The 71915-nt window shown below is 46.2% G+C and overlaps 4 protein-coding genes across 5 annotated transcripts; all 4 read right to left on the reverse strand.

Annotated features, from left to right (window-relative positions):
- Positions 1 to 1574: 1574 nt before the first annotated feature.
- On the reverse strand, positions 1575 to 4001 carry LOC136469458 (uncharacterized). Its single transcript, XM_066467647.1, has 6 exons — positions 3857 to 4001; positions 3626 to 3721; positions 3380 to 3408; positions 3025 to 3336; positions 1834 to 1983; positions 1575 to 1700 (listed from the first exon to the last, which is right to left on the reverse strand). Exons 1-6 carry the CDS (start codon positions 3999 to 4001, stop codon positions 1575 to 1577), a joined length of 858 nt encoding a protein of 285 aa, XP_066323744.1.
- A 34517-nt stretch (positions 4002 to 38518) lies between these two features.
- LOC136476791 (IRK-interacting protein-like) lies at positions 38519 to 41726 on the reverse strand. 2 transcript variants are annotated; one of them, XM_066474746.1, is made up of 2 exons: positions 41327 to 41726; positions 38519 to 40299 (listed from the first exon to the last, which is right to left on the reverse strand). In XM_066474746.1, the coding sequence occupies exons 1-2, from the start codon at positions 41630 to 41632 to the stop codon at positions 38779 to 38781; spliced, it is 1827 nt and encodes a 608-aa protein (XP_066330843.1). In that variant the 5' UTR covers positions 41633 to 41726; the 3' UTR covers positions 38519 to 38778. The 2 variants fall into 2 exon arrangements, with proteins under 2 accessions (XP_066330843.1, XP_066330842.1); XM_066474745.1 differs by having other exon boundaries at positions 38519 to 40306; positions 41327 to 41588.
- A 2820-nt stretch (positions 41727 to 44546) lies between these two features.
- Positions 44547 to 44981, reverse strand: LOC136469459 (uncharacterized). The gene has a single exon (XM_066467648.1). The coding sequence runs from the start codon at positions 44979 to 44981 to the stop codon at positions 44547 to 44549; it is 435 nt and encodes a 144-aa protein (XP_066323745.1).
- A 15835-nt stretch (positions 44982 to 60816) lies between these two features.
- Positions 60817 to 61314, reverse strand: LOC136469460 (uncharacterized). Its single transcript, XM_066467649.1, has one exon. The coding sequence runs from the start codon at positions 61312 to 61314 to the stop codon at positions 60817 to 60819; it is 498 nt and encodes a 165-aa protein (XP_066323746.1).
- Positions 61315 to 71915: the final 10601 nt, after the last annotated feature.

The raw sequence follows: 71915 nt of genomic DNA on the forward strand, positions 1-71915 counted from the left end.
CATGCCCTTGAACTAAAAACACAGTGAAGAAGAAAGAAAAAAAAGAACATTTCAGACTGCTGAAAATGATAGTAGAACATGCAGATCATATATACATTTGAACACAAAGAAAATGTGGGGGCAAAAAAAGAAGGAAATGCTCACTGGATTGATGTTAATGTTCAGCTTCTCGCCATCCCAAAATTCCATATATTTCCAAAGGAAAAATATGCAATCACTGGGCCCGCCTTGTTTTGGGACCTCAACGAATGGCCTGCTCCATTTCTCAATTTGAGGGATTTTTTTCTTGCTGACCTTCTGGAATACAGCACTTATGATGGGGATCTTCTCAAAAATGGGCTCATGGCGTGATGCAGGGCTAGTGTCCGCCCAAAAATAGTCAATTGAGTCTAGGATATCGATCCAATTGTGAATTTGATTGATGTAGTAAACAAAATAATGCTTCCCAACACATACTGGAATAAATATCTGCATGCATATGTTGAGTATGATGCATCAGTTGAGTAAACAAAAAATAGTTGCTGTCTACACCTACTATACACCGTTTGCAACATGGGATGTGACACAATTGCAACCTGGTTAATTAACATTTGCAGTGGGACTACTTTGCTGGTTAATTACACATCAGTTGAGTATGATGTATCAGTTGTGGCCAGTTCCAAAAATCATTAAAAAGAGAGAGAAAAGCAAAACCAATCAAATAATCAAATACTAACTAGCTTTGCTCTGGTTAAATCAGGATAATGCTCGACTTCATTCTCAAGGTGCTGTCTTAATACAGTGAATTCTTGAGTCTCAGTTTTTCCATCATCTGTGTAGACGCTGTTAATGCCATTTACCAGGTGCTGGAGAAAACAAAATATGTGAAGATTAAAACAGCAGCTAATGTGCAAAAAAGAAAAGTGTGTATGGGGGTTCAGTAAAAACTCACATTGAAGCCAGTGGTGAGGAACAACCTATATCCGATTGAATTTTCCTTGTGGACAATATCATCATAATGGAGATAATGAACAGTGAAATCTAGAACAGAAGAGTCACCATCTTTGTCATCCGCAAAACTGGTAAGTAGATCATTGCCGTCAAAAGAGCAAAAGATGCTGAAATTAATCAGAGCCATCCTGTGCAGTGGGCAGAAACAGAATATGTTACAAAAAAATAAAAAAAATCAGAAGATAGGAAGCTAATTGCAACACTGATGTATGTCGTTTGCAACAATGATACGTGGGTGATTACTCTCTTAGCTTCTCATCAGACGCGATCTTGATCCTCAGAGCTAGAGCCTTTGCCAATGGTACTTTTGGGCGGTTGTTGGGAATTAGGAAAGGAGATATGTACTTCCTTGGCTTCTTCAACCGCTCTCCCACATGTTTGAAGATCATCTTTTGGAACTGATTGAAGTCTTGTGATCCTTGTTCACGTTCCTCTTGAGACAACCGGATAGGTGGGGTTAAGCAATTTATGTCTTCAATTGGATCATCTGGAAAAGATGCATCAGATGCAGCTTCGCTGGGCCCTTCCTCACCAACGACACTGCTCTTCAACATGGTAATCTCTACATTGACTTCATCGCGCATCTAACACAGATATTTCTCATGTTGAGCGCGGCACGCTTCCTGCTCTTTCTTCATACGAGTAAGAGACCTCTTGTTCCCGGCAGGTGCCCGAACAGCTTTTGCTTTCTTACGACCACCACGAAGAGGCTTGGAAAAAATGGAAAATTATAGTGAGCTGCAAACTATTAGAAAAAAGCTATATATATGCAAACAGACACGAGAAAAAAGCTGCCTGCATAAAAAAATAATTGTGTGTGTGTTTGTGTCATAAATAGCTTACAACAGATTTGCAAACTTTGTGGCCAGTGCTTGAGGTTGTCAAGGGATCCTCCTTGTGATCAGATGCCTCCTTTCTCGGTGTCTCAACTTCAGGATTGGTAGGCTGTGGTTGTGGTTGCCTGGATGCACCTCCAATCTCACTGGTTATGTTCTGTGGAATACAAATTGCAACCAATAATTCAATCCAATTACAATATTGATGCTACAAGAATTACTACACTATGAAGTGATCATCATGTCACCTGGTCAGTGGAGGGATCGCCAAGCATAGATGTTTCCAGCTGATTAATTATGGACTCCAACCCCTTCGAAGGACCACGCAATGGAAGCGGTGCTAGGGGTAAATGAAAAAGAAAAGTATATAAGAATTAACATGGCAAAACGGAAGAAAAAAAAAACTCATAATGAATACAGCCAAAAAAAGAGGGAGAATCATATAAAAGAATTACTTGATATGCCTTTCTCCTGGTCATCAACATTGCTGCTAGGTGTTAGCGACGTGTGGGGGGGGCTAATCTGAGATGACTGGGCATCAACATTGCCACTGCTTGACTCAGTGTTAATTGGTTCATGAATTCGAGAATGAGGATCTGTAACTTTGAAATAAAGGAAAATATAAGCTGGAATAATTAAGGTTGTAGGACCGTAACACATTGCAAATGCATATTCTACTGGAGACATGACCCCAATTGCAACAGAAACTACTGCACAGTTGGTACTGGTGCCATAACCCCAATTGCAACAGAAACTACTACAAAAAGTTGCTACTGGTGCCATGACCCACATTTGCAACTCTTGCCATGAACAAATGTGTGTTTGAATAAATACTACTAGTGTAACAAAAAAAGCCAATAAAAAAAATGCAACAAAAAACTACTATAGAAAAAATACTAGTAAAAAATACAAAGGATGCTAGATAAAAACACTTATAATTGTACCCATGCTGCTAGAGATCGACGTATAGCATCTGCATGTATAAAAAACAAAAAGACAAAACACAGGAGACCAAAAATTGCTACTGGAGACATGACCCAATTGCAACAGAAACTACGGCACAGTTGCTACTGGTGCCATGACCCAGTACTACATAGGAAGAAAAATACTAGTGGTGATTACAAAAAAATATGAAAAAGAATAACAAAAAAATTACATGGTGATTTCGTCCATTCCAACATAAGTATTCAAGGATTACCTCCAATATTTCCACCTTCTCCAGCATCTTTTTTGCCCTCTCCACCTGCACCAGATTCTTTGTCAGCACCTTCTTGGCCATCTCGGTCTCCGCCTTCAGGTCCTTTCTCAAATTCTTTTTCAGCACCTTCTTGGCCATCTCGGTCTCCGCCTTCAGGTCCTTTTCCAGCACCTTCTTGGCCATCTCCATCTCCGCCTTTAGGTCCTTGGCCAATATCATGGTCTGAATCACGTCCTTGGGCAAATCCATCTCCATCGAATTCTTCTTCATGAAAATCATCTTGGCCAAATCCAGCTCCACTAGTTTCTCCTCCTGCATAAAAAAATAGACACCCAACATAAGCTTGTTGGCCCACCTGCTCCCCAATTGCAACACAGATAATGGCTGTAATTGCAACATGAAAACAAAAAGACAAAAATGCAACAAAAAAAGAGAACCTAGTGGTGGTTCAACATCTAGAATATGTCCTCCGCTAGTCTCTCCTCCTGCATACCAAACAAATAGACACCCACGTAAGCTTGTTGGCCCCCTGCCCCCCAATTGCAACACAAATAATGTGGTAATTGAAAAATGAAACAAAGACAAAATGCAACAAAAGTACCTCCTCCAGAATTTGCTCCAACATTTTCTTCTTCTAGAACATCTTCGTCACCTACTGCTTTGCGTTGATCTTCATCAATAGCTGATTTAGCTGCTGCTGCATACCCAAAAATTTGTTAGTCTTGCAAACAAACTGATAATAAAAATTTCAAAACTGGTATGACATACAATTGCAACACATATATATGTTAGTAATTGCAATGTGAATACGTTGAAAACTGCAACAAACTACCTGATGCTCTAGATTTACTCTTCTTCCTCCTCTTTCCCCTCCTACGCTCATTAGCAGCTTCCCTACTAGCATGGGAATCAGCAAGAAGCTTCTGAATAGCACTGAAGCACTCGTGATGACTTTTTGCCATTAGATCGTTGGCCATAGTAATGTACTGAGCAACCTTGGTCACGTAGGTCTAGGCCTAGGCAGTACTGTCATCAAAAGCCTTCAATATCTTAAGCGCCTCTGACTTCCTACTTCTTCCAACTACATCAACAATGCTCTGGCCAAAAGCAGTACGGAAGCTCGGGTATTGGTGTAGAACAGGAGGCTGAAGCTCCATGGCAGCATGCCCGCCAGGGGGATGATGTGTGCCAGCCACGTCCGCTGAGGTACCAGTAGCATAAGAAGCTCCCTCAAGAGCAAGAACAGGGCGAGGGGCAGCAATAGCAGGAGCAGCTGGGACAAAAGCGGGGGGTGTATAACATGTGGCGGCGATGCTTCTCAACTGCAGGTTTTTAAAAAACAAAAAAATGAAACTGGTTATCCAAAACGTAAAATCACATACTGGATAAAAAACATATCAAAAAAAAAGAAAAAATAGATTATCAGCATCTTACCCTGAGGTTGCCATATTCAATAGCATCTTCTAGAACATCCCCCCTGCGATCCAATGTTGTAATTCTGTCGATAATTTTGCTATCCAAAATAGCACATCGGGGGAGCGCGAACGAGTCTGCCTGTAGCCCATGCTGCAAGTGATCGACGTATAGCATTTGCATGTATAAAAAAAGACAAAACAAAAACACACACATGACACCAATTACTACTGAAGACATGACCCAATTGCAACAGAAAACTACTACACAATTGCTACTGATGACATGAACAATTTAATTACTACTGGAGACATGAACCAATTGCAACAGAAAACTACTAAACAGTTGATACTGGTGCCATGACCCCTGTTCCAAATTCTTGCCCCGTGAACAAAATGTGTGTTTTGGAGAAACTACTACACAGCCAGAGAATTACTACTAGTGTAACAAGCTAGTAAAAATGCAACGGAAACTACTACAGAAAAATACTAGTAAAAAATACAAGGGATGATAGACAAAAATAAAACAACAGTAGACCAAATGCTATTGGAGATATGACCCAATTACAACAAAAACTACTACACAGTTGCTATGGTGCCATGACCCCCACTAGCAACTCTTGAGAAGCTAAATGCACAGCCAGAAAAAAAAACCACTAGTGTAACAAGCTAGTAAATGCAACAAAAACTACTATAGAAAATTACAAGTCAAAAATATAAAGAATGCTAGATAAGAAAAGATCAACAGGAGACCAATTGCTACTGGAAACATGTCCCAATTACAACAAAACTACAGCACAATTACTACTGTGCCATGACCCCATTTGCAACTCTTGCCATGAACAAAATGTGTGTTTTTGGAGAAACTACTACACAACCAGGGGAAAACTACTAGTGTCACAAAAGCCAGTAAATGCAACAAAAACTTACCATAAGAAAAATACCGCATCCTATGAGAGGTGCATGGACGCCCTTCGCCGTGAAATCCTTTTTATACAAACGTGCAGCTTTGCTAAGGTTGTCCACTACTGCTTTGCACCAATTAATCTTGCCAATGTTGTCCAGATTCTCAGTATATATAACATCCTCAAGCCTGATGCAACTATCAGTGTTTGAGAAAAGTAGAGACTGGAATACAGCCATAAAAAATGCCCTGAGACCCAAATCCCCTGTGAGCTTGCTCTTCAGTCCATCCACAATATCCGCAATCCTGATACCCAGCCTTTTGTATGTACTGGGACATATTTGTTCTCCCAACTCATTCCGCCTAACATGAGCTTCAGCGTCAGACATATAAGGTGGGTCAACGCCAACTTTGGGTATCTAGAACAGACACCAAACAGTGTGCTCATTAACATCAATCACTTTACCACCACCAAGCTCTAATTTCATTGTTTCTGGGTTAAGCCTCAACATAAGTCAGGTGAGCAACTTCCTATCCAGGCAGGTTGGTTTGAACCCCAACAATCCACCAAAACCCCTTGCCTTTACTATATCTTTGAGGTCAGCAGGGAGAGCTTTGAGAAGTTCATGAAATTTTGAAGGAGAGCAACGAATTGCAGGAGGCTACTTGCGGGGCCTCTTCTTATTGGCTACATTCACTGCATCCCCATCACCATCAGCACCAGTGTCACCATCGCCACCAGCCTCAGCATCATCCTCTCCATGTTGTTCACTCCCTGCGTCACCATCATTGCCAGGATCAAAATCTGGATCTTGCTCTCTTTCCTATCGTTCATGCACTTCACTCTCAACATCAGGTCGGGGTGGACTGGGGAGCCTTAATCTCTTCTTCCTGCCCTTTGACTTGTATACATTCAGCCTTTTTCAGCTCTGGTGGAGCAAAACGGGGGGAACGCCCGGGGGGGGTCACTGCCATGAGCACCTGATACATTTTGCTCATGCGAAGCAACATGGGAGGAACGCCGGGGAGGGTCACTGCCCTAGGAACCTAATACATTCCCTTCCGAATTCATTATAACCACTGCCATTGAAAAAAAATACACATCGGAAAAAAGCCAGTTGCACAAAAAAAGAGAATAAAACATAAAATTGCACTGTTAACCATTTGCAACCAATAAAACACTACACTTGCACCTTCAAAAAAAGATTGAAAAAGCCAGATGTAGCAACAGTTACAATTTCAGTTTTCAGATGAATTGTCAACAAATTACAACTAGAACACCCTCTCAGTTACAACTAAGGTTAGAAGCTAGTTACACAAGTCATCAAGAGCAAAACATGAAAGGTTTTGAGTCCGACGTATGTACTATGTCCATCAACACTTATAAGGTTATCGAAAATAAAAAAAGTCCCAATTCATGCATATATTAGAACCCATGAAAAAATGGTGTCATTTTGAGCCCATGAGCCATAGATCAAAACAAAACAAAAATCGAACAGTATCCTCTACATATTTGAACCTAGAAATGAACAAACCAGCATTGTCAACCAATTACAACCGATAAAACACTAGAGATGCACCTTCAGATTAAGTGAGTTGCAGCAACAGTTACAAAATCAGTTGAATTTTAGATGAATTGTCGACCATTCACAACTACAACACCCTACCAGTTGCAAACATAAGGACAAATAGGCTAGTTACACAAGTCATCGCAAAAATTACAAAATTAAGTACTAATATGGTTACAATTGCAATTGCCCCATGGATCCTCTAAATTACAAACAAACCATAAAAAACCGATTACAAACGAGCGTAATAGCCAGTTAAAATGAATTCAATTCAAAATTAAGTAGGGATAGGGAATGGGGGATGACTTACATCGGGATAAAAAGCGGCGGATTCGAATTTGAGCGCCTCAACACGGCGATGCTCGAACCCTAGGTCCAGAAATCCGAAGAGCGGCAAATGGAGAGCGGAAAACCGCAGCACGCAAAGCGGCAAATGGAGAGCGTGGTGGTGTGGGGGAGTATGGGGTGGGGGAGCAGCGACAAAAATGAAGGGCGAGTGGGGCAGGTTTTCTCGGTGGAGCAATGGGGGCGGTTTTCTCTCAGTGGAGCGGCGGCGCAACGCGAGCGACGGTGGTTCCTCGCGAGGAAAAGAGCAACGGAAACTGAACAGAGGGAGTGGAGGTGGTTTGCTGGAGCATGCCGCGTGCGGACCAGGTGGTGCGGGCGTGTGGACCAGGTGGTGCGGGCGAGGCGGCCTCGGGCGCGTGCGGGCTGGACCAGATGGGCACGCGCGTCGGTCGGTTTGGCCTGGGTGCATTCTCTATATAGAATGCACCCAGGTGTAATATATATATAGGGATAGTATATTCAGTAGTCAGCCACAAAATAAGTTATTCTATAACCACTTCTATTTATGATAATTTTATATACTAATTTACGATAATGTCAATACATATTTACGATAGTTGGGTTACTATAATACATGGGGATATTTACCATAATGTTATAGTAAACCACATAGTAAGGAGTTACTATAATCTCGTAAATTAACATAGCTGTCGGTGCAGAAAGTGACCAACTAGTGAATATTTGTAGTTTTGTTGTACGTTGTGATCGGAAGTGGCCTAGCACTCAATGACACATGGTTTATACTGGTTCAGACAACGTGCCCTACATCCAGTCAGGGTCGGTCGGTGACTTTATTCCTGAGCCTAGGTCCTCAAAGTTTGAAGTAGGGTTACAAACGAGAAGGAGAAAGAAGGAGTATACAAGAGGTCCGACCAGCTCTGGTCGGATGGGCCAAGAGCGACAGGACCTACGCTATGAGCTAAGTGTTCAAGCATATGCTTGGGGTATAAACCCGGCAGTTCTGTGGTTGTGAGCTAATGAACTTGATCGGTGCTTGTTGTCCCCAAGCAGGATCCTCATTTGTTGGAGGAAGCGCACCCCCTTTTTATAGACGAAGGGGACAACTTTACAAGTGAGAGGGTGAGGGTACATATGCTGCTGAGCCTTGTTGCCCATGCCTACCAAGCCTTGTTGCCCACACCGGTGGGTATAAGATAGTGGTAGGCGCCTACAACACTATTGTGGTTACTGTAGAATGTCAGATGCACACAGGAGGTCGTGCCGCCTTTTTAGGGATGGTGGACGTCGATACCTACAAATACTGTTTGATGCCTAGAGGCATGTGAGGAGTCTCGCTATATTCATCCGGTACGGTAAATCCTGGCGCCCATACCGCTATCGGTGCCTAGAGGTACGTGGGGGCCTTACCGTGTGGGAGTTTTAGCGGCCCCTACAATACTGTAGAGGGAGATGTCGGCACCTATGATACTATTTGTGTCAGGGTGGCTGCAGAGTACTATTCCATACAGGGTATGGTCCCTAGCACAGTGGTTTTGATTTGTGAGCCTTGCCTTGCCTTTCTCCGCACGTCTTCTGGTTCCTACCGAGCGGGCGTCCCCGGTCGGATGGCTCTAGTCGGCTATGAGTGCGCCGGTCGGAGAAGAGCGGTGAGCAGGGTTTCTGCGATCCCCGGTCGAGTCGGAAGTAGTATTTTGGGCTAGACCTTCTGATCGGAGAGGCCATCCTATGGTGGCTGGAGTCAAAGCGAATGCTCCGGTCGGAGAGGTGGGCCGAAGCAGCCGACGAGAGGGCGTTGTTCCTCTTCATCCAGACCTTCTCATCGGTGACTGGGCCGCCCTTCTGGCCTGTCGTTTTAGACTCTTAGGCCGAGCCTTGGTGTGGAAGCCGGTCCCCGAGGGACCCTAGGTTTATGAACCCAACAAGAGCCCCCGAGTGATTCGGGTAGAATCGTCTGGGGGATTTTTGCCTTACCGGCGGGTGCACGCGAGCGCACCCGCGGGTGTAGCCCCTGAGCCCCCAGGTGGTTTGGGCAGAACCATTTGGGGGGTTTTCTGTGTTGTCAGTGGGGGAGTTTTTTCATTTTGAGATGGAGTTTTGTCGACCAAGGCGTCGTTGTGCAGCTAAGGCGGTTTTTAGTTGTTTTGAGAGATTGGGCGAGAGGGAGCTTGTGGATCCTGGTGTCGGTGCACGCCGTGGATCGAGCAAGGGAATCAGTCAAGGGTTTTTGACGAGATGGAGCTTCACTGATCCTGGCGTCGGTGCGTGCCGTGGGATCGGGTGAAGCAGTTAGTTTTAGACAAGACAGAGCTCACTGATCCTGGCGTCGATGCGTGCCGTGGGATCGGGTGAGGCAGTTAGTTTTGGACGAGACATAGCTCACTGACCCTGGCATCAATGCGCGCCATGGGATCGAGAGAGGGAGTCAGTTTTGGATGAGTCAGAGCTCACTGATGCTGGCATCGATGCGCGTCGTGGGATCGAGCGAGTCGGAGTTGTGTTTTGGATGAGACAGAGCTCACTAATCCTAGCATCGATGCCCACCGTGGGATCGAGCGAGTCGGAGTCGTGTTTTGGACGAGACAGTGCTCACTGATCTAGGCGTCGATGCATGCTGTGGGATCGAGCGAGGGAGTCAGTCTTAGACGAGACCGAGCTCACTGATGCTGGCGTCGATGCATGTCATGGGATCGAGCGAGTTGGAGTCATGTTTTGGACAAGATAGTGCTCACTAATCCTGGCATCGATGCGCGCCGTGGGATCAAGCAAGGGAGTCAATCTTGGACGAGACAGAGCTCACTGATGATGGCATCGATGCGCGTCGTGGGATCAAGCGAGTCAGAGTCGTGTTTTGGATGAGACAGTGCTCACTGATCCTAGCGTCGATGCGTGTCGTGGGATTGAGCGAGGGAGTCAGTCTTGGACAAGACAGAGCTCACTGATGCTAGCGTTGATGTGCCGTGGGATCGAGCGAGTCAGAGTCATGTTTTGGACGAGACAGTGCTCACTAATCCTAGCATCGATGTGTGCCATGGGATCAAGTGAGGGAGTCAGTCTTGGACGAGACAGAGCTCACTGATGCTGGCGTCGATGTGTGCCGTGGGATCGAGCGAGTTAGAGTTGTGTTTTGGATGAGACAGTGCTCACTGATCTTGGCGTCGATGCACGCCGTGGGATCAAGCGAGGGAGTCAGTCTTGGATGAGATAGAGCTCACTAATGCTAGTGTCGATGCGCGTTGTGGTATCGAGCGAGTCGGAGTCGTGGGGCGAGATCAGGGTCGCAAACCTAGGTTTTTTTGGAGCGTAGTCGAAAGTGTAGCCAGATGACGTGAGTTCAGAGTCGATGCGAGTTCAGAGTCACGGTCCCTAGTTTTTTTGGAGCGTAGTCGGAAGTGTAGCTAGTTGGTTAGTTTATAGATCGGATGAGGTGGTGCTCACGGATCCTAGCATCGGTGCGCGCTGTGGGACCAGGCGAGTCAGAGTCGTGGATCCGAGCAAGTTTGGGGTCATAGTCCCTGGCATTTGTCTTGAGCCCCCGAGCCCTGTTGGGCCTTAGTAGGGGTCGGTGTGAGTTGTGTGCGTTACCCTATCCTCGGTTCCTCACAATCAGAGGGGTTGAGTCTTGTCGCCTGTCCCTATCGCTTGGGCTCGAACGACATCACTCGGTGAGTTCGCTAACGGGTATGATCGAGTGGAATCCGGGTCCGTCGTTTGTGACAGGGTCGGCATAGCCCTCTTGTGACATTCCACTACTCCTTTACCTGCAACCCAACAGATGTCTGGGTCGTTTCAAAGACCGACCCGGGTGGCCTAACGGCCTCCCCTTGATGGAGATTCTGTGGGTTTGGCGAGAGGTTCAAGATTGAACGAGAAGGTTGAGATGACCCGGTCTGCCTAACCGGGCGAGGGCCGCACGGGGCACATCTATGTTTTTTTCTCCCCTGGCTCTGTTGGTTGCTCTTGTCGAATGAGGCAACCACCGCTTTGTGATGCAACACAGAACATTGTGATGCATTTCGCTGCACGTGCGATGCTTAGTTCTCGAGCCCCCGGGTGGTTCAGGGCCTGAATCGTCCGGGAGGTTTGGGCATATGGAATGAATGCGTGTATGGATGTATGAAATGATTGTAAGGAAATAGAGGGGGTTGGTAGTGCTCACCTTGATGGCTTTGAGTGATGGGGTTCGGAGAGCTTCAGTCAGAAATGTCCGACCAGGACCTGCATTCGTCAATCGTGGGTGAGTCCTTGTGTGAATAGTTTTTGTATTAATGAACACATGCTCACCTTGATGGCCTGAGTGATGGGGTTTGGAGAGCTTTAGTCGAAAATGGCCGATCGGGACCTGCGCTCGTCGTTCGTGGGTGAGCCCCTGTGTGAACAATTTTTGTATTAATGAACACATGAGTCCCATTCTCTGTGACGGGATCACTATCCGTGCCTTGTTTTTATCCTGGCGTAGCGTATTTGTTGAGTCTGTCGAAGATGCGTGACTTGAGTCCTTAGAGGACCATGCCATTGGCATGCTCGACCTGACTGTTGGTTCGTGGATGTCCGACCGAGGCCCAGTCGATCCTGATGCCGTATCCATTACTGAAGTCTAGGAACTTCTTTCTGGTGAAGTTAGTTCCGTGGTCAGTGATGATACAGTTAGGAACGCCGAACCAGTAGATAATGTCGAGGAAGAATTTGACCGCCTATTTCGAGCGGAGGTTTGTGATGGGCTTGGCCTCTATCCACTTGGTGAATTTGTCGACTGCTACGAGTAGTTGAGTGAAACCGCCTGGGCCCTTTTTGAGGGGTCCCACCATGTCGAGTCCCTAGACCATGAATGGCTAGGTGATGGGGATGGTTTGGAGTTTCTATGTTGGCAGATGTGTTTGCCAAGCGTAGAACTGGCATCCTTCACACTTGTGGACGACCTCCTCTGCATCTCATAGCGCAGTGGGCCAGTAAAAACCTTTGCGAAAGGCTTTTCCGACCAACAACCGTGGGGCCACATGATGCCCGCAAATCCTAGCATGGACCTCGAGGAGGAGCTGCCTCCCCTGGTTGGTGGGGATACACTTCATGAGTACCCCTAACGAACTCCGTTTGTAGAACTCGTCACTGAGTGCGACGAAGGTCTTGGCGTGCTGGGTGATCCATCGGGCTTTGGTTCTTTTGGGTGGGAGAACCTCCTTGAGGAGGTAGGAGAGTAGCGGTACTCGCCAGTCGGTTTGATCGAGTGCCAATACGGCGATGTTCGTGGGTGACGTCGTCATAGGGGTACTGACATCGGAGCCCCCAAGCGCTAGCTGGGCATCGGGGTGTTTCTAGATCGGACTTTCTAGGATGCGAGTGGACGGCTTGTGGATGTCGTTGATGAAGACCTCGCTCAGGGATGGATCCCATCTGGCGGCCAATTTTGTAAGGAAATCAGCGGCGTCGTTGTCCCTTCGAGGGACATGATGCAGTTCGATCCCCTAGAATTTATCCTCGAGCTTGCGGACCTCTTGGTAGTATGCTATCATGAGGGGGCTTTTGCAGGAGGACTCCTTCATGACCTGATCCACGACCAGTTCCGAGTCGCCACGAACGTAGAGCTACGTAGCACCGAGCTCGATGGTGATGCGCAGTCCGTTGATAAGGGCCTCGTATTCCATGGTGTTGTTTGAGGCTAAAAAATGGAGGCGAATGGCGTAGCGGAGCCTACTCCCATCTGGGGAGATCAGAACCACTCTAGCCCCTAAGCCAGGTGCCATTACAGACCCATTGAAGTACATTGTCTAGTACTCGTGGGTGACGTTCGGGGTCGGTAGCTGGACCTCCGTCCATTCGGTGACAAAATCCGTGAGGGCCTAGGACTTAATAGCGGTGCGAGGGGTATATCTGATGTCATGGCCCATGAGTTCGAGCGCCCACTTGGAGATTCATCCCGTGGCATCGCGGTTGTAGATGATGTCTCCGAGTGGGTATGAAGTGACGACCACAACTTTGTGGTCAGTGAAGTAGTGTAGGAGCTTCCTGGTCGCCATTAGCACGGCGTACAGGAGTTTCTGCACCTAGGGGTAACGGACCTTTGGGTCGGTGAGTACCTAACCGATGAAGTATATGGGTCGCTGAACTTTGAGCTGGTGTCCTTATTCCTCCCTTTCGACGACCAGGGCGGCACTCACGACATGGTTGCTTGTCGCGATGTACAGGAGTAGGGGTTCCCCCCGTTCAGGAGCGACGAGGATCGGGGCCGACGTCAGGGATGGTTTGAGGCTTTCCAGAGCCTACTGGGCTTCCTTAGTCCAAACGAAGGTGTTCGTCTTTTTTAGGAGCTTGTAGAGCGGCATCCCCCGTTTGTCGAGCTAAGAGATGAAGCGGCTCAGGGCAGCCAGACAGCCGGTGAGCCTTTGTATGCCCTTAACATTGCGTATGGGGCCCATGTTGGAAATGGCCGTGATCTTTTCTGGATTGGCCTCGATGCCGCGTTTGGACATGATGTATCCGAGCAGCTTCCCCTTTGGAACCCCAAAAACACATTTCTCATGGTTTAGCTTGATGTTGAACCTTCGGAGGTTCACAAATGTCATGGCCAAGTCTACGATCAAGTCACAAGCTTTGGCTGTTTTGACCACTATGTCATCAACATAGACGGTAATTGTTGGTTTTGGTCGCTCGACTTGATCAGGCTGATCGAGTGGGTCGATTTGGTCGGCGAAGCATTGCTGCATGCACCTTTGGTAGGTGGCGCCAGCATTCTTCAGGCCGAAAGGCATGGTTACATAGTAGTACAAACCATACGGGGTGATGAATGAGGTTGTGAGCATATTGGATTCTTTCATCACAATCTGGTGATAGCCTGAGTAGGCATCCAGAATGGAGAGGATCTCACAACCCGAGGTGGAGTCAACTATCTGGTCTATGCATGGCAAAGGAAAGTGATCCTTTGGGCACGCCTTGTTGAGCCCAGTATAATCAACACACATTCTTCACTTCCCGGTCTTCTTTTTGACAAGAATGGGATTGGCGAGCCAGTCGGAGTGGAATACCTCTCTGATGAATCCTGCTGCCAGGAGTTTGGCGATCTCTTCACCTATGGCCCTATGCCTCTCATCGTCAAAGCGACAGAGACGCTGCTTTGTGGGCTTTGAGCTTGGGATAAGGCGCAATGCGTGCTCGGTGACCTCCCGTGATATCCTCGGCATGTCAGAGGGCTGCCATGCAAAGACATCGCGATTGTCGCACAGGAAGTCGATGAGCTCGCATTCCTATTTGGTCAGGAGCTAGGTCCCGATCCAAACCATCTTGGTTGGGTCGGCAGGGTCGATTCCCACCGCCTTGGCTTCTTCGAGCGAATGGAAGTCCATCGAGGAAGTTGGTTTGTTGCAGTCTGGGACTACCAGAGCCAATGACTCCTCGAGCTGCGGGAGCTCAGACAAGTTGACGACCGTGGTGGCGAGCTCATAGTGCTCATGGTCGCACGCGAGGGCATGCGAAAAGACGCTACTCACGGTGATGACGCCATTTGGTCCTGGCATCTTCAGCTTGAGGTAGGTGTAGTTGGGGATCGCCATGAACCTTGCATAGCATGGCCGCCCCAAGATGGCGTGGTAGGACCCTAGAAAGTCCACCACCTCAAAGGTGAGGATCTCCGAGCAGAAGTTGGCCCGGCTACCAAACGTGACGGACAGATCGATCTGTCCGAGCGGGTATGCCTATGCTCCTGGGATTACCCCATGAAAGGGGGAGCCCGCTAGGTAGAGCTCCGATCAGGGGATGCTCATGGCATCGAGGGTGTCGAGGTATAGGATGTTGAGGCCGCTGCCTTCATCCATCAGCACCTTGGTAAGGCACTTCTTGCGGACGATGGGGTTGACGACGAGCGGGTAGCATCCCTGTCTCGCGATGTGGGGGGATGATCCCTCTGATCGAAGGTGATCAGAGATTCCAACTAGCTGAGGAAGGAAGGGATGGTCGTCTCGGCGGTGCATGCCTCTCTATAGCGAACCTTGTGCTGTCGCTTGGACCAGATGGCGTCGGACCCGCCGAAGATCATGATGCATTCATCTGGGTCAGGGAAAATGTCCCCATCCTTGCCTGTTGTGCCTCCTTTCTTGGTTGTCGTCTCCTTGCCATCTCCCTCCTTTGGCCCACCGGTCTATCGGAGGAAACATTTGAGGAGCTCGCAGTCCTTGTAGAGGTGTTTGATGGGGTAGGCGTGGTTGGTGCATGGGCTATCCATGAGTTTGTTGAAGTGGTCAGGCAGCCCTTGTTGGGGCTGCTTGCCCATGCGATCAGCCATGATTACCATCGTGGTGTTGTCCGATCGGTGCCGATCCTTTTTGTTCTTCTTGCCCCTCTGTGTGGAGGGGCCCTCGTCTGGGTCCACGCGCTTAGCCTTGCCTTTGTCCTGGCCTCCACCGAAAACTGCTCCGACTGCCTGCTCGCTAGAGACGTGGTTAGTGGCGACGTCAAGCAGGTCGTGGGTGGTATAGGGTTTTAGGCAGCCAAGCTTGAGGATCATGGACTCGCAGTTCATCCTAGAGAGGAATGTGCTGATGATGTCTGCGTCGATGACAACAGGGAGGGAATTGCATCGTTGGGAGAACCTGTGGATGTAATCCCATAGGGACTCGCTGGGCTCCTGCTGACAGCTCTTGAGGTCCTAGGAGTTCCTAGGACGGACATGCGTCCCCTAGAAATTCCCAACGAAAATGCTCTTGAGATCCGCCCAGTTACGGGCGTTGTCGTGCGGGAGGAATTCAAGCCATGCCCGAACATGTTCCCCCACGCAGATGGGAAGATACTGAATGATAAAATAGTCATCATCCACTCCCTCGGCCCGACAGACGAGCCAGAAGTCTTCGAGCCAAATGCCTGGGTTTGTCTCCCTGGTGTATTTGGCTATGTTGGTGGGTGGCTGAAATCGCTGCGGGAACGGTGCTCTCTGGATACACCGGCTGAAGGCCCATGGTCCCAGGCCCTCAGGGCTGGGGCTCCGGTCATCTGGCCAGTGATCGTGCCTAGGGCGCGTTTCATCGCTCCCCTCGAGGGCTTGGTCAGGATCTATGTCGCCTGCCGCCGTACGGTGGACGTCATGATCGTGTCGGGCCCGACGCCGGTTGCTGACGATGCTACGTGTGTCCTGGTGTGGATCGGGTCACTCGGGTACCGGCGGTCGGTGTGGGGTAGGCGCCAGGCCGGACCGTGGCAGGGCTGCCGCCCCCTGAGCCACGCCTGACGACTGTAGCGGCGAGCGAATGGAGCGATCCGTCTGGCGCGTCCTTGTTCCCCCAGTGGGGAGAGAGGGTGCTGGTCAGAGTCACGACACGGAGCTTTCCGCCTGTTGGATGGCGGCGGCTTCTACTAGAACCCAGAGGTTCCGGTGGACTGCGCGCTCCCAGGGGTCGATGGGCTCAGGAACGCCGCGCAGAAGCATTGCCGCAACAGCGATGTTCTGGCCCACCCGGGCGAATTGGTGGAGATCATTGCCCTCGTTCACGATGTCGTGTTGGACATGACGGGCGCGACCACGAACGCCACCCGCCAGGCCACGCGCATGGGGCGCAACGTGCTGCACCGAGTGTGTCAGCGTAGGCGGCAGCTGGCTCTGCCACCGTTGTCGTAATTCCTCGGTGTGCGCTTGCGTAGACGCGAGGGCCCCCGCACGTGGGTCCAAAGGGGTGTGAGTCTACGCGGACTCCATTATCACGGTGGCTGTCCTGGAGCATCCGCCATAGCGCACTCCCGGGACGGATGGTGGTAGGGTGCCACGTCGCCGATGCTGGAACTGTCGCTTTCGCCCTTGCCATCCAGGAGTTCGGCAGGAGCATAGCCTGCCATTTCCACAAATTTGGATGCGAGGGGGGATGACGCCAGCATCCCTCGGAGCCCCCGAGCGTACGCATCCACAGAGGACACAAGGCCGTAGGGGAATCAATCGTACAGTATTTGTGGTGTGGGTGATCGATGGGAGACAGTAAGCAAAGAGTAAATAACAGTACGCGTATTGCTTACAGCGGGGTTTGAGCAGAGAGTTTGCTCGGAAAGAAGCGCAGATGCCGCGTCGTCGAAGCCACACGTCCCGGAGTTGATGGAGGGCACTCCTCCGATGGGTGCTGGGACGTGAGCCTCTTCGCGGAGATGTAGCATGCCGAGCTGGTCGGCGACGAAGTTCAGGCTTCCGAAGAGGAAGGCCTGGGATGGCTCGAAGACGAGTGGAACCCGCATCCCAGCGGGTGAGAGTGCGGAAAACTCCAGCGAGCCGAAGCGAATAGTATCGCTCGAGCCCGCCATGGCGTGGGTGGCGGAAAAGTGGGCCATCTGATGACCAAAAAGTGTTGAACGTACAACGTCCTCCCCACGGACGACGCCAACTGTCGGTGCAGAAAGTGACCAACTAGTGAATATTTATAGTTTTGCTATACGTTGTGATCGGAGGTGGCCTAGCACTCAATGACACAGGGTTTATACTAGTTCAGGCAACGTGCCCTACGTCTAGTCAGGGTTGGTCGGTGACTTTATTCCTAAGCCTAGGTGCTCGAAGTTTGCGGTGGGGTTACAAACGAGGAGAAAGAAGGGGTGTACAAGAGGTCCGGTCGGAAGGGCCAAGAGCGACAGGAGCTACGCTATTAGCTAAGTGTTCAAGCGTGTGCTTGGGGTACGAACCCGGCGGTTCTGTGGTTGTGAGATAGTGAACTTGATCGGTGCTTGTTGTCCTCAAGCAGGGCCCTCTTTTGTTGGAGGAAGCGCACCCCCTTTTATAGATGAAGGAGACGGCTTTACAAGTGAGAGGGTGAGGGTACGTATGCTACCGAGCCTTGTTGCCCACGCCTACTGAGCCTTGTTGCCCACACCAGCGGGTACAAGATAGTGGTAGGCGCCTACAACACTGTTGTTGTCACTGTAGAATGTCAGATGCACACGGGAGGTCGTGCCACCTTTTTCAGGGATGGTGGACGTCGATACCTGCAAATAATGTTTGATGCCTAGAGGCATGTGAGGAGTCTCACTATATTCACCCGGTATGGTAAATCCTGGCGCCCATACCGCTATCGGTGCCCAGAGGTACGTGGGGGGGCCTTACCGTGTGGGAGTTTTAGCGGCCCCTACAATACTGTAGAGGGAGATGTCGGCGCCTACGATACTGTTTGTGTCAGGGTGGCTGTAGAGTACTGTTCCGCGCAGGGTATGGTCCCTGGCACAGTGGTTTTGACTTGTGAGCCTTGCCTTGCCTTTCTCCGCACGTCTTCTGGTTCCTACCGAGCGGGCGTCCTTGGTCGGATGGCTCTAGTCGGCTATGAGTGCGCCGGTCGGAGAAGAGCGGTGAGCAGGGTTCCTGCGATCCCTGGTCGGAGACGCCGGGTCGGAGTCAGAAGTAGTGTTTTGGGCCAGGCCTTCTGATCGGAGAGGCCGTCCGGTGACGGCTGGAGTCGAAGCGAACGCTCCGGTCGGAGAGGTGGGCCGAAGCAGCCGACGAGAGGGCGCTGTTCCTCTTCGTCCAGACCTTCCGGTCAGTGACTGGGCTGCCCTTCCGGCCTGTCGTTTTAGACTCTTGGGCCGAGTCTTGGCGTGGAAGCTGGTCCTCGAGGGACCCCGGGTTTATGAACCCGACAATAGTAATTATCGTAACTCAAAGTGGCTATAGAATAAGTTATTTTATAGCCAGCTACAGGGTAGTAGTTATATATATATACACACGCGACCAAAGTTCGTTTCCGTTTTATATCAATCAATTCAATAAAAAAAGAGTTTGTTTTCGTCCTCTATAAGCTTTGATGTGCTCAGAGGTCGCCAATTCTCGTGCCACTTTAATTTCCATCGGTTTTGTCAAACGCACGGAAAGAGATCGAGCTCAGATAATTGAATAAAAAAAAGTCCGGCGTGACATGAACGGATGGAGGCGAGGTTCTTTCGGCGGGAGTGCCTAATTTTTGCTACCCAACTTCCTTCGGAAGCTCGATTCCGTCTCCCATCTTTTTCAAACCGGACGACGTAAACGCTAGGCAAGCTAGAGGCTCCGCTGGTCCACCCGGAACAGAGCAGGCTGTAAACGCTAGGCAAGCTAGAGGCTGCATGTATACAGAGACAGCCTTGCTCGGCGCTGCTAGCTTCAGGCCCCGTTTAGTTCCCAAAAAATTTTGCATAGTACCCGTCACATCAAATCTTGCGGCACATGCATGGAGTACTAAATGTAGACGAAAAAAAAAACTAATTGTACAGTTGGATGAGAAATCGCGAGACGAAACTTTTGAACCTAATTAGTCCATAATTAGACACTAATTACCAAATAAAAACGAAAGTGCTACAGTGCCCAAAACCCAAAAATTTTTGGATCTAAACACACCCTCAATAGGAGATCAAAGTCAACCCTATCGAGGTCGATCGACCAGCTCAGCAGCATCCCGTACCAGTTTTTTCCGTACGCTGAAACGAGAGACAGGGAGAACAGCGAGGTCGAGGTTTGCGTTTGTAGACGAGCGATGGACTGGGCCGGGCCATCGTCGTCGACGCATGCAGCGAGATGGTGTGCATGGCACTGGAGTATGCCAGACCAGACGAGGACGAGGACAGCCGTCTGGGTGCTCGGTCGACGGAGCAAAAGCCAAGGCAAAGGCGCGGCGCTCGCAGGTGGTGGTGGTACCGTGCATGTCAGGGACGACGCACCAGCCACGGCCCACACGGACCGGGCACGCACCACAGCCCAGCAGCAGCAGCATGGGGATCCGCATCCGCCGGGTCCCCATCGATCCGGCGATGGGACGCGAGAGGCTATCTATCCGTGCCATCGGATCGGGCACAGGCACGCAACATGCATCATGCATGCATGGCCCGCCGCGCGCCGGCACTACGAAGCGCGCCATCAGCCACAGTGCGCTGCAAACTTTGCTTTGCTACGGCGCACCACCCAGATGGCCTGATCCAACCAACGTCGTGCAGGGCGGTGCGCGCACTCGCTCGCTGCAGCTGCAGAGGCTAGTTTTGCTCCGGACTACAGATGTGCACAGAGGGTTGCATTGGTAGCAGAAGCTGTACGTGTCCACCGTGCGGGGATCCCGATATTCCAATTTTTTTAGAAAACTTCTAATATGCACTCATTTAAGTAGTCCATCAACGCGTGCTTCCACACGGCCTAATTTTGAGATACTTAATCAATAGAAATTCTTATTTAATATGTATTAAGCACTTGCTTCAATTAACTTGATTTAAATCCAGAGTTGCACATATGTATAGAATTCGCTTTGGCATGATTGAGAGAGATCGTCATGGCACAGCTAATGATGTCACATTAGTTTGATTCCATCGTTGGGTGTTTTATTTTCCTTCATTTGTGTTGTGTCCTGGTATGGCCGACTTTGAGCGTTATATGGGTGTTGGCATTTCTTAACGTCGCTACTAAGAACAAGGTTTTGAATCTAATCTCTAGCAACGACGCCAGAAATGTTTGTTGGTATTTACTTATGACTTGAAAGAATATATGAGTGAAAAGGATCTGCAAGCGCACAGATAATATACCATTGTAGCACTTCACCCGGGAGTATTTTAGGTATCGTTATTTATATTTTTACCACAGGGAACGTCTGGCATGCATATGTATTAATAACTCATACTATTGATGGAGAAGTAAACCATAACTAATATTCTTACTCATAACAGGGGTAAGTCAAGTGGTAAATGTATATGTGAATGGTGCATAATAACTAATTATTGATTACTCAGAGTACTCCTTTCTATGGCATTAGCATGGTTAAGTAGAATATTAGAGGAATAATTTCTAAGTTATTCTTAGTTACAAGTCAAAGCATATATTGATTAGTGCAATTACACTTAATAATTATGGCTAAGGTTATCTTTATATCTACATATAAGGGATATTACTAAGGAAGATTAAGAACATAGCTTGTTCTTCCTTCGTAACCGGACCCTACTTGCACCTATATTCGAGGAGCATACTGCAAAGGACTTAACGGGAGTGTCACATCCGCGATTTACGATATGACCCAGAATATAGGATGTATCCGTAGGTAAACAATGTATAAACACCACGCTTACACAATGTCGACCACTCACCCCGTATACACCAGAGCGAGCGCTATACGAACTTATGCATAAATATAATGATAAACTAGCTATACTAAGTATATAATCAAAGTAGACGATGAACATTATGACTAAGAACATGAATATTGTGAATACCAATGTTATCATAGCAATTGTAGCAAACATATAAAAGTAATGGAGATATAAAAGAGAGGAGGTACAAAGATTATACCAAACCACGCCCTTGACACGATCGGAAATCTAAGCAAAGCATGCTTGCCTCCCTCTAGACCTAACCTAACTAGATATGTCCTAGAATATTGTGGAAATCTGAGAATGATTAGGGTTTTTGTCTTCTCAAATGACTTATGCCTCAGGGGGCAGGGGATGGTATATATAGGCCGGAGCGTCAATCCTGAGCCCTCAGATAAAATCGACTTCAATAAACGGCGTAGATGCAATCTAGGAGATGGTGGAGAACTGATATAGCAAGGGGGGGCTGATAGTTGGGCCCCAGCGGCTGGTCGGCCTGTAGGTGGGGCCACGCTTCGGTGTGGAGTCCTCTTGAGTCTTCTGGAACCTTCTGGTGTCCGTTTCACTGCGGAATATCGTGATTAAATCTGACATCTAGGTCCACCTTGATGGTTTTCTGGATAAACCCTACAGAAAATACAGATTCACCAAAACTCATGGAATTTGTTAGTTTAAACCCATAGATCTTCATTGGTGATTATATTTATGCCCTTATACATGTTATATTAACGGTTTATAATGGTTGTTAACTACCGTCAACAAACTCCCCCAAGCTTAACCTTTGCTAGTCCCTTAGCAAAGCTAAACTCAATAAATGGATTAGGAGTTGCGTCGATGCTTTCACTCCTCAAAAGTACACATGCATTCAAACAAGAATTCTCCTCTGGATTAGAATGGACTGATCTGACTTTCAAACATACTTATATTACCTTCAACAATGGGGCTTCTTAGCTTTCACTTGGGTCTTGAGCAAATGAAAGACAGAACGATCAAGTCAAGCACTATGTCTCAAGTTCTTTGCTCAACCATTATTTTAGAGTTTTTTATAAGTTTTTCAAAATAAAACTTAGAGCTTCCATTGTATGGCACTATCAAGTCTCTCAATATATGTGGTATTTGTGGATCCTCACCAAGGCAATAGTGTTGTTATGCCCTTTCTCTTCCTATAACTAAGGCTTATGTGAAGCTCATAGGAGTGGAGAATGTATAAAAGAGCATACTTGCAATACATATATTGTAAAGTCAAACCTCGGATCCAAAGAGAGTTGAGCCATAGAATCAAATCAAGATGTGCATGTGTGTGAATGTATGGTGGCTAACCTATTTCTACTATACTTCTTGAAAACATATCTCTCTTTTGAAATTGGAAACAACTTTGCAAAAAAACATGGGCTATCTTATTCATCTCTCTTTTTCTTTTTCCTTTTTTTCAGGCGGGCATCTGAGTACCCATTGTTTTAAATATCTTGGACACTTGTCTATTTTTTTTTATCTCTCTTCTTTTTTTATGAATAACTTTTGCATAGCCCCATGCTTCTTTTCCGCAACAAAACTTTTGAGAAATAGCAACAAGAACTTGGAGCATTTATTTAGTGGAAATCCTATCAAGAATGTTTTTGGTGTTTTCTCCAGTGTAGGAGTGAAATATTTTTGGGTGAATCTAGATGGAAGGCATGTTTTTGTGCCTACCCCCAGTGTAGGAGTAGTGCATTTGTGGGTGGTGTGTACATGATCTTAATTTTAAGAGCATGACAAACCTCTCATAAGGGTCAACAAAGCTTGACTAAACTCAATGCAAAACAAACATCATATATGAGGAAGTTTTCCTAATCTAAATAACATATATGGCTTTGGTAGGAATTCAGGCTTTGTCATACAGGAGCTCATCATGAAGTATTTTTATGTTTTTCAAAAGATAAGTCTCCAAAACTTTAGTATCACTTGAAACAAGATAAACAGTATCTCAGATCTTCTCACATCATATCTGTTAATTATCTAGACTTAGATCAAGCATATGCTACCCACGAGTTTCAAGTTCAGAGTAAATTTTTATATCAAAACAGTCGAATCCAAAACTTGGGAGAATTCAAGGCTGAAAACTAGGTACTTGAAAGGAATTACAACAGAGCAACTATTCATCATTTCCATTCAAGAGATTACTTTGAGAGTCCTTTTATTTATTCGGCTCTTAAAAATTAAACTTAAAACTAGACATACACTTTTTATTTTGTTTTTCATATTTTTAGATCTCACCTTACTAACATATATATATTTCTAACACAAAGAAAAAAATTATTTTGCTTTTAGTTATGCATCTTTTTTTCTTTTTAACTACTATATATAGCAAACTTAGAAATAGTAAAACAAAAGGAAAAGAAATACTTAGCTAGATACATGGGGGATGCCTTTCCCCCAAGCTAGATGTTGGCGTGGTCGAATGTTGAAGTTGAGTGATCCTTTTCAGAGCAGATTTGCCAGCGGATGTCCCTCTCGTCCCGAGATGGAATGAGATGAAGACAACCGGGTGAACTTGCTCTTGATCTTGGCGCATCATCCTACAAAATACAAACAAGAATACCAAAACTCGTGGAACGGATTAGGATAAAGGGTTAGTAGTTAGCCGTCCTGAGATTAGTTATTCTTGAGGTTTAGAAATATTTCTGTTTTGGCATATTTCTAACAGGATGTTTACCTAATATATTTTTGGTTTTTCGTATTTATGATATGCATAATAGAAAAAAAATATATATGCATGGTATTTTTAATTTTTATGCCACCACAATGAATATTTCTATGGATATTCACACCGTAGATTTATTCACATGAGGCTTAGGATTTATAATGTATTGATGAAATGCAGTCATGAAACTTTTTATCTTTCTTTTATTAGCATAATATAAATGTAGGAAAGTAAATATGCTAAAAGGAATTCATGCAATGCTAGAAAGTAAATATGGATAACTACTGATATTACCTCCCAGCGAGGGTTCAAAATTTTAAGTCCTTCGGATAGGATTTCTCTCCTATCTTGTTTATTTCTTGGGTGCATCTGTCGGTCTCGGAGATGGAGACCTTGATGGCTGCACCTCTTGTGATGGTGGTTCTGATTATGTCACTTTTTCCTTCCACACCTGCTTTGTCTGTGGATTGGTCTTAGGCGGAGTAGATTTATCTTTCACAACTTCTTTAGGTTCTTCATCTTCTTCCTATTCATTTTTTGGGAGTTGATTCTTTTGGTTTCAGGATGATCGACGTCTTCTCCTGAAGCGAGACTTTTTTGGCTGCTCATAAGTGGTATAACTATTAAAATAACAGTGTACCTTTTCTCCAGGGAATTGGAAGTGGACTTATCCAGATTCGACGTAGATGATTGCGTTGGTGGTATTAAGGAATGGTCTTCCCAAGATGATGGGTGTACTATCTTCTTCTTCACCCATGTGTAGAACCATAAAGTCGGCAAGGGCATAGCGATCATGTATTCTTACCATGACATCTTTCGCTATTCCCTCTTAAAATTGAATTGATTGGTCCGCCATCTATAATTGCATATATGTAGGGAATAAAGGTTTGTCACCAAATAAATATTTATACGTTACCTTGGATATTATGTTGACACTCGATCCAAAGTCGCAGAAGGTCTTATGGAAAAATCTTTGTCCAATGGTACACTCGATTGTTGATACACCTAGATCATCCTTCTTTGCAAGGAATGGTGAAGCGAGGAGGTGGTGTACTCTGATCAGAGTGTGTTTATCATGTTGACTGATTCTTCTTGTGGCTGCCTGACCTTGTTCTTCCTCCTTCTCCTGTTCTTCTTCTTCTTGGTCACTGTTGTCTCTTTGGACGGGTACGGTGTCTGTGGATGTCTAGGAGATTGTAGGATGCAGTTCTTGAAAGAAAACTTCTCTATTTTATCCTTGATTGTGAAGCAGATCTTGGCACTGTTCGCATAGATGATGGCTTTTGCTGTGCTTAGGAAAGGTCGGCCCAAGATAATGGGTGCCCTTACATCTCCACATGTTTCCAAAACCACAAAATCTATAGGAACATATGATTGTCCCACTCGAACAATGGCGTCTTTAAGAACCCCCTTAGGGTAACAGAGTGACTGATCTGCAAGCTACATACACATGTTTGTGTACAACAAAGTATCTCTATTAATTTAATCATAAATTACCTTAGGCATAATGTTGACACTTGCTTTGAAGTCACAGACAGCTTCTTGGAAAATGTAAGGTCCAATGGCGATAGGAATGACAGGTCTCCCTGGATCGCTCTTCTTTTCCGGCAAGATATAATCTATCCACCTTCCCATTGATGGTTGTATATAGTAGTATGATGTATTATGAATATCGATAAGATTTGCGGTTTCTAGATCTTTCGGTTGCCCTAGAATCTTATCTTTGTCGGTCGAAGGAACAACAGCGGCTAGCTAAGCTATTTGTGATTCTATCATTTTATTGAAGTTATGCTGGTTTTCAATGGTAGAGGAGAAGCTATCCATTCTATTTTTTATGTTTTTTAAGATCTTATCATTGGAAGCTAATTTCCTAGATAAGCTCTCCATAATTTTAGCATGGTCATAAATTAATTCTCTCAAGGGTGGCTGATTAAAATTATTGAAATTATTACCTTGAGGGTTACCCTGGTAATTACCTTGGTAGTTTGGCCTCTGTTGCTTATTTCATCCTTGATTTTGTTGAGGACGAAAGTAGTTGTTGTTGACGAAGTTCACATCCTCATGAATTCTAGGGCAATTGTTCCCTGAATGCCCAATGTTTCCACACTCTTCACATGTCATGCGAGAATCATAAATGTGCATGACTTCTTGCTTCTCATTAGCTCGATCTTCGAGCTTCTTCATCTGCAAGTCCATCTTGGCAGACAACATGTCTACCTCCTTGAGTTGATGCATACCTCCACTTCTCTTGTGAGTCTGAACTCATTCTTCATTCCAGCCTTGGTTGGAGGTCATCTTCTCCACGAGAGCTGTTGCAGCTGGGAGTGTGAGTGATAGGAAAGCACCTATAGCAGTAGCATCCATAGTCTCATGGGTACTATTGGTCAACCCATGGTAGAAAGTCTACATGAGTAGCCAATTCTCCATCCCATAATGAGAACATTCTGATATATAATCTTGAAAATATTCCTATGCCTCAAGGATAGATTCATCGTGTTGTTGCTGAAAACATGAGATTCTCCCACGCAAAGCATTGGTCTTGCATGTGGGGAAAAAACTTTTGCTAGGAAGGCAGTGGAGCAATTATCCCATGTAGTGTTTCTATCTTTGTTGGTGTAGAACCATTGCTTCGCCTTTCCTAAGAGTGAGAATGGGAAGAGGCGAAGTAGTATGGCGTCTTTGGTCACTCCCTTGATGATGAAAGTGCTACAGATCTCTAGAAAGTGTTGAAGATGAGCACTCGCATCTTCATGTGCCTTCCCACAAAACTGGCTTGCTTGCACCATGTTGATCAGAGCTGGCTTGAGCTCAAATCCATTGTGTCCAACATTGATCGCCGGTCCAGTACGAACGTTGGCCGTAGTTGGAGCAGATAACTCACAGAGAGTCTTATCAGCCATGGCTTCAAATTCAGGTGTTAAGCTTCGCCTTATCCGGTTGTCTTCCTACTCTAAAGCTAAAACTTTCTTGAGTTTAGCCTTAGTTCTCCTAAGTAATGCTTCTAGATCATTAATGTAGTTTGTCGGAAGGTCAAAACTAGTCATATATTACCCTGCATAAGATACACAAGTAGACAAAATAAGGGTAAGCATGTTTGAGCAGAGGTCAATGGTTATCTAGATCACATCAATAAGTATAAGTTTATCAATACTTCCTTTGCCTAGCTACCTTCCTCGGCAATGACGCCAGAAATGCTTGTTGGCATTTCTTAACGTCGCTACTAAGAATAAGGTTTTGAATGTAATCTCTAGAAACGACGCCAGAAATGCTTGTTGGTATTTACTTGCGACTTGAAAGAATATATGAGTGAAAAGGATCTACAAGCGCACAGATAATATACCATTGTAGCACTTCACCCGGGAGTATTCCAAGTATCGTTATTTATATTTTTACCACAGGGAAGGTTTGGCATGGACATGTATTGATAACTTATACTATTGATGGAGAAGTAAACCATAACCAATATTCTTACTCATAATAGGGGTAAGTCAAGAGGTAAATATATATATATATATATGAATGGTGCGGTGTGGAGTCCTCTGAAGTCTTCTGGAACCTTCTGGTGTCCGTTTCATTGCGGAATATCGTGATTAAAACTGACATCTAGGTCTACCTTGACGGTTTTCTGGATAAACCCTGCAGAAAATACAGATTCACCAAAACTCGTGAAATTTGTTAGTTTAAACCCCTAGACCTTCATTGGTAATTATATTTATGCCCATATACATGTTATATTGATGGTTTATAATGGTTGTTAACTACTGTCAACAATAGGCATGTTGGACTTCTCTCTTTAGAAATTAAATTGTGTGGATAATAATACTAAAAGGTAAATTCACCTACAAATAAAAATAATAATAACATGATTGGGTATTGGATATCTTGATGTGTACCTTCAATTGTTTTCATAAAATATAGTCTTCCATTGAGTTGTTTGCTGAAAAATTTTAGGATAATTTGGAAGTGCATACCAATGACGTTTGGATTGTCATTTGTTGGTTTTTGACTTTTTTCTTCATGAATGGTGTCGCTGACATAATTATGTCGTTGCTCTAAAGTCCTTAACACATTGCTGTTGCATCGTTGAAATTATTTGATATGTATTTGTTGTGATCTTGAAAAGGAGGTGATAATATTATTATGTTTCCATCCTAGTCAGGTATGTGCCGCTCCTTTTAGAATCATCTCGTTAGTGTAGATGACTTCCTAGGTTGGCAAGATGTTCTGCAGGTGTATATATATATATATATATATATATATATATATATATATATATATATATATATATATATATATATATATATAATCAATAGATGTGACAATAATTAGATTGATATATTAATCAAAATATAGTATTTAATGGAAAAGTTGCATGCGGAAGAAAGTAGGAATATTGGTAGATTACCTTATTTATCTTGCCATTATATATTGTTGTAGTCTCTGGTCGCATGTGATGGCCTTGTGCATCAATGTGCCATTGAAGCCTTGCTGGTGTTTGCTTATAGTCTATATTTATTAGTGGGATTGGATTCCACCACCACCAGATGGATTTGTTTTTAGATTCTTTTGATGAACTCAGGAAGATAGATTAGTTAATTATAGATATAGGTTAGGCACACTTTTTGGCTGGTGGTAGTATGTTTTAGAGATTTTTGGTGAGATACTGGGTCATGTTTATTAATTGCATGTCCTTGTGATGAATTCATTGGTTTTCAAGGTCGGTTGTCTAGAGGTTAATATTTAACAACATGTTATTATAATACCTTTTTTATCTTACTTAAAAACAATGCAGATTCTAGGCTACACTCTTTGCTACTGCAATGCAAAAAAGTCATTATAGCTCGGACTGTGATAATTAAGATATTAAATTTATTATACTGATAGAAATAATTGTTGTGTAGCACTATTGTTTTACAAACACATTGAACGCTTAAAATTAGATTGCCAATGTTGATATGGAGTAATGTTTTAGTCAATGTATAAAAAACTTATTTAAATAACAATGGTTATTAATTATTTGTCATAATACTTATATGGGGTTTTAAGCGTAGATTTAGTGTTATATATTTTTTATTTTATAAAGTAGATTACCAGTTTGAAATGTCATAATATTTTAGTTGGAATATAAACTTATATTAGTATTTACATGTAGATTTAGACATGTTTTTATTTATTTTTTATAACAGTGAAGGTTGATAATTTGGATAATCAAAAGTTTTACTTTATATTATGTTTGTTAGTGACATACGTGTGTAATTCTGCTACAAAACTTAAGAAATACTTTGCATTAATCTTTCATAATAATAAATGTAGGTAATTTAAATACAAATTTATGGGCTATTTTAATTTATGGTTCATAAATGGCAGATGTGCATAATTTAGAGAGTTTTAATTTCAGCTTTGGCATGGCCATGAAAATTGCGTCATCTTTATTTATTTATATATATAACTAGGTAGCGTGCCCGTACGTTGCTACGGGACAACAAAACTTTTATACTAAATACACACGGATCGCACAAGAGATTATATTGCACCCCTACTATTTACAATTCCAAAAATATATATTCTAACCTCTAAATTTCTTTTTAACAAAATTAATCTGCAGTTTGTTGAAAGATTAAAAAGATGCCAGCCACCATGTACCCTCTAGCTATCAGATTTTGTCGTCCCTTGCCACAACGTACTTCTAGTTTCATGAATGTGCATGTGCTGACTCGTGGAGTCTATTTTACATGTCCAGTTCTTAGCTTAAGTTGCGCCTTACACTCAGGTCCATCTCCACCACTCAATTGTCAATACGCATTTGAAACTAGGAACAAATCCAACTATCAAAAGGATTCAATAATTCTGAAGAAAATGGGAACAAAATATCAGCATGCTATGCAATGTAACTTCTGTTTTACCAATATAAAAGAAACTTATCCGTGCTAAAGGATCACAGGTTCATAGTGTACAATGCCAGAAGAGCATCCTTACCAGGTTTCAAGTTTCTATACATTATGCCATTGGCATGTAGACAGTCCATTGCACAGTTAATTGCAGTGTGTGATGTGTGTATCTAGTTGGCTAGGCCAAATGTTGTTCAGATAAGTTTTCAGTGACATTCCTGGTAGTAGCTCAATAACAATCACCATCAATGGTCTCTTCCTAGCTCCAATGAACTGCATGAGTGCATAAACAGTTGTGAGAAAGTCCCAAAAAATGACAATCTATGTAGCCACACAAACATGTCATTCAGACTAGGAAGTACCTTGACAAGATTCTCATGTTTTACTTTACACATTATATTTACTTCTCGACTGAAATAGGGTTCAAGTGTTGCTTTTTCTTCAGGAGTTTTTCCATGGTTAAAAACCTATCGCTACAATTTGATCACCATACCTATTCAGAGATACAAGGAATACAGGACTACTGAATATGACTTAAACATACTGAAAGACAAATAAAAATAAACTAAAACAACAACTAATGCAGATACTTGAAATTTAGTCCAATAAAGTAGCCACATACATGTGAAAAATTAGGTGTGAGTATGCATGCCTTAAAAGTATCGTTACTTCCCCTTGTGGACCTTCCTAGTTTGTTCCCAACGAACATCAACTTAGGATCAACAAGCAGCTCCCTATCTTCAGGATGTCGGAGATCAAAGTAATTAGATTCTACAAAGAATTGGGCATTAGAAGAAACAGAGCAATATTATTATTATAATATAATTTGTAAATAAAAAAGGCAAACCGTAAGGCAGTTGTACAATAAACGCTATGTTCAGTTCATATTCAGATCAGAGGAAAACCAAAAAATATTTACTAAGCATGGTTGCTTCAGACATATATTAGTGGAGAAAACTGAACTTGAACCCACAACTTACCTTTGAGAGTCAATGCCAATATATTTCGATGGTTGGCTTTAGGACATTAATAGTTTAAGCAGTACTAGAGCACTACTGTCAAGAATATCGCAAATGTCAACGAAGTCATCATCGTGCCATCCAAACCAAGCATCCATCCTAGCATATTCACATGTGGCTGTTACTGATCTACTAGCAAGCAGCAAAATTTATTGAGCAAAAGAACTTATTCTACATTCGATTATTTTTCCATAGTTGCTTTGGCAGCTGGTTGTGCTAAGCATCAAGCATCACTGTATGAATGACAACCATTGATTCATCCTGTAAAATTGCAATAATTCTGGGCAACCCAAGGAAAAAAACCATCTTAGTTAACAGATAGTCTCTGATAGCCTGATTCCACCTTTTCAGATTTGCTCATTCTAAAAACAAAACATCTCTAACAAAATTTTAACTGGAAATTCTCTGGATGTTAGTTTTAATTATTTTGTTTTTCAGATGAAATATGGCAAAACAATATGCAGTATTCATAATTTCTGAATTAGTTAAAACCAACTTGGATTTAGGGAGGCAATCAAAGAGATGGTGTAGAATTGAGTGCCTTACATCCTCTTTAATCTTTAGAACAATCCAAGCTAAGAGGTTGTTGAAATGACAGTCCCCTCGCTGCCTAAAGTTAAAAAACAATATTTACACATAAATAGTGATGGTGACAAAAATTGATTCATCCGTTCCAACAATAATAATCTAAAAAAGATTCCAGTAATGTCTCGACACGGTAACTAATCTATCTGAGCAAATCAAATCTTGCCAACCAAACATTTAGCTTTGATGTCAAAGAATTTTCAACCAATAGCTCAAACACTTTATAAATTGAAAGATACTGACATACAACTGAATTTACGTGTAAGACCATACTTTGTAGACAAGCGAATGTAGTTGAAATGTCCTACCTGCCAGAGGAAAACAAGGATCTGTGCATTAGAATCCTGTAGTATATTTGCTAATCCATTTCCGAAAAAAAACTCACTGTTAATAGAAATTGTACACTGAATAGCGACAAGCAGGACACAACTGACAGACTCATCTAACAAATTTTGCTGTTCTGACAAAAGCTCACTGGAAAAGAAATCTACATGGCCAAAAGATTTCGAGACGAACCTGAAAACAAACATTGCATTTGCTACACAAACATTGCTTGCTCCTGCTAAAAACAAATCATTGTTACTAACCCTTAACAACAAAATTGGTTTTACACTGTATCCCATGTTAGTGCTGATTTTTTGACTCATTGTAATGAAAATATGAGAGTAATGTCATAGCCCAGTGTTCGATGTGTTCTTGTAGGGGCTCTAGTGCAAGGGACACATGAGAAAATGACACTCATGGTTTGTTAATGATTTGTTTCTGATGACACTCATGGTGACTCTGCTATGAAATTCAATCCTTCGATGGTGGCAACTATTCAATTACTGGTCTTTATAGAGATTGTAGGCAAAAATTAAAAAGAAGATATCCGAACAAAATGAAGTGCTCGAACGTGGACCCAGAAGCCTTACCAACCAGCAAGAAAATCTAAAAGCTACAGATGATTTTCAATATACTACATGCAATAATATGTTTCATCAGCCTTTTGCCTAAGCAAAATGCACCAGCAGTGAACCAGATCTTTCCTTACCTGTAACCATAGAGGTAATAATCAGGCCTACATCCGATAAAAAAAACCAGTTAAACACATCGTTAAAATTTAAAAAGGTCATAAAGAAGATTAAAGGAGAGCTAACGTACTCCCCAACCCAAGGAAGGCAGATTCTGGACGACCTGCTCTTGATTTGGTTCTACTTCTCCATCACTAAAGATCAACACTCTCAACAAAGAGATATTTTTCTCGACCTCGCTCTTCCAGAGCCTAATAAGAAGGTGAATACCAATCAGGCTGCAAGTAGTATTATAATAAATCACTTCGCTTTGAGGAGCATAGAACAAGGATAATAATCAATGGCATGCTGACATCACGGTAGAGGTAATATAAACAAACATACTATTGCACTTGACTCCTTGTAAATTCCAATGTTGTTCACGTCAACAACAAAAAACATGTAGTCCAACAAGAAATAATATGATGGACTGGTTTCCTTAATATATACCTATTGTTGTTATCTTCAGCATAAGAGAGGACATCTAAAAGGCTGGAAGAAATAGAAATATGGACATGTGTCATAGAGAAACAGTAGCAAATACAATTGCTCCTGCTTGTAGAAATTGAATTTCCCCTGCCTAAGTTTTTGTTCATGTCCACTTGTCTAATCTTTGTAATGCGAAATTAAGGGGGATTTCAGCAAACACTCCCATCCAGTACCTGCATAAGCTTCCCTCCCCTCTAAGATATCATATGCAACCATCTATGGTTCAAAATTGAAATGTACCTTAATTCTACTGGATTTCGGCAGATATAGCCAAATCACGCCAAGTATTGCATTTAAGTTTGCAATCGCGTGCACACTCTAGAAATTCAAAGAGATACATATGCTACGTAATAAGAAGCACATCATGTAATTCATCCAAATGATAACTCACGACTCAGAACAACTTCTCACCTGGCTAGTGTGCGCACGGACAGGCGGGTTTCGAACGAACCATGCTGATCGTCATGGAAGTGCGTGTGCTACAGATACTGGAACCGTGTGGCAGGCTGAAACAGCGGCACTGGGGTGAGGGGTTCCGAGGACACCTCCTATGTGGCACCAGCACCACGAGCGAGAGGAACCGCTCCTTCCTGCAATGGAAAAACAACAAACACCAATTATACATGCTGAGTAGATCATATGTTATTTAATACCAACATAATTATCAGGTACTTGCATCGTGTTTGAGAGAGAATGAAGACAACCAGAGATGGTCCCTTGAGCACGTGCACAAGATTCTTTATTTGCTATTCTATAAGACAAGCAATATAAAAATGGCATGTGTTAGGCATTTCATCAAATGCAAAGAAGACATAGGACCTTGAGTCATGGATGAATAAATAATTAAACAATTTATATATTCACAAATCATAATGTGTAGAAAACATGGTCTGTTTCTATGGATGAATAATTAAACTGTAGACACTATTGAGATGCCAGAACTAATTCAGTAGTCAGTACATAGTTTAGCTTGAGGTATGGGTACAAATCATTATGTCAATCATGACGAGACAAAATTACCATCAATTTTGCTATTATAAACTGAGCAAAAGGTGAATAGCAACAATACCTGCTTGTCTCTGCTAGTAGATTTACCAAACTATCCAATTGCTTCTGTTGGATTCGCAAGGTAGTTCATCCCTAAACCCTCCATCACTATAGAGCAAATCAACAAAACCAAGACCAACAGTAGGGGCGGATCCAGTAAAAGGACATGGTGGACATATGCACACTTGATAACTTTTGTATAAAATCGAATTTGGTAGACTTGATATTAGATCAGATCTGAGTACACCAAATAGCTTAGGTTAGGGTTTGGGTCCTCGGCTTCGCACAGAAGAGAGAGCAGGGAAGGGATGGACGTACCTATTGGATGCTCATCACCGGCGAAGGGTCCAACGAAGACATGGTGAAGGGCCCGATGAAAACCTGGGCACCTAGCGTAGGGCTGCCGCGATGGTCTATGGTCGCCACGAGAGAGAGTGCGCGCAGGCCCTGAACCCTGGTGGCCGGTGGTGGGAGGTCTGTATTGCCGTGCCGGAGGCAGGCAGCCTGGCGTCATTAGCCGACGCCCTCGCCTGATGGGCGGCTCCCTCGCCTGGTGGGTTGGTGCCTCGTCCGTGGGGGAGACATTGAGGAGGAGGAGTCGCGCAATGCGAGAGGAGGCGTCGAGGGAGTGGGGGAGTCGCGCAGGGTGGGAGGTGGCGTCGGCGGCGAGGGGGAGGCAAAAAAATTCGCAGGGGGGTTTCCTTTTATAGGATTACGACACGCGGTATCGCAAGGGAGGGGCGGACCGACGGAGCGACGATTGTCGCATGAAACGGTGGTCTTACTTTCTTTCTTTTTAGTTGTAGGAGATAAAACAGTCTGGCGGCATACATGTATCTTGTTTGCCGGCGTGGATAGATTACCTCTGATTTTTTATTGAGATATTAACTTTCTATCAGATTTTTATTAATAGATTAATTAATCGAGACGTGATGGGGTACTGCAGATATTACATTTAATTAATACATTGCCAAGTGAATGTGATCAGAGTCATCTAATATTTTATATTAATTATAATAGAAGACGTCAGTAAAATGATATTTTTTTATATTTTAATAATATAGATGTTTTGTTTTATTAATATAGATATACGGCCTGTTCCCTGGTTGATTTCTGAATTGATAAGCTCGGCTAGTGCTGGTTTGTTGTGAGAGGAAAACACTGTTGGCTGACTGATAAGCCCTGACTGAAACCAACAAACGAACATGCTGATTGTAATAACTAATTGTGAATGTGGTAGCAGATATTTTGTGAACCATGTGACGTGATTAATATGACTCAACTGATATTTTACTAACTATCGTTAGTTCTTAGGTACGACCCATGAAGATCTTCTCCAAACGGTTAATTCTTTTTCTTCCTAAAAATTGATTTTTTATTTATAATGGGAAAGGTGGGTAATTTTTTAGAAAACAAAATAGATCCAATGGTTATGGATGGCTAGAGTTATTGATTTGATTAATGTGAGAATTTCTAACATTTATCTTTTTTTGTAACGCATCCGGTGAGGATTAACGTGGAGGCTCCGTTGGGGCCTCTAATTAGTAATAGTAATATGGTATTTATTATAAAAATATATCTTACAATATATATATATATATATATATATATATATATATATATATATATATATATAGTTTAAATTTGAACAGCTTGGCTCTAAAAAATGACACTACCTTCATCCCAAAATAAATATAAGTATCACTTTTCGAGAAGTCAGAACTTTTTTCATTTTCACTAGGAATATAAAAATAATATCAATATTTATAAGTCTCACTTTTCCCAATCTTTTTCGAGAAGTCTCGCTTTTTCCCAAAATAAATGCACATCTCTAAATAAGTCTATCATGAAAGTATATATCATGCATGCTCAATCTAATAATACCCAAGTCTCACTTCACGGGTAGTCATATTACTCGTGGAGTGAGACTTGGGCTTATTTTGAGACGGATGGTTATTTTAAGACAAAGCAATCATTTAAGCGCTGGAGAGTGCTATGAGTTACTCTCTCAGTCCTAAAATAAGTGTGCATTACATTTATCAAGGAGTCGAACTTTTTTCTAAATTTGATTGTGTTGTATCTCCGGATAATCGAGTCTGTCTATCCAACGACCATGTGTTTTATGTAGTTTCAACACATGAATTTTTTTGCACCATAGAATTAAAATCCAACAGCCTCTATTCTCCTTCTACCTCCCGCCTTCTTCTACCTCTAGCCTTTTTCTCCCTCCAGACAATCACAAATCACAAGATCACAGATCCACAGATCACAAGAAATATTTTTTTTTCTATGCAAGGATAAGAAGACAAATCGGTACATGCATGCATCGTCTATGTACGTGCATGTGTACACTCGCATACCAGCACGCAAAGCAAGAAGATCCGTGAGCGTATAGTAGCTGGACCGAAGAACAAGCAGTAGCTGCGCCTGAGCGTCGCGTTTTCAGCGCCTGTCCCTGAAGGCATGTGAGCTTCAAGTGGCCCGGTACAGAGATAAAAAATCAATGTGTTTTTTTTCTATAAAACACATGTATGTTGTATAATATTTCTGTATAATTTTACTTCTCAAACGTGAGATGTGCACTTGTTTTAAGACGAAGAGGCTGTAATTTTGGAAATTTCGAATGCACGAAACCCATCACATCATATAACATGCACGCCTGACGTCTGCGTGGACTGGATTGTCGACTGTTCTCTTCACGTGACAAGGCATCATCGATCGACGACGGAGGAAAAGATGGAGAAGCTGGTGCGAGAGAGCGGTGCACAGGGGCATAGGATTATGGTGCTGGTGCAGTACTTGTTTTCCTGCTACCATCGTCCCAGTGCGTGGACCGTGGAGCTCCAGCTCCGGCGCAACGCATCCAGACGTACTGCACGAGAAGTCAGGCGCTGTAGACGGAGACGACAGACAGGCCTGCCTATAGCTCGGCGCGGTCGGCGGCGGCGCTGCTGGTTCAAAAGAGCAAAGGCAACCACGGCCGGGCAGCGCAGTTTGTCAACCATGCCTGAGTGCCTGTGTACAAATACCCATGATGCTCTTCCGTCCCGGCGACCTTTCAAGTTTTCAGAGACCGGCTAGCCGGGTACGGTGGTTAGTACGCAGTACCGGTGTCCCGTAGCAGCTGCTCTTCCGTCCGCGCGTTAAAAACCCGTGGAGAAGAGAGGAAATTTCCGTTTTCAGACGAGCGCGCGGCGGGGCGGGGGTCGTCGTCGTCATCAACGCATGGTGCAGAAGACTGCATGCGGAGAGAAGGAGGTGGTGCTCTGCTCTCTGTCGAAAGTAAAACGCACCATCAGCCACAGCGCGCTTGATCGAGCTTGCCGCAACTTGTGCTTTGCTCCTGTGCTCTGATCCGCATCGCACCTCCCCATCCAGATTCACCGTCGTGGTGCGTGGCAGCTCGTGCCGTGAAACTTGTGCCACCGCCGCCGGGGCCCAAGTCCAGCAGTGATAGTGGGGGGCGCCGATGTGGCCATGCACTGATGATGCACAACGAAAACGAACGCCCGCATGTGACGAGGTGACTGATGATGGCACGGGGGTAAAAACTGAAAACTGAATCTGAATCTGAATGAAAAAGTGAAAAGCGCATGCATGCATGATGCATGCCGAGGTAGTGGAGTCGGCAATGAGTTCGCCTTTGGTTCGATCGTCCACTCCAGTCCACTGTCCACTGTGCGTCCGTGTCTGCAGTCCAGGCAAGCACCCCGGGCCGTAAGCTGGCCTGCGGCTGTGGCTTTTTAGTTCAAAAATCTACTGTGTTTTTCGTAGTAGTATACAAACTGCGGTCTGAAAGCGAAGGGGCTACTGCTGGGCTTCGTGAAAGAACTCGCTCACCGTATGGGCTGCGGGACCCTGGGCCTAACCGTTGCTGCTACGGGGACGCCGGCCTCCGACGGCCGCCGGGTAGGAGGAGAGCCTGTGGGCCGGCCGTTTCCGCGAGATGTCATTGAACCCCATTTGGGTCTTCTCATACTATTTGGACGCCAGATTTTTTTTTCTTCTGTTGCTCGATTTTTCTTCATCTGAAATTAAGTGAAATTACAGCGTTTTAAATGGAGCCCTACGTGTAGGTCACCTTGCACTCCCCAGATGCTTCTTCATCTGAAGAGGAAAACAGTTGAATCCATGGCTCCCTCGCTATGCTAAGTCTACTTTGGAGCTGAATTTGTAACGGAAATTTTCGGCGGAGAACGCAGATTTGCTTTCGTTCTGCTTGTTCCACGTACAGACCAGATGTCTTGGTGTTCATCTCAGTTACTTTGCTCACATTAGGCTTGTGGACATAACAAAAGAGGAGCACCGTACAGAAACTCTTCTCATGTCTTGGTGTTTAGATGATGATGAAAACACTCGTGCGTGTTTCCCCCATTTTGGTTGAAGTTGAAATAACGGACAGCTCTGTACATCTTTGAATTGGTTGATACAGGGTAATAATATCCCTTTATCTAAAAATGCCAAATGATGGAGGAATCTGTTAATAAAAAATCCCCTTTTTTCCCCTTCAAAAAGTTGGAGGAATCTGTTGAATTAACATCTTGCATACATCTTTCTTACAGAACATGGCTCTCTTACTGCGCAAGTATGTTACAGATATACTGACAGGCACGTCAACGGTCAAAATGACATTCTGGCATCCCAGTATATATAGCACTTTGCAACCTAACAGAACAAATACTACTGCATCACACTAACAATCAGTCAAAAGAACACAACAAGCACCTCACAATCAGCAACAGACATATATAAGCTCCGGACCTAGCTGCTGTACCTGCAGAGCACCCTGCATTTGAGCAGCCTGTCCTGGACATAGAACCCAGGCATCACCATGAGTTTCACCTGCGACGACGACGGATGGTTCTGCGACCGCTGCTTGTCCAACAGCACGTCCTCCATGTATGTCTGATCGAACGCCCTGTTCTCCTCGACCCGCAGGATCGTCAGCGGCGGGCTGAAGGAGAACGCCAGCAGGTGGAGCAGCCAGATGCACTTGGACGCCACGAAGAAGCACTGCAGCAGCTGCTCAGCCCACGGCCACGACCAGTTCAGGGTGGACACGATGCAGCTCATCTTCTGGTCGCAGAAGCGGCTGAAGTCCTCACAGTGGCACTTGGTGCCCTTCTTCAGGACCTCGTTCCAGCTCAGGTTGCGCAGAGCGACAAACGAGGCGAAGCTCTCCTGCCCGTCCTGCTTAGGGTCGAGGCACTTGGGCGACCCGTTCTTCTGGAATGTGCAGTTCTCAAAGTCTTGGTACATCGCTTGGTTCATCAGAGCTTCGAGGTGGTACAGCACTAGTTTCGGGTGCTTGTCACTGAGCGTGATTTGATACGGTTGCAGGAGTAAATTTAGCTTATCTGATAGTCCGTTGTCAGCATCTTCAACCTGCTGTATCAATATCTTGCAGAACTGTTTTATGGAAAGACGGGCCTCGGATACTATCTGCAAAAACCCTTCTACCATAACTTCATGGCTCACGGGCAAGGAATTGTCTCTGCTCCTAGTAACTGATCTAGTCGATCTCTTTGAGTGAGATTGCATGTTCTTTGCGCTTGTCGCTTGCTTTAGAGCCTTCTTCAATTCCGAACAGTACGCTTCCAAGTTCACTAGCTTGGTAGTCAGTTCTCCTAGTGATAGTTTCATCTCTGATACTTCTTGCAGGGCAGCGTCCCTGTGCTCATTGGCCTCAACAACCTCTTTCTTCAGGGACTCCAGTGAGAACACACCCCAGTCCTTCAGAAGCTGTGACATGTTCTCACATTCGATGGTGTTCGGTGACATGTCTGATTTCGGTTTCCTCTTTGACTTCGGTAAGAGCCAGGAGAGAATATGTGGCCCTTTGTGTCTTGTCCGGGAGAAGGCAGCAGGGTGGTAGTTTGACAGCGGCGCGGTGCTATTGAGGTTCTTCAAGGACTTGGCATCAGCTTCAGTGTCCCGACTGATGGTTGCAGGCTTGCAGGTATTACATGTTGTAACGGCCTTAAATTCAGTTAAGTCTGTCATCCTGCTGGCTGACCTAATCAAACTGTCAGCAGAGATGGCGGGTTGAAGGAGTGACGGATGGTTTCTGCATGCCTTTCTGTTACGCAGGTGCTCATTTGATGAAGAGAAATGGAGCTCGCTGTTTGACGAAGAGAAGGTGTTGTGATTGTCAAAATCTGAGAATGCCACCTCGTCTTCTAGGCCATCATGGTCCAAACCGATGCCACTCCAGTTCTCGGACATACTCCTGTTATCTTGGCGAATGTAGTTCATTCCACCCAAGGGATCGTGCATGTTTTGCTTCATGCTGGGAATTCATCAAAGAAAGCAGCAAGGTTTATGTTACAATACGGACTGGAACTGAAAGTACAGCAGCATGAAGCAAAACATGCACGATCCATGGGAAAATGTTGTACCAGCAGGCAACACATTTAACACAACCATTTAATGTTTCATGATTTCAGTGGAAACATGATACTACCATACTACTGATCAATTGATTCTTCACGTTTGCGAGTGTCAGTCAGTACTCTACTTGTATGCTGGCATCCCCAGCCAGTCCTGGGCCCTTGTGGCCATACTCTCATGCAGTACGCTTTCTTAAAAGCAGGGTTCTACCTATTTCTAAAAGTAAAAAAACAATTGATTATGCACATCGGTTTTGAGTCCAGGAGACCCTGAATTTTTATATTTTCATGTAATGATGTTCCACTATGTAGCAAAACAACCTTTACAGACAACCTGACAGCTTAAACAAAGTTCAGTCTAATGCTGAGGAAATGGCTCATTATATTCCGGCAAAGCGTATGAGTAGGATGCTCTTAGATGTTGGCAGAAAACAGTTTAGGTAGCAAAATCATTCCTCGGCAACAATAAATACAAAAAACGACAAGAGATTTATCTTCACAAATCCTTGATTTTTCTCTATCTAGTTGGGAGCTGTAGATCCACCAGGTTGATCGACCTACAGCTTTGCTTCAGTAAAATGAAATGCAATCAAGTACCACTTATACTGTTCTAGGTTTCTTGCTTGACTCCAACCAAACTCCATCTATTGAACTGGAATCTACGCCTAGAAATCCAAGCTAACCTCTGAAAAGAACATTGTCGCAACAAGAAGAACAAGCGACTCCATCACTGACTTAGCATCAAACAGCCACAAAATCTACGAAAACATTAGCAGGGAAAGGCAGGACACGCGAATCCAGCAGCAAAGCAGGCACCTTCCACACACACAAACATTTGCTTCCGGTACCAAGAAACAAACAAACAAACAAACAAACAAACGTGGCTGCAAGAAGTTTCAGAGGCTCTCCAGTCCACTTACCGGGGCAAACACGGGGTAGTCCTCGGCGGCGGCGGCGGGCAGGAGGCCCGGCCTGGTGAGCGCCGGCGACGCGGCCGGCGGCAGGCGGATGACGGCGGGGCTGCGGCTGGCGCTGGCGTAGGTCCCAGCATTGGAGGCGCCGCCGCCGCCGCCGCCGCCGCCGCCCTGGAGGAGCGCGGCGTGGAGCGCGCGCAGCTCGGCGGCCTTGGCGACGGCGGCCTGGATGTCCTGGCGCGAGGTCGGGAGCGCCGGCGGGAGGTAGGCGGCCGAGGAGGAGGACGCGGAGGCGGTGGCGTCCGCGGCCATGGCGCCGGCGCGGGTCAAAGGCCGCGCCTTTGGCTGGTGGCTTGGGCTGCGCTGCAGTTACTGCGGCTGGCCGGACGGAGGCGTGGAGTGGAGGCGGGGGGCTCTCGTCATTGGGGGGCTGGAAATTAATGTAGTGGAGACTGAGACACTGTCACACTGTGGATGGTGGATGCCGTGTGCCGCAGGCAGAGAGGGGAAGAAAGGAATAAAATCTTATGGCCCTTGTTCCTCCTGGTTGGTTGGCTGTTTTGTTTTAAGCCCTTTGTTTTATTATTATTAGGCCCCGTTTGGTTTTCATAAGTCAGGTGACTTATTAAGTCAGGTGACTGAAAACCAGTGACTTATAAGTCATGCCTGTTTGGTTGTAGATGACTTATAAGCTCATTAAAGGTGTGGGCCCCACGCGAAAAATGGTGACTTATAAGTTTTAAGCAGGGGTGAACCAACTTAAAACTTATAAGCAGGGGTAACTTATAAGTTGGTAGTGTTTGGCAAAATAAGTTATTTTTTTCACTTTTTAACTTATAAGTAGGTGACTTATTTGGAACCAAACAGGGCCTTACTTGCAGAGAGACTTGTAGGAAATGAAATCTCACGCTCGCTCATCGGCTGCAGGTTGTGAGGGGAGGGGACCATTGTGTCAGCGACCTATTGTACCGGCTTTAGTTAGATAGCGATTAGCGATAGGATCAGCTCCTTCGGTTGGTTAGTTGCAAGTCAAATTCTGGCATCTAGGCGTCGGTTGGTTAGTTGCAAGTCAAATTCTGGCATCTAGGCATCAGCGACCTATTGCTTGGCTAGATCCGGCAACATGTATTATGTATATGTACTTATACACTGTCATACCTATGAACTCGAGCGTTCTTCTCTCTTACAGATTGTGTGTAGTACTAAACGTAGTAACGCTTTTCTCTGCTTTGTTTGATCCGTGTGATTCAGGCTGCTGCTAATGATAATGAAGAGGGCTAGCAGCGGATTTAAAGATGTGTAGCCTTGTACGTATAGGATGGAGCACATGGTATCAATGGTCAATGGAAGAGTGCATCTTAAGGCAGGGGGCCATCATCAAAACCCCTTCCAGTCTACCAATGGCATGCTATTTCTTTAGAGCAAGGCCCGTTGGCTTCGCTGAAAAAACAGCCGAAACAATGTTTCTGGCTGATTTATTGTGAGAGAAAAACACTGTTCCGGCTGAAAAAACAAGCTGAAAAAGATGGATTATAAGATAAGCGAACAGGGCCTATAGAAGATGATGTAAAGAGGGCCATCATAAAAAAATGTCACATAAGATTTGTACTAACATAGAATAGAGAGTATAAGAGAGAGCAAAGAAGGCGCAACATGTAAAACTTATAGTCAGCTAATGTATAGCTCCGAGAAATTTTGCGAGGGAATGAAATGGACCAGGTAAGTGGGCTTTAGAGAAGCTAGAGAGATGATATGATAATGGCATATACCACCCTTTGTTTGTGAATAAATCAATTCCTTTAGTCGTTTTAAGTCAAACATTTTCATGTTTGGCCGAATATATAGAGATGAGCATTGATAGTTATGATACCAAAATAAGTATTGCATTATGGTGTAGTATCTAAATATACTAATTTGGTGTCATAATTGTTGGCGCTCTTTTATATAAATCTAGTCAAGATTAAAAGTTTTTTTTGGGAACCTAAGTAAGGTTAAAAGTGTCTAACTTAAAATGACTATAGAAAAAAATAATTCAATCAGGGACACAGAGAGTACAACCATCAATTGTTTTTATCATTAGCTAGTACGTAGCAGTAATTGTTATTAAAAGGCTCCAAGAACGAATGCGGTATCAAAGAATTCTCCTGTTGCTGCATCATATCAATCAGTTATTACTGGTCGGGTGGATCTCCAGTACGTGATGCAGTCCCCGTGCCCGTTAGGAAGGTGTTCCTATGGACTATGGAGCACGCCGGCCCCACGTCCGTCCGGTGCGCAATGGCAACTAACGTTTGTCATCGACACCGCCAGCCAGCACCCAGCGAGCGAGGAGGGGGCGGAGCGGGCAGGCCGTTGGCAATTGCAAAGCTGCTTTGGAAGAAGAAGAACGCAATCGTGATCAGACATGTCACGAATGAATAATGAAGAAGTTAAGCAGAGCTTATTATCCTATCCAATCATGTACGGCATGTGTGTGGAGTAGTAGAGGCGGGCAGCAGAGCACCTTCAATTCGACCACGTTTTCTGTTGTGCGGGGCCGGGCACGTACTGTAGGCTTTGTGCCTGGCTACTGTTCGTTCACAAAAGGCATTTGTACGTGTATGCTTTTCAGCTGAATATCCAGGAAGTATACTGTACCTTCGTTGTCTTGTTCTCGCGTAGCACTTCCCCAGTATAAACTAATAGTACGTCTCGTGGCGTACACGTCGCATCGGGCGGGGCGGGCGCACACACGTGACACGCCACACGCCCACACGGCAGCGTGCTGTGCTGTGTGTCTCTCTGTCTGACTACTGTGTGGTGTACTGCTGGTGTGGTAGCTACACGACCATCCACCACAGCAGTTCCGAACTTACGAGAGAAAGACACTGTCCTTTCGAAAGTTTCTTCTTCCTCCTTTTGTGAAAACCACTTCAGCTTGGAAAGGCACTGTCCTTACGTGCTGTACTCTGAGGCGGCGTTTGGTTGATGGAACCAAATCATGCATGTACTGGTGCATCCTGGATAACCATGTGGGGCCCACCTGTCCCAACGTTTGGTTGCTGGATTGAACAATCTGATCCATGACAGAAGCAACCAGATCCGATCAATGCGCTGAAAAATAGCGAACACCGACATCCAAGACAAGACTATCGCTGTCCCGCGAACCGAATTTTTTATATTTTGGCCTTTTTTTTAAGTTTTTCACAAATAGACTCCTGGTGGAAAGAATTCAGAAAATAGATCCTTAGCTCAGTGTCATTGGTGCTGGCGCCGAGCTAACACGTCTCAGCGCCAGCGTCTCTGGCGTCGAGCTTCTGGGCACGGTAGATGACATGGCACTGAGCTCGCCGCCGTAGATCATGGCGCCGAGCTCGGCGCCAGAGTGACTGGCGCCGAGCCTTGAATACCTATGGCCCGCACCTCTCTTCCTCTCCCTCTCTCGCCCTAGGATAGCCGAGCTCCGCGCCGCCGTCGCCCGCGCCCTTCCTCCACCGGCCGCCCGCGCCGCGCCGAGCCCACGCCCGCTCGCGCGCCCCGAGGCCGCCCCGCGCCGCGCCCCGCCTTGCCGCCCTCCACCGCCGGCCTCGACCGCGGCCGCTGTGCCTCCCACGCCCGTCGAGCCGGACTCGCCATGCGGAGCCCCGGGCATCACGCGCCCGCCGCGCGCCACCGCTGTCATCGGCCACGCCACCGCCGATCCCGCCACCTGCAGCGGCCGCCCGTGCCACCGCCGGTCTGGATCGTTGGCCTGACCCACGCCCTTCGTCCGCTGCGACTCCGTCGACGTCCGCGGATCAGTCGTTGGAAAGGTAAAAATTATGAATATACAATGTACCTACTTAGTTGGTATTTGTTATTTACTAGTTAATGTGATGACTCAGGTAGTTGATTTCTTTAGTGATATAGTGAGATATATATGTCGATAGATAGAAACATAGATACATAGGTACATAGATATAGTTATATAGCTACTTAGATATGTAGTTACATATTTAGTTAACTACATATGATCTAGCTATTTAGTGAGTACACTATATATATATACGTAGTTATTATCTTATTTACTTAGTTTGTAGTTAGAAAGTACTTGTTAGGTACTATCTATCGTCTAATTTAGACTAAATGACATGTGTTTCGTTACGTGTTTGAACTAGATGGACAACCTAGTTACCATATATCATGGAGGCACCGTTGAAAGCGATCGCTATGGATATGTTGAGTTTGTTGACATGCAAAGCGTGCCTGTGCTATTCAATGATAGGCCTTTATTTAGTGAGATGGTTGTAAGGGCTCAGGAGGAGCTGCATTGCCTTGGAGATGATGGCATTACAGTTGATGGTGTACTGCACCTAGGTTCTCCTCCCAACATATTCAGGCGAATGATCTCAATTGGTTGTGCGGATCAGTGTGAGAACTATGTGAGATTGGCTATGAAGAGCCAGCTGCAATGTTTGAGCGTGGTTGTGCGTCGGGTGTTAGTCGATCCCATCCCTCATGGGTTTACCACAGCAATGGATCATCAGGCACACATCGACCCTCCTGTTCCAGAACCTTATCTGCATGTGGAGATTGCACCTACGGTTCTCGATGCTCAATCTGCCCCCCCAATGCGGTAGTTGGAGATGGTTATCAGACTTATGTTTCCGTGGCAGATCCTCCTTCTGAGATCCCTTTGACACAGAATCATCCAAGTAAGTGTCTTAACCGTATGGTTTTTGCGAGCTTATCTCGTTCCTTACATCTATTTCTTTCATTATTTCCTCATTTCTCTACTGATGTTGCAAGAGACATTCCTGAGAATGTGGATATGCCCTCTATTGCTGCGCAAGTGCACTTTGGAGATGGATTACGTGGCTCTAATAGTATTGAAATTATGCATGATTCGAAGCCATATGAGATGGCTAGGGCTCTTGATTCTAATGATGATTGCCATGTTGGAGAGCTGACGGAGAGTGATGTTGAGATGATGAGACGTATCTTTTCCGGCTGCCGTGATCCTAGAGTTCACGAGTTCAATGATCTTGCTCATTCTGATCAGGCATTTGTAGAAGGACATGATGATGAGCTCCTAGAAGCTCCTGAGGTGGGTCCTAACATAGTAATTGAGAATGGGAGGGTGTTCAATGACCTCCCTACTTTGAAGAGGTGGTTGCAGGCTTTTGCAGTGATACGAAAGAGGCCTTACAGGGTATTGCATTCATATGCGGAGCACCGTTACACAGTTGTGTGTGACAAGGAACGCTGCCCATGGAGGGTTTGTGCAAGGAAGCAACATGTAACCGGAAAATAGAAGATCACAAAAGTTGTCGGGCCACACAATTGTGCTGACCATGAGCTGACACTGAGGCATCGGTAGTTGACATCTACCCTCATTGCCAAGCGCTTGATGAGAATTTTGCAGGGAGAACCCAACATGAAGGTGAAGACAATTATCAGGACCGTTGAGGCGTTGTATGGAGGATATGTGATAACTTATGGTAAAGCATGGAGGGCTAAGCAGCGAGCGTGGAAGATGATATATGGGGACTGGGAGGATGGGTATGAGCAGCTGCCAGTTCTTTTTAATGCAATCAAAGCGGTGAATCCAGGCATGCATTATGAGTACATCCCAAAACCTAATACATGGAAGGATGGGAGGCAAATATTCTTCTGTGCCTTCTGGTGCTTCCCTCAGTGTGTCGAGGCCTTTAGGCACTGTCGTCCTGTCTTCTCCATTGATGGTACGTTCTTGATTGGCAAATACCAGGGCACACTTCTTATAGCCATATCCTGTGACGCGAACAACAAGTTGGTTCCTTTGGCATTTGCTTTGGTTGAGAAGGAGAACAATGACAGTTGGGGATGGTTCTTGAGGCTAGTCCGGATACACGTACTTGGGCCTAGCAGGGAGGTTGGCGTCATATCTGATAGGCACTAGGGCATACTTAATGCCGTGCGAGAGCAGATAGAGGGGTATGCACCTTTGCACCATCATTGATGTACTCGGCACCTTGTCGAGAATCTACTCTAGAAGGATGGTGTGAAGCTTAACTTTGATTTGTTCCAGGAGGCTGCTCGATAGCTTGAGGACAAGTACTTTCTGGAAAAATTGGAGCAGGTTAGAACCGCATCAAATGCAGAAGGTAGACAATGGATCACAGGTTTGATGAGGGATTTGGAGAAATGGACGAGAGCTCATGATGCCGGTGGATGGAGGTACGAGTTTTAGTGTAGCAACATGGCGTAGTCATTCAATAAGTTGCTATTGGGGATACGTGGTATGCCCATGAATGCAATCGTTCAATTCACCTTCTATAAGCTTGTTGCCTGGTTCAACGATAGACATGCTCATGCATTGCAGTTGCGGAGTGATGGAGAGATATGGGCTCCAAAACCAAAGGCACACCTAGAGAAGGCAAGAGAAAGGGCTGGCACACATGAGGTTACATGCTTTGACCATGCCACAGGGACTTATCAGGTCGAGCATAGGGGCGGTACAACGTCTGATGACGAGGTCCAAGAGTCGAGGATACATGTGGTTGTCCTCCAAGATTTCAAGTGCACTTGTGGTAAACCAAGGTAGTACCACTTTCTATGTTCTCATTTGGTGGCAGTAGCTAGGCATCACAACTATAATATTAAGAGGAGGATACCTCACAAGTTTAGTGTCGACACGCTTGTGCACACATGGAGCCCCCGCTTCGTGCCTTTTCGGGACCCTAGAGAGTGGCCTCCATATGATGGGCCGAAGTACATTACGGACCCGGCTTACCATTGGAACAAGCATGGATCAAGGCAGAGGACAAGACATAGGATGGTTATGGATTAGATACCTGGAAGAATGAGGTGTGGGAGGGGAACTCCATTTGTTACTGACCCCGAGCAGTACGAGTGCGGCAAGTGCGGTAGACTTGGCCACAATTCACGAAGTTGCCATTGGTAGATTAGTGAGGTGGGACTATTGGTTGATTTTATTATTTTATATTTATCGTATTCATTTAATTAATTATGCATGTCTCAGTTTATGCTTGTATTTGTGTCAATTACTTATACATTTCTAAGTTCATGTTTCATTGTATATTGAAATTCTAATTCATTCATTTTTTTCTAGGATGGAGCAATTCCACCTACTTGACCCGACGTATGAGGCGACCCACTGAGGACGTCTCATAGTGCTAGGGCAGGTAATAATCTTTAAGTTTTGTTCAAAATTTGGTGAGCGTATATGTGTTCGTGAAGTAACAGGAGACTATGTTTTATTCGATGCAGGACCTTTCGCTCCTTCATCCTAGAACCCACAATGGGTTCTTGGACATACGGTACGACGATAGGTACACTCCTTTCCTACAAAGAGCTGGCCTGGATGTCATCTCTTTTCAGGTCCATCGTGGGTTGCCCAAGTTCAACTCAGCGGCCATAACTGCGTTGGTTGATAGGTATTAAATTAAATCATTGCCTCCATTCATGGCCATTTGTTCAAGCGATTGACTTTTTGACAAGTAATCTTGCTTTATCTTTAATATAGGTGGTGGCCAAAGACTCATAGCTTCCACCTACCTTTCGGGGAGATGACAGTCATGCTCCAAGACTGTCAGAAGAAGATGCTAGGCCTAAGGATTCACGACAACCTAGTCACCGGGCAGCGCAGGTCAGAGGGCTGGAGAGCACGAGTGGAGGCCTTCCTTGGGCGTGAGCTTGGCGAGCAAGGGGCTTGCACTTCTGGAGTTCCGATCTCCTGGCTACGGGAAGAGTTCGCACAGTGCCCCGAGAAGGCAGATGAGGAGACAGTTGGGTACTACTGCAGGGTGTGGATCCTACACCTATTTGCATGCGTTCTCTTCCCCAACGCCATGGGTGACAATGCGTCCTAGATGTGGATCCACTGTCTCAGTGACTAGGACTAGGCGGCTCACCACAGCTGAGGCTCTGTAGTCTTGTGTTTTCTATACCGGCAGCTGTGCGAGGGGTGTCGTCGATCTTCGTCCAACCCGTCACTTGGTGGATGCGTGTACCTATTACAACTGTGGATGTGGGCTCGTCTTCTAGTTGGCCGTCCAGAGGTTCTGGCTCATCGTGAGTGGTTCTAAGGTCAGCCTCCAAGTCGACAGCCAATATGGGTGTACCTTTGGGACCAGGTCAGGGTTCTGTACGCGTGGTTAGACCGGGCGTACATTGAGTTCACGAACGAGCTAAACATGCTGACGGCGTCTAGCATAAGTAAATTTTATTTTATATGCTGCTTTGATAATGATTAGTATACCATCTAACATCCTTTTTGGACATATTGCAGGTGGAGTGGGAGCCGTACGGTGGAGAGGGAGCACTTCCTTTTCAGTTGAGCAATGTTTGTGGGTTCGACGACAACTTCTATAGGATGAGGTGTCCTCTAATCTGCTTCTATGCTGTCGAGTTTCACCTGCCAGATAGGGTTGCACGCCAATTTGGAGTGAGACAGCTTTGGCCTACGGCTCTGTTCTCGACTGGCATTGACTTACACAAGTAAGTGTTTTGATATTTCAAATGTCTCATGATGGTCCATTTCTATTAATATGGTTATATGTACATGAATTCAAGTAACGATGACATACATGCTGGTTGGATCGTCAGAAAAACAAGAAGATTTTTGACTGGGAGAGGCACCACCAGTCCTTCATTGAGCAATGGGAGGAGATGCACGACAACGTGGACGGCAACAACGAGCCGCACATGAACCGTGAGTTTAGGCGGTACCAAGCTTGGTACCAGCGTGCGACACGTTGCAGGCTGAGGGTACAGTGGATAGAAGATGACTACGCCGACATCGAGTCCTCCGATGATGAAGACACGGCGTACGACTAATCGACTCGTGCAGGAAGGCAGGTGGAGGTAGGACCGATTTTGGACAGAGTGGTAAGGCAATTGCCTTATTTTTTTATGTTAAGTTGCACAACAGTACATTAGGCGTTCTTGGACCAACATTAGGAGTTATCTATTTTAGTTAGTGCCACATTCGAGCCTTATCACCCTTATAATACATTAGATTCTTGTACAAAAGAAAACAAAATCTATTGCTATCTGTTCAGAAGTATTATTACTGAGAACTTTGTTGCAGGGCTATACACTCAAATGCTCAGTTGAAGAGATTGAGCGCATTCGGCCGAGAGTCAGTGACGACTACATACTTGGCTTCCTAGACGTAAGATTAAAAATATTCTTTCAAACATATCATTAATACATTAGATTCTTTTAGTTAACATAGTTTTGTACAACAGTGGCTGTCCCATCATCTACGCCGTGCGGCTGGTTGTTGTGGTTGCAGGACAGACACGACGCAAGACGTGTACGTTCCTTCCACACGCAGAGAAGGCTTAGGTTCCTCTAGCCAAGCAGCTACAGGGGATGAGGAAGATGATGACGACGACGATGACGTGGACAAGAGGCACGAGGAGCTTGGCCCCTCTCAGCTCCATGACGCTCCCTCGACTCATCCTACACCGCCTCTAGGCACTAGGCGATGCCATCCGCGTGATCCTTACACTCTAGGTACGAGCGCTCTAGGTCACAAGGGTAAGGGCAAGAGTAGGAGGTAGTGAGGGATTTGGTACCTGTTAGTATGCACTATTATGGATTTTGTATTTACTTTTGTATAACTATTTAGGACTATATGGACATTGTGGACTAGTTGGACTATGCAGGACATATTATGTTGGTTGCGATGTTTGTTGTGGTTGCATTTTGCTCCTTGGATGATGAAATGTTTGGAATATATAATGATGTCTCTGTTTGTAACTGTGGATGCTCACAAAACAAGGGAAACTCTTACGAATTTTTTTCGTGAAACATTAATCATACTACACTGCTACAAAGGCATAAATGTAGTACACAAATTAACTATAAATTTATTAGAACGTGTATAATCCAAACGTACCGTACATATGCTTTGTAGATGAATCTAGGGTTACCAAGCAACAGTGAACGAATCTATGCTTTTTAGACAATAAAAATAGACTTTTCAGATACAAGGACAGCAGCGATTTATCACATCACTGACATAGTACTAGCATGCAAGAAAGCACAACTCCACTCTATCTCCACCATCCATCTTATGACTGTTTGATCCAAGGGCTGAGGTGAAGAGGCACACGAATCGCTGACATGGCACATTGAGAGGCCTCCATTCCTCCTCTCAACCTATAAATAACCACTCACTCCCTCTCATTCACACACACAACAAGGAAGAAGAACACTCCTCAGCATTTTCTTTTGTTGCAGTACCAATGTCTGGAGGGTCATCCAGAGGAAGAGGAAAGGAGAAGGGAACTACCATTAGGTGGGAGGGTCCTTTTGGTCCTGATTTCTTTGAGGAAGCTCTTTATAAGAGGTTCCTAGTTGAGAGCAAAAGTGATTTCACCAAAGAGGCACCACTGAGAGGATACGATGAACGGAAAGAAGAGTGACCAAAATGCATGCATGGTGAGGACTGCCTAGTGCAGATGTTCACCGAGGGAATAGATGGAGGTCGTCGTTTCTTCAAATGCCCACGAGCATGGGTAATTGCTATTACTATTAGTTTCTTCAATATGTTCCTCTTGTATATAACTTACACGATATACTTATTGTAGTCTTCCTTGGCCGAAGACAACTACGGGTTCAGTAGGTGGGTCGATCCTCAACCTATTTATCTGCATGCGGAGTACATCTACTACCTATAGGACCGTATCTTCGATCTAGAAAGGGAAGTTAGTAGCAGTTACAAGGATGACGAACAGGACGACAACAATAATGGTGCCGATTCACAGGAGACACTCTACAATGATCCATATTGCACCTACCCTAACCACAAGAACAAGGGGCCTCCCTCGTCACCCCCGCCACCACCACCAACAATAATGGGAGGCTACTATGGAGAAGGTGCAACACAGTTTGCTATGTGGCCACACTACTAGGATGACTTTATGTTATTCACATGCCACATCTATGTGCTTGTTGTTTGGTTTAATTACCTAAGGCATGTTAGGTTTACTCGAATAAAACTCTATACCCAGGTTCGATACATGTTCTCACATGCCATTTTATTTGTTTCGTGTGTTAAATTATATAATGCCGTACGTCGTTAGGTTTTATTTGCAGCACGTGTTCACATTTCAATACGTCCGTATCATTAAGCGGAATAGTAAGACCATAAATAATGAAAACAACCACATAATTAAAAGTTCAATACTATGCCACATTACGCAACATAATAATACTAGAAGTACGTGCCGACAGTAGACATAGGGGCAAATGCACTTCCAAATCCTCGGTCTGAAACGTACTGAGTAAGCAACTCATCATCCGAGTACCAGTCCTCTACTACAACCCTGTTGCCGTGGCTAGGCTCACCTGCATTGCTTTGACCTACCTGTCGCCTATAGTAAGTGGCCTCCACATCATCTACGGTCGTTGCGGCCTGAGTGAAGAACGCGTCGTCATCCTCCTCCGCCTGTAAGCCCACCTCTGCTAGACCAATGAGCTCGCTTAGTCTGCCAGTGTCTTCCTTTGCCTGCTCCGCCTGCAACCCCGCCTCTGCTAGAGCGATGAGCTCGCTCAGTCTACCAGTATCGTCCTTAGCCTTCTACGCCTGCAAGCCCGCCTCTGCTAGAGCAATGAGCTCACTGAGTCTGCCAGTGTTGTCCTCATCCTCACCCCCTCATCAGACAACACAATCGGTGATTGAACAGTGCGACCAACTCGCGATCTATGCTCATCTAACTTCTTCTCCTCATACCTTGCACGAGCCAGCTCTACGGCATGTTCCTCGCTGCAACCAATCCCTTTATGTATAAAATGCAATAAGTTAGCAACGCGATTATATTACATTTAAAATCATGCAACGAAAAAAATACTTTGAAGCACTCACTGCCACATAATGCAACAACATGCTCATTCAAGACCTGCATCTGTACTCTTGTCTCCTCCCTTGCCTCATTCCTTGCCCTCTCCTCCTCTAACATCATCCGTCTCTCCAATCCCCATTTGTTAAGCCTAACATCGATCGGGTTACAAATACCGTGTTGTCTAGCAAACTCACGCATCTTTTCTTTGTGATGTTTAACGAATAGGTTAACGTAGTCAGGTCTATATCCCCTCTTCCGTGCAATTACTTGCCTCTTCTTCAATTCATCCAAGAACTTAGCTTGACCATCATAACATTCCCACCTGCATTTCCTAGTGCTCTGTTCAAATGGAAAATTCTATCATATATGTCTTAGCAAAAGAAATAAAATATGATTTCATGTTTACCACAAAAATAACTAACCTCATCATACTCAACCATATGGCCGCAATAATGGTCTATTCCAAGCTCCGAAGGGACTAGGCCATAGTTGGATTTAACACCACATTCGCACATGACAGGAGGTGCTTTGTAAATTACCCTTTCTTTCTTCTTTTCCTTGACCTTTCGCGGTTCTTCCGGCCATTGGTTCTTAGGACCATACAACCACTCCTTGAAACGACACTTCGCCATTGAAAACACCTAAATAAGGAGACATTAGTACATGAACACATATAGCTCAACATTTCAACACATACACACTTACTTCATGCTTGTTTGGACACACAAACTCCAACGTATTCTCAGGGTTTATCACAGCTCGATCTCTACAATCGCACAGAGGAGGTTCCTCGAGTCGTCTAACCGTGGCTAGGTGCTTCTCCTTAGCCGTCATTGGTGGAGGGTTAGGGGGGGTGGAACCCACCGCTTGAAGTGCTCACGTGGATGTCTCCCTCTAAACCAATCGTCGAAAAGGAGGTACCTAGGATCAAACTTGTCTACACCGTCGATCCACTGAAAGAAAAAGCACCTCTCATGGTCCTACACAACGAGATTCCAACATAATATTAGTAGCATACTTACACAGATAAAGAAAAAGGATAGTGGAAATAATTTCTTACATTAAAACGACTGCATGTGTAGAAGCAACGCGTTGCTGTGTCCGGATATTTCGATTGAAAAACATGGGCCAGAAAACCATAGTCATAGTTAGGGACAGGGAGGTCGGAGGGGACGGGGGCATCTTTGCTAGACGCGTCGGGGTATAATTCTTGAGGACGACCCCGTTTTCACCAAAACTCCTCCCGAAATATTTTTGCATCTAACAAAACGGATGTAATTTAACAAACATAAATCAAAACATCACAAATAAATATCAATGAGAACCATAACTACAATACAACCAATTTCGTTTTAAGAACCCAAAGCAGTTAACATTAAACCATAAACCTAGGGTTTTCCATTTGATGCACAATAATGAACCCATAACATAACTACATGCGCCTAGGTTTGCTAGCTTTTCCACGCCTTGGCATCATCCTACGGTTGTATAATACATATATTGATGGATACAATGAAATCCTAAGTGATGACGATTATTACGTTAAAAATCCGACTAATACATACCGAATCGATGCGAAAAAAATTAGGAGGGGAGCGATGATACCTTGCTCTCGAAGATCTACAGATCAAATCAAAGTTTTCAAGGTCCAATATGCCAATTCGTGAGGTAGGGTGAAGTGGGGAGAGAAAAAACCCGAAAGGGAGGAGAAAGAAGAGGAAGAACGCTCAGGCAGGAAGGTTGGCCGGGGTTAAATGGCAGTGGGCTCGGCGCCAGAGTGACTGGCGCCGAGCTCAGTGCCATGTCATCTACCGTGCCCAGGAGCTGGGCGCCAGAGACGCTGGCGCCTAGACGTGTTAGCTCGGCGTCAGCATCAATGGCGCTGAGCTAAGGGTCAATTTTCTGAATTCTTTCCGCCAGGGGTCTATTTATGAGAAACTTTCAAAAAAAATCAAAATGTAAAAAAATCGGCCTGGGGAACAAAGAAATATTTGCTGGGAAGTTATCAGACAGGAGCATTGAAGAATTTTAATTTATGAAGCCATGTTTCTAGAAGAACGGTGGAGTACTACGTTTTGCTCCGTGCGTATTCACTTTGTCAGATCCAATCATTTGTATTGCAAATTGTAGATGGAGGATTGACTTTTTAACACGTCAAGCCATGCAACCAACCAAACATGATCATGTACCAAATCGTATCATTCCATACTACCATCCAAACAAAAAACATGTGTCGTGTCATCCTATTCAAGTAACCAACCAAACAATCAACATGTACCATTTTATCCAAAATTACCTCATCCATAATCTAGGGGACGGTACTGTACCGGCCTGTCAGCACAACGCTTTTTCATTCGCTTTGTTAAATAAATACGTATGACACTCCTATTCCTAATATATACTCCGTAGTAACTGAGAGCAGCTTTTGTTGTTTGCTGAAGGTGTTCGTTCGTTGATAAGGAGGACGCCCCACGTCCGGAGTGCTGCGTCTGCTGTCTGCAGTTGCAACTGTCGTCGTTTGTCATCGACCACCGCTGGCAGCAGCGAGTACGGCTGCCGGGCTGGAGGACGGTGCCCATGCCTCGCGCGGCCCCACACCAGCTGACCTGACCAGCAGCAGCGACTGCCGAGTGCCGACTGATGGGGCCGCCGCGCGCTGTGCCTGTGCGTGTCTCTTCACTTGCGTGGGGGAGTCCCAGTCACTCTCACCAATCTGTCTCCGGGAAAAGGAAAACAAAAACCGCTAGTAGTACGTACTTGTAGAGTCTCAAACAGCGTATCATATCAATCGGCAGAGAGACGAGGTCGTCGTTGCCATGCAATGCAAAGCTGTCTCTGCCTGTAGGCTTGTGCTTGGCTACTGTTTGGTCACAAGGCAATGTACGTATGCAGATGGCCATATATATATGGAGTGAGTCCTTTTCAGCTCCAGGAAATGTACTGTATAGTATGAAGCGGACATGTACCTCCTTCGTTGTCTTGTTCTCGCGCCCTGTGTACTCCGTAATTAAACTAGCGCAACAGCGTGCTGTAGTGTGTGCCTGCTGATCTCATAGCGGTAGCGGGGGCATGCATGGCGCGCGCTTGGACTGACATGACGCGGCAGTGACCACTCCGACCGACCGCCAATCCGCCATGTGTTGCTTGGGCGCATGCATGCACAGCGACAGCGATAGCACCCATGTGGTGTGGATGTGGACCGACCTGTGGTCCGTGCTAGCTGTGCTGCGCCTGCTGGGCTTTCTTCGGTTTCTGTCTCGCGTCGCTGGTGGAAATCGGAGAAACTGAGGGCTTGTTTGGCAGGGCTCCTCTCCGGCTTTGGCTCCGGCTCCTTCAAAGGAGTCCTGCCAAACGTTTTCTTGGAGAAGCCATTTTTCAGTAAAAAACAGAGGAGCCGGAGCCATTTTGAAGGAGCCACAATTTGTGGCTCCTCCAAAACGGCTCCGGCTCCTCCGGAGGAGCCTCTCGGGAGGAGTCGTGCCAAACAAGCCCTAAACTGTTGATATCATATCGTAGAAAGAAAGAAATAAAGGTGCGGTGCTTGTGGTCTCGTCGTGGACATGCAAGCAAAGGCACCTGTGCCCAGGGGCGGGCCCACATGTATTCAAAGGTATTCAGTTGAATACCCATTATTTTTGCAAAAAAAGTTCATATATATAGTGTATTCTAGGTATATGTATGGAAAAAACAAAAATAAACAAGCTAACACCGTCAATCCAAACAAAAAAGCCCACCGGACACCTTCCCTCTCCCTGGCCCAATTTGTCACAAGCCCAACTGGCCCACTCGGCCTCTCATTGGGTCACAGACCCACAGCACGCACCTCCTTCGCCCGGCGAATCGACGACAACGGCCGAACGGCGCACGCCGGCGCGCCGCTAAAAGCCGGAGATGGAGCCGCGGCCTGCGCGGAGCGGCGGCGGCGGCAACCACGCCACCTCTGCCGCTCGTGCCGCCGCTACTGGACGGCCGGCGGCGCGCTCCGCCGCGTGGGCGTGGCCTCGAGCCTCCGCGTCCCCGACCGCGTCCTGAACTCCTGATTGTTTGTGAAATTGAGGTGAGCATTTCCAATTGTTTGTGAAACTGGGATAGCACAACAACTTGCAAAATGCCGATGCTCATGAATTTGGGACAATGTGAATATCTAATAGCAGTAGCAGGTAGTGAGCATTCTCTGAAACTTGTGTAACTTTTATTTTAGGTCTGAACCACGAAGAAGAAGAATAGTGCCGCTAGGGTTTTCATGGCATCATTCAGTCCAACTAATTCCTTTTCTGCTTTTAATGTTGAGAACTTGATTAAACTTGCTGAGTTCTATCCATGTGACTTTGAATTTTAAGAAATGAACCAGCTTCATTTTCAGTTGCACCACTATATCAATGATGTCAGAAATGATGAAAACTTAAAAATTTTGAGAAGTCTAGCAGAGTTGTCTATGATGCTAGTTAAACAAGGAAAGTTTCCTCGGTATGAAATTGTTTATAAACTTCTCAAATTGGTGTTTGTTCTCCCTGTTGCAACTGCTGGTGTTGAGAGGGTCTTTTCTATAATGAATTTGATAAAGAACGAGAGAAGAAGCAAGATAAGGCAGAAATATTTGAATGGTTGCTTGGTCACATTGATTGAAAGGGAATTCTTCATGCAAGCTAAGGATAAGGACATCATCACTCATTTTCAAAGCATTAAGGATCGAAAAGTTGTCATGTATCTTGTAAGTTGTAAGCTTTGTTACCATTTTGCTATTTTATCCTCTATTTATTTCACATGTTGCCACTTTGATATGTTGATCATTAGTAGCTGGACAATTTCAAGTTGTGATCAATTTTATTAACCAATGATACTACCAATTTAGGCTGTCAAATTTTTTTCTTGCCACCTGCAATTTTGAATACCCATGGTCCAAATCCTGCGCCCGCCTCTGCCTGTGCCGATGATGATGAGCAGCGTGCGTGCCATCGTCGCTCTCTTTCTCGGGGCTGGAGGTGTGAGAACGGAAAGCGCGAGCTGCCGTGCCGGGGGCATGTGTGTTGTGGGCGCCGTGTGCCCGAGTGGGCGACCCGCCCGACCGTCATCATCGTTCATCAGGCAGGCGGCGCGTGCAGCTGCAGGTGCAGGGCGTCTCCAACACTCTGCCTGAGAAGTGAGAAGGAAATGCTTGCCGACGCAAGTGCCGAGAACGAGGCGGGATACGGGCGGCCACCGCGAGGAATCTACTCTCCTCCCCCCTTTCAGATATGCCTCTGCCCGGGGGTCGTCGTCGTCGGTTTCGGTTGCGGGCGCGCGCACCGCGACGCACGCGGCGCCGGCGGCAGCCTTTTCTTTCGCCGGGACCGAAAACACGCACGGGGCCGGGGACCGCGAGCGAGGTGGGTTGTGAACTTGTGACTGTGTTGTGGGGGCGTCGTGGGATAGGTGGAGTGGGGCAAGCCAAAGCAATGGGCAGCAGCAGCTAGCAGGAACCGCGGCCGAGTAAAGGCGCCCGGTGCGGCGCTGGCCCGGCCGGGCCCCGGGAGGCCGGGATGCTGGAGCCGACGCCGGCCGCTTTCCGCTGCCGCAAAGCAGGCAGAGCCGCAGAGGCAGGCTTCCATCGCCCCCTAGATCTCACTCACTGTGGCCCGCCTGCAGGCCGGTCCCCCGTCGCTCGCCTGCTCCGCGTGCTCGCAGGTCGCGCACGGCGCACGCACGCTCCGTCGTCGACTCGTCGGCCTCGGATCTCTGTCTCTGCCGGGGCGAGGCCGCGAGGGCTGCATTTGCATCGGCGGTGGGCTGCCCTCTGCCTGCGGGCTGCAACATGTTGAGCCGCTCAGGATAACTGGGCTGGGCCCTCGGGTACGCTGGGCCGCTCTTGATTGTATCCGCGTCACGCGTTTCAGAGAGGAACAGGTTTATTTGCCCTCCCTCAACAATCACATAGGTTTTGCTAAAAAAATTCACAAAGGTTTGATTTATCTTCCTCACTTAGGAATTCGGTTTTCTAGACTCCTTCAACTATTGAAACCGTCCGATTTATCTCCTTGAGCGGTTGAAGAGTGGTTTTAGCTGATGCGGCGCAAAGTTAGTCACAAAGGAGGTAAATCAGACTTTCACGATAGTTCAAGAAGATCAATTAGATTTTATAAAAAATTGTAGAAATAATTTTCCAAAACCGTTTTGTCCCCTAGAACCCCTTAGGTATAATTTTTGAATGCTTGAATGAGCCATATTACAAGACGAAGGGAGTACGGCATGTAATCTACTACATGTTTCCTATAAAAGGTAGAAATCATGTTGTCTTCTTAATGCGTTAAATTTATAAAAGTGTTTTTTTGTTCCACACCTATGTAAAAGGTTTATAAATGTTCTCATCTCATTTTATTAGACTAGAACAATTAATGTGCATAAAAAATTGACTTGTCATTTAGCTTTTGAGCCATGTTTATGCCTTACGAATGTGCGAGGATTTTTTTCATGTTGCAATGTACAGATATATTTGCTAATCTAATGCTAAAACAAGATTTTCCGGAAATTGCCGTTGGCATTCTATCTTGTTTGTTAAAAATTACATGGCCTATCGATAATATCCAGAGAAAATTAAAATTTTGGCCCTAAATGAAGTTGTGCTTAGTTTTTTTTTTTGGCCCTTTTTCGTTTGAACTTTCCTATCTGGCCCTAAAACGAATTTCATTTAATTTCTTGGCCCTTCCGTTATTTGTAACGGTGTTAACTTGTATGCGAAATTATCTTTTTACCCCTGACGTCGAATGTAACAGATGGAGTCTAGAGCAGCGATTGGACTCCATGTGATGAGGACATACAGCCTTTGGATTACTCAGGTTTGGTTGGAACACTTTTAAATTTCATTTCGAATTAAAACTTAATTTTGAGCATGTGCTTTGTTAAGGAACTTTTGATTTTACCTACAGGTATATACACTGATAAATTTCTTGAAATACTACTTTACATACCATGAATATAGATGTTTTTAGTCCATTTTAAGGCTAAACACCTAAGGCTCGGATATAACGTTACGATCGATTATTTATTTTTTTGCCCTTTTTTTGAAAAAAAATCACAAATATGCCCCTGGAGAAAAGATTTTAAAATCTGGACCCTTAGCTCGGCGCCATCGTTGCTGGCGCCGAGCTTACATGTCTCGACGCCAGCGTCTCTGGCCCCGAGATCTTAGGCTCGAAGTAGACGTGGTGGTGACATGATAGGCATCTCGGCGCCAGTCACCCTGGCGTTGAGCTCGGCGCCAGGGTGACTGGCGCCAAGCCTTTCTTACATATGGGTCCCAATCCTTTCTCTCTTCCTCTCCCTCTCTCTCGCACCTCACTCGCCCGAGCAGCGCACCGCAGCCGCCACTCACGCCCTCTCCCCCCCGGCCACCCGAGTTCGCACGATCTTAGGCTCGAAGTAGTCGTGGCGGTGACATGGCAAACATCTCGGCGCCAGTCACCCTGGCGTTGAGCTCGGTGCCGTAGATCTTAGCGCCGAGCTCGGTGCCAGGGTGACTGGCGCCGAGCCTTTCTTACGTATGGGCCCAATCCTTTCTCTCTTCCTCTCCCTCTCTCTCGCAACTCACTCGCCCGAGTAGCGCACCACAGCCGCCGCCCACGCCCTCTCCCGTCCTCAGCCACCTGAGCCCGCATGGCCTCGCGCCTCGCCGTGCCTGGCCGCCCGTGCCACGCTGCCACCGCGCTAGGCCGGTCTCCTCGCCGGGCTACGCTGGGCCGTCGCGCCCCGCGCTAGCGCCGGACCGCCCACGCCGCACCGGTCTCCTTGCCGGTCCCTGCGCCTGCCACGCGCCCAGCCGCCCACGCCGTGCCGCCACCGCGGCCGCGCCAGCGCCGGCAGCCCGCGCCAGCGCCGGCAGCCCGCGCCCGCCCCGCGGCCCTCGCCTCGCCCGACGTGCCACCCGCGCCCGCGGTCGCCTTGGTCGCACCACACCGTGCCGGTGCCGTGACCGTGACCATGCCGCCCGCCACCGCTGGCCTTGGCTGCGCTCGCCGTGCCGCCCGCGCCCGCCAAGCCGGCCTCACCGCGCGGAGCGCCGGGCATCCGCGCCCGCCGCGCGCCACCGCCGTCCTCGGCCACGCCCTCGCCGACCTCAGCACCTGCAGCGCCCGGTTGTGCCACCGTTGGCCCGGCTCGTCGGCCTGACCCACGCGCCGACGTCTGCTGTGACTCCGTCGGCATCCGTGACTCCGTCGTCGGACAGGTAAAAATTATGAATTTGTAATGTGCGTACTTAGTTAGCTTTAATTGTAGTGTAGTAGTTTTGTCATTTATTATTTACTAGTTAATGTGATGACTCGGATAGTTGATTTAGTTAGTGATCTATTGAGATAGATATGTAGATAGATAGAAACATAGATACATAGGTACATAGATATAGTTAGATAGGTAGTTACATATTTAATTAACTAAATAGGATCTAGCTATTTAGTTAGTACACTGTATCTATGTATGTAGTTATTATCTTATTTACTTAGTTTGTAGTTAGAAAGTACTTGTTAGGTACTATCTATCGTCTAATTTGGACTAAAGGACATGTGTTTTGTTATGTGTTTGAACTAGATAGATAACCTAGTGACCATATATCATGGAGGCACCGTTGAATATGATCGCTATGGATATGTTGAGTTTATTGATATGCAAAGCATGCCTGTGCTATTTAATGATAGGCCTTCATTTAGTGAGATGGTTGCAAGGGCTCGGGAGGAGCTGTATTGCCTTGGAGATGATGGCATTGCAGTTGAGGGTGTACTGCACCTAGGTTCTCCTCCCAACATTCTTAGGCGAATGATTCTAATTGGTTGTGCGGATCAGTGGGAGAACTATGTGAGATCAGCTATGAAGAGTCAGCTGTAATGTTTGGACGTAGTTGTGTATCGGGTGTTAGTTGATCCCATCCCTCATGGGTTTCCCCACTAATGGGTCAGCAGGCACACATCGACCCTCCTGTCTCAGAACCTGATAGGGATGTGGAGGTTGCACCTACGGTTCCCAATGCTCAATCTGCCCTCAATGAGGTATTTGGAGTGTTTGTCAGACTCATGTTGTTGTGGCAGATCCTCCTCATGAGATTCCTTTAACACAGAATCATCCGAGTAAGTGTCTTAACCGCATGGTTATTGGGAGCTTACCCCCTTCCTTACATCCATTTCTTTCATTCTTTCCTCATTTCTCTACTTATGTTGTAGGAGACATTCCTGAGAATGTGGATGTGCCCCCTGTTGCTGCGTAAGTACACTTTGGACATGGATTTTGTGGCTCTAATAGTGTTGAAATTATGCATGATTCAGAGCCATATGAGATGGCAAGGGCTCTTGATTCTGATGATGATCGCCCTGTTGGAGAGCTGACAGAGAGTAATGTTGAGATGCTGAAGCGTATCTTTCCCGGCCGCGGTGATCCAAGAGTTCATGAGTTTAGTGATCTTACTCATTCTGATCAGGCATGTGCAGAAGGGTGTGATGATGAGCTCCTAGAAGCTCCTAAGGCTGGCCCTAACATGGCAATTGAGAATGGGAGGGTGTTCAATGACCTCCCTGCATTAAAGAGGTGGTTACAGGCGTTTGCAGTGATACAAAAGAGATCTTACAAGGTCTTGCATTCATATGTGGAGCGCCATTACACAGTTGTGTGTGACAAGGAACGCTGCCCATGGAGGGTTTGTGCAAGGAAGCAAAAGGTCACCGAAAAGTAGAAGATCACAAAAGTTGTCGGGCCACACAATTGTGCTGACCATGAGCTGACACTGAGGCATCGACAGTTGACATCTACCCTCATTGCCAAACGGTTGATGGGAATATTGTAGGGAGAACCCAACATGAAGGTTAGGACAATTATCAGGACCGTTGATGCGTTGTATGGAGGTTATATGATAACTTATGGTAAAGCTTAGAGGGCTAAGCAGCGAGCGTGGAAGATGATATATGGGGACTAGGAGGATGGGTACGAGTAGCTGTCAGTACTTTTCAATGCAATCAAAGCGGTGAATCCAGGCATGCATTATGAAGTACATCCCAAAATCAAATGCATGGAAGGATGGGAGGTAGATATTCTTTCGTGCTTTCTGGTGCTTCCCTCAGTGTGCCGAGGCCTTTAGGCACTGTCGTCTCGTCTTCTCCATTGATGGTATGTTCTTGATTGGCAAATACTAAGGCACACTTCTTATAGCCATATCCTGTGACGCGAATAATAAGTTGGTTCCTTTAACATTTGCTTTGGTTGAGAAGGAGAACAATGACAGTTGGGGATGGTTCTTGAGGCTAGTCTGGATACACATGGTTGGGCCTAGCAAGGAGATTGGCGTCATATCTGATAGGCACCAGGGCATACTTAATGCCGTGCGAGAGCAGATAGAGGGGTATGCACCTTTGCACCATCGTTGGTGTACTCGGCACCTTGCCGAGAATCTACTCTAGAAGGATGGTGTGAAGGGTAACTTTGAGCTATTCCAGAAGGCTGCTAGATAGCTTGAGTACAAGTACTTTCAAAAAAAGTTAGAGCATGTCAGAACCGCATCAAATGCAGAAGGTAGACAATGGCTCACAGGTTTGATGAGGGATTTGGAGAAATAGACGAGAGCTCACGATGCCGGTGGATGGAGGTACGAGTTTTAGTGCAGCAACATGGCAGAGTCATTCAATAGTTGCTATTGGGGATACTTGGTATGCCTGTGAATGCAATCGTTCAATTCACCTTCTATAAGCTTGCTACCTGGTTCAACGATAAACACGTCCATGCATTGAAGTTGCGGAGTGATGGAGAGATATGGGCTCCGAAACCAAAGGCACACCTAGAGAAGACAAATGAAAGGGCTGGCACACATGAGGTTACATGCCTTGACCATGCCACAGGGACTTATCAGGTCGAGCATAGGGGCGGTACAACATCTGACGGCGAGGTTCGAGAGTCAAGGATGCATGTGGTTGTCCTCCAAGATTTCAAATGCACTTATGGTAAACTAAGGCAGTACCACTTTCTATGTTCCCATTTGGTGGCAGTAGCTAGGCATCGCAACTATAATATCGAGAGCAGGATACCTCACGAGTTCGGTGTCGACACGCTTGTGCACACATGGAGCCCCCGCTTCGTGCCTTTCCGGGACCCTAGAGAGTGGCATCCATATGATGGGCCAAAGTACATTACGGATCCAGCTTACCGTTGGAACAAGCATTGATCAAGGAAGAGGACGAGGCATAGGATGGTTATGGATTAGATACCCGAAAGAACGAGGCATGGGAGAGGAACAACATTTGTTACTCACCCCGAGCAGTACGAGTGTAGCAAGTGTGGTAGACTTGACCACAATTCACAAAGTTGCCATTGGTAGATTAGTGAGGTGTGACTATTGGTTGATTTTATTATTTCATATTTGTCGTATTCATTTAATTAATTATGCATGTCTCAATTTATGTATGTAATTGTGTCAATTACTTGTACATTTCTAAGTTCATGTTTCATTGTATATTGAATTTCTAATTCATTGACTTTTTTTGTAGGATGGCGCAATTCCACCTGCTCGACCCGACGTATGAAACGACCCACCGAGGATGTCTCATAGAGCAGGGGCAGGTAATAATCTATACGTTTTGTTCAAATTTTGATGAGCGTACATGTGTTCGTGAAGTAACATGAGACTATGTTTTATTCCATACAAGACCTTCCGCTCCTTCGTCCTAGAACCCACAATGGGTTCTTGGATATGCGGTACGAGGATAGGTACACTCCTTTCCTGCAAAGAGCTGGTCTGGTTGTCATCTCTTTTTAGGTTCATCGTGGGTTGCCCAAGTTCAACTCAACGGCCATAACTGCGTTGGTTGACAGGTATTATATTCAATCATTGCCTCCAATCATGGCCATTTGTCCATGTGCTTGCCTTTTTGACATGTAATCTTGCTTTATCTAAAATATAGGTGATGGCCAGAGACTCACAGCTTCCACCTACCTTTCGGGGAGATGACAGTCACGCTCCAGGACTGTCAGAAGATGTTAGGCCTAAGGATTCATGGTAACCTAGTCACCGGGTAGTGTAGGTTAGAAGGCTGGAGAGCATGAGTGGAGGCCTTCCTTGGGTGTGAGCTTGGCGAGCAAGGGGCTCACACTTTTGGAGTTCTCATCTCCTGGCTCCAGCAAGAGTTCGCACAGTTCCCCGAGGAGGCAGATGAGGAGACAATTGGGTACTACTGCAGGGCATGGATCCTACACCTGTTTGCCTAAGTTCTCTTCCCCGATGCCACGGGTGACACCGCGTCCTGGATGTGGGTCCACTGCCTCAGTGACTGGGACCAGGCGGGTCACTACAGCTAGGGCTCTGTAGTCTTGGGTTTTCTATAGCGGCAGCTGTGCGAGGGGTGTCATTAGACTTCATCCACAGCGTCACTTGGTGGATGCATGTACCTGCTCCAGCTGTGGATGTGGGCTCGTCTTCCAGTTGGCCGTCCGGAGGTTCTGGCTCGTCGTGAGTGGTTTCAAGGTTAGCCTCCACATCGGTAGCCGATGTGGGCGTACCTTTGGGACCAAGTGAGGGTTCCGTATGTGAGGTTAGAGCAGGTGTACATTAAGTTCATGAATGAGCTAGACACGCTCACGGCGTCTAGTGTAAGTAAATTTTATTTCCCATGCTGGTTTGAAATGGATTAGTATACCATCTAACATCTTGTTTGGACATGTTGCAAGTGGAGTGGGAGTCATACGATGGAGAGGGGGCACTTTCTTTTCAGTTGGGCAACATTTGTGAATCATTAATCATACTCTTGCGATTTTTTTTCGTGAATCATTAATCATACTACACTGCTAAAATGGCACAAATGCAGTACACTGCTCAAAAGGCATAAATGTAGTACACAGATCAAATGAGACACATATGTTTGTGTTTCTTGTTTATCTACTGCCTGTTGGATGGTTGGCTTGGGTTGCTGTTCTACAGCGGCTTCTAAACATGTGCAGTTTGAGGACTGATGTCTGGACGCCGCTGGCAAAGTGACATAAATTTTGTGCATGCTTCATTGAACATAACAAGTTTAAGCTGTTATACATGTCTAAAGATTACAAACATAGAAGACAACAAAGGGGGAAAAATAAAGTAAAGTGTGCAATGAATAAGTAGAGTGCTGCAACGCAACCAACATGTAACAATGGATTGAGGGCCTACAGAGTAACTTGTACAGAATATTACTGCTTAAGTTATACAGGATGTAAATTATGCAAAACCTTCAGCTTCTTTAACATTCCATCAACTCTTAGAGGAAACAAAATGTGGCGTTGTGTTGCATTACAGGATTGGCTTCTTATATGATTATTAACTTCATTTGGGTACAAAAATACAAATGAGCAACAATATTAAGCTATAACCATATGCCAGAATTATGACCGTAATACAAATGCAACACGTGATCACATTTCCATACGTCCATAATATTAAGTTGAATATTATGACCATAAATAATGAAAACAACCACATTATGAAAAGTCCAATACTATGCCACATTAAATAATATAATAATACTAGAAGTACGTGCCGACACCAAACATAGGGGGCAAATGCACTTTCAAATTCTCAGTCTGACCTGCATTGCTCTGACCTGCCTATCGCCTGTAGTAAGCGGCCTCCGCTTCATCTGTGGCCTCAATGGCCTGAGTGAAGAACGCGTCGTCATCCTCCTCCGCCTACAAGCCTGCCTCTGCTAGAGCGATGAGCTCGCTCAGTCTGCCAGTGTCGTCCTCAGCCTCCTCCGCCTGCAAGCCCGCCTCTGCTAGAGCGATGAGCTCGCTCAGTCTGCCAGTGTCATTCTCAGCCTCCTCCGCCTGCAAGCCCGCCTCTGCTAGAGCGATGAGCTCACTCGGTCTGCCAGTGTTGTCCTCATCCTCGTCCCCCTCATCAAACAACACAATCGGTGATTGAACGGTGCGACTAGCTCGCGATCTGTGCTCATCTAACTTCTTTTCCTCATACCTTGCATGAGCCACCTCTACGTCATGTTCCTCACTACATTCAATCCCTTTATGTATAAAATGCAACCAGTTAGCAACGCGATTATATTACATTTAAAATCAGGCAACCAAAAAAAGGGCTCGCGATCTGTGCTCATCTAACTTCTTTTCCTCATACGTAGCGGCGGTGTTGGCAAGCTCGAAGGGCAGGGCGGCGAGCCCTGAGGTTTCCCGAGCACTAAACACCGATAGATCAGGATCGGAAGGTGGTCGGTGCTGAACAAGGGTGTCCAGAGCCGACTCAACAATGGAGAGGCAATCGGCGAGTTTCAGGCCGACCCGATCGAGCTTCCACCAACCAACAACATGCTGCACGCCAGCCGGGGTCCCGGAGCATCCCTCCAAACTATCCTTGAGGAAAATCCAGACTCTGAGTCTCAAGGCTCCACCGAGCCCCTCGCCGAGACCTTCACCAAGTAACCTCCTCTCCTGCCTTTCTGGGGTGGCGCAATCTTCAACGTCAGTATCGATAGCCCCCCTCGGAACGACGAAATAGATAAGGAACGCGCCATCCATGAAAACAGGAACGCCAACCGTGCGCAACGACGTGATAACGAACGCGCCATTGCGATGGCCGAGGCCACTCGTGATAACCAGTTCGATTCACAAGGAAGGCCCCTCCATCGCAACCTCAACGAAGAATTTCTCCGCGTTGACGGCCACGACGTTTTCAAGACTTCGAGCGCCAATCTGGCTGTGGCCGCCAACAAACTTGCTCATTTCCCACAGACGCCCGAGCTCACCAAGGTCGCCGCTATGCTTAAAGCGGCACACTGTCAAGTTAATGAGATCCGAGAAGTTCAGAGACCTTCATGCTCCATAAGCGTGATCCGCCGATCAGCCGATCCTAGATCTAATCGCCGCCCCAGTCAAAGCCGCTTCTCCGACCAGTCACTACCTCGTCAAGGGGGAGTTGGAGACCACCACGCCAAGCATCATCGCCAGCATGACCAAGAGGTCAAACAGGACGCCCGAGTGCACCTCAGTAACCTTCGGGATGCATGACGGCGTATCGATCAACGACGTTTCGGGTGCCATGAAGATGAAGTACGACATCGCCAGGAGTACGAGCAAGAGTACGGCAACCCGGACTCAGCTCTGGAGCCGATCGTCGCCGGCAATACTGCCGATGGCGGCCCCGACAGCCCGGAAGGGCCCCCAGCGTTCACCAGGGCGCTCCGAATGCTCCAGTGGCCTCGTGGTTTCAAAATCACCGGGGTCGAGCCCTATGAAGGGAGGATGAATCCAACTTAGTGGCTGCAGGCTTATGCCACCGCCGTCCGCACTGCCGGAGGAGACACCAACGTCATGGCAAATTATCTCCCCGTCATGCTCACGCCAGCCGCCATGAGCTGGTTCACAAGCCTTGCCCCAGGCTCCATCGGATCTTGGGAAGATCTGAAGAGAGTTTTCACCGACAACTACATGGCCATATGCAGGCGGCCGGGTACCAAGCATGATCTCAACCGCATCACCCAAAAGCCATTCGAACTACTCCGTAGCTACATCAGACGCTTCTCCAAGATGAGGAATTCTATTCCCAACATCCCGGAAGCCGAAGTCATCACCGCCTTCATCCGAGGACTTCATCACCGAGAACTCCATTCTAAGTTCAACAGGAAGCCACCTACCGGCATCGGCGAGATGATCACAACTGCCAACCAGTACGCTGATGCCGAGGAAGCGGAAGTGCGTTTTAATGAAGATATGGGCACTAATCGCCCGCCTCGCCGCCACGATGACCGCAACGACGACCGACAGCACAACGATCGCCGCCACAACAACCGCAATGACGACCGACAGCACAACGGTCGCCGCTACGATGACCGCAGTTTCCATCGGGACAGCGAATGAGATCGGCCAGATGGATACAAACCTGGTCAGAATCGCCGCCGCCGACCAGATCACTTTGTTGCCAACGTCAATGAGCCACACGCAAAGCATAACTACGATGAGCAGTACAAGAAGATCCTTGATGGACCATGCCCCCTGCACAAGAATGCCAAACACAAGATGAAGGACTGCCTTGGTTTGGCTAAGGAGTTCCAGGAGAAAAAGTACAACAACGACAATGGCGGGAACGGAGGACGCTGACCTCCTAGGGATAATAATAATGCCTTCTAGGACCACGACAAGGTGGTCGCCACCATCTTCAGGGGTTTCGCCTCCAACGAGAGTAGATGGGAACGGAAGCTCGCCGCCCGACGAGTGCTCGCCATCGTTTCAGAAGAAACTACCGCCAACCCCAGCTATCGCCCGTGGTCCAAAGTCTCCATCACCTTCAGCAGGGCCGACCAGTGGGCGGACATACCCTACACAGGGCATTTTCCCCTCGTCCTTGACATGATTGTCCAGAAGGTGCTCTTCAGAAAAGTCCTCGTCGACGATGGGAGCGCTTTGAATCTACTCTTCGCCGGGGCCCTAAGGGAGCTCGGCCTCGGGCCAACAGATCTCACGCCTTCAGACTCCTCCTTCTGGGGCATGGTACCTGGCAGGGCATCCAGACCGCTTGGGGAGATTACCCTACCAGTACAGTTTGGCACGGCAACCAACTACCGAGTGGAGCATATCAACTTCTACGTCGCAGACTTTGACACCGCCTATCATGCCATACTAGGGCGACCGGCTCTGGCCAAGTTCATGGCCATTCCATACTATGCGTATTTGGTGTTAAAGATGCCTTCGCCCGCAGGGGTCCTATCTTTGCAGGCCAACCTCTCAGTCGCCTACGCCTACGAGACAGAAAGTCTCGCCCTCGCCGAAGCCACCGACCTCTCCATCCAGATGGCTAGCGTGATCGCCGAAGCCAAGATGCCGTCTGCTGATGACATGGAGATCCTAGAACCTCCTTGTGCCTCCGCCAAGTCCAAGGAAGTCAAGGAGATTGGCCTCGGCCTCGATGACCCTTCCAAGACGGTGAAAATTGGGGCTCACCTTGACCCCAAATAGGAAAGCGCGCTCGTCTCCTTCCTACGTGCCAACGCCGATGTGTTTGCTTGGAAACCTACAGACATGCCGGGGGTACCACGGGAGAAGATCGAGCACTCCTTAAATGTCTCGCCGACCGCTAAACCGATCAAGCAAAAACTTCACCGATTTGCGCCAGACAAAAAGGAGGCTATTAGGGTAGAAATAAAACGGCTCTTAGCTACCGGATTTATAAAAGAAGTGTATCATCCAGATTGGTTAGCTAATCCTATTCTTGTTAAGAAAAAGAATAAAGAATGGAGAATGTGTGTTGATTATACTGATCTTAACAAACACTGCCCTAAAGACCCCTTCGGCCTACCTTGGATAAACGAGGTTGTAGACTCCACCGCTGGCTACGAATTGCTCTCCTTTCTTGACTGTTACTCTGGCTACCATCAGATCTCCCTCAAGAAGGAAGACCAGGTCAAAACATCTTTCATTACGCCTTTCGGTGCATACTGCTACACCACTATGTCCTTCGGACTAAAGAACGCTGGAGCGACCTACCAAAGGGATATCCAGACGTGCCTCGACCAACAGATCGGCCATAACGTCGAGGCCTACATCAACGACATGGTCGTCAAGACTAAAACCATCGACAACCTTATCGCCGACCTTGAAGAAACTTTCACAAACTTGAGCAAATACCGATGGAAGCTGAACCCTTCAAAGTGCATCTTTGGAGTTCCATCCGGTATCCTGCTAGGCTACATCATCAGTGCTCGGGGCATTGAACCGAACCCTGATAAGGTCTCCGCCATCACCAACATGAAACGACCGACATGTATCAAGGATATACAGAAGCTTACAGGCTGCATGGCTACGTTAAGCCAATTTATCTCGCGCCTCGATGAAAAAGGGCTACCTTTCTTCAAGCTCCTCAAGGCCTCCAAGCTTTTTTCTTGGTCAGAGGAGGCAGACACAACTTTCGAGCAGCTCAAGTTGTTTTTAACAAAACCTCCAATCATGACAGCGCCCGACCAGATGAAACTTTGCTGGTTTACATCGCCGCCACTTCTCGAGTTGTCAGTACGGCTATTGTCATCAAACACGAGGAAACTGGACATGCCTACAAGGTACAACGTCCGGTCTATTTCATCAGTGAGGTACTTAATGAGCCCAAAACTCGTTATACTCAGGTGCAAAAGCTGTTATATGCAATTTTGATCACCTCACGCAAGCTCCGACATTACTTCGAATACTACAAGATCGCCGTGGTCACTGAGTTCCCTCTGGGGGATATTCTCCGCAATAAAGAGGCCAACGGTCGTATCATCAAGTGGGCTATTGAGCTCAGCACCTACTCCATTGACTTTAGAAGTAGACCGACCGTCAAGTCACAGGCGCTTGCCGATTTCATCACTGAGTGGACCGAAATCCAAGAACCCATCGCCGCCACTTGCCCTGAGCACTGGGTGATGTACTTCGACGGCGCCCTTAATATCAATGGTGCCGGTGCGGGCATTCTGTTCATCACACCGATAAAGGATAAGCTCCGATATGTTCTACGCATACATTTTCCGGTCTCCAACAACACCGCGGAATACGAAGCATGTCTCCACGGCCTCTGTATAGCCGTCGAGCTCGGTGTCAAATGCCTCATGGTATATAGGGATTCTGCGCAGGTTATCAATCAGCTCAATAAAGATTGGTCCTGTTCCAGTGAGAAAATGGACGCATACTGCACCGAAATCAGGAAGCTTGAAGGGAAATTCTACGGCATCGAGTACCACCACGTGGTACGGGATCAAAACCAACTAGCCGACCAGCTATCAAAGATAGGATCTTCTCGCACCGCGGTTCCACCAGGGGTTTTCGTTCAGGAC

This window comes from Miscanthus floridulus, chromosome 8 (assembly GCF_019320115.1).
Source record: "Miscanthus floridulus cultivar M001 chromosome 8, ASM1932011v1, whole genome shotgun sequence".
NCBI classification, from domain to species: Eukaryota; Viridiplantae; Streptophyta; class Magnoliopsida; order Poales; family Poaceae; genus Miscanthus; species Miscanthus floridulus.

Bases quoted from the DNA above. Each gene is read 5' to 3' on its own strand.
- LOC136469458 (XM_066467647.1), bottom strand. From the start codon at position 4,001: ATGGCCAACGATCTAATGGCAAAAAGTCATCACGAGTGCTTCAGTGCT. The intron at 3,722-3,856 runs GTAGTTTGTTGC...TTGGGTATGCAG, and splicing joins GAGTAAATCTAGAGCATCAG to CAGCAGCTAAATCAGCTATT. The intron at 3,337-3,379 runs GTGGGCCAACAA...TTTTTTATGCAG, and splicing joins GTGTTGCAATTGGGGAGCAG to GAGGAGAAACTAGTGGAGCT.
- LOC136476791 (XM_066474746.1), bottom strand. From the start codon at position 41,632: ATGGCCGCGGACGCCACCGCCTCCGCGTCCTCCTCCTCGGCCGCCTAC. The intron at 40,300-41,326 runs GTAAGTGGACTG...CCCAGCATGAAG, and splicing joins ACTACCCCGTGTTTGCCCCG to CAAAACATGCACGATCCCTT.
- LOC136469459 (XM_066467648.1), bottom strand. From the start codon at position 44,981: ATGACAGCGGTGGCGCGCGGCGGGCGCGTGATGCCCGGGGCTCCGCAT.
- LOC136469460 (XM_066467649.1), bottom strand. From the start codon at position 61,314: ATGCCGACGGAGTCACAGCAGACGTCGGCGCGTGGGTCAGGCCGACGA.